Here is a 53,870-nt window from a genome sequence, read left to right on the forward strand (position 1 = left end):
CCCTCTCGCTCTCTCTCTCCGTCTCTCTCTCTCTCTCCTCCGCCCTCTCTTTCTCTCCGCCCTCTCTCTCTCTCCGCCCTCTCCCTCTCTCCCCACCCTCTCTTTCTCTCTCCCCGCCCTCTCTTTCTCTCTCCCCGCCCTCCCCGCCCACTCTCCTCGCCCTCTCTTTCTCTCTCCCCGCCCCCTCTCTCTCTCTCTCTCCCCGCCCCCTCTCTCTCTCTCCCCGCCCCCTCTCTCTCTCTCCGCCCCCTCTCTCTCTCTCCGCCCCCTCTCTCTCTCTCCGCCCCCTCTCTCTCTCTTTGCCCCCTCTCTCTCTCTCCGCCCCCTCTCGCTCTCCCCCGCCCTCTCTCCCCGCTCTCTCCCCGCCCTCCCGCCCTCTCTCCCCGCCCTCCCCGCCCTCTCTCCCCGCCCTCCCGCCCTCTCTCCCCGCCCTCCCGCCCTCTCTCCCCGCCCTCTCTCCCCCTCTCTCCCCGCCCTCTCTCCCCTCTCTCCCCGCCCTCTCTTTCCCTCTCTCCCCGCCCTCTCTTTCCCTCTCTCCCGCCCTCTCTTTCCCTCTCTCCCCGCCCTCTCTTTCCCTCTCTCCCTCCCCGCACGCTCCCTCTCTCTCTCCCCACGCGCTCCCTCTCTCCCCGCGCGCTCCCTCTCTCCCCGCGCGCTCCCTCTCTCCCCGCGCGCTCCCTCTCTCTCCGCGCGCTCCCTCTCTCTCCGCGCGCTCCCTCTCTCTCTCCCCGCACGCTCCCTCTCTCTCTCCCCGCGCGCTCCCTCTCTCTCCCCGCGCGCTCCCTCTCTCTCTCCCGCGCGCTCCCTCTCGCTCTCCCCGCGCGCTCCCTCTCTCCACGCGCTCCCTCTCTCTCCCCGCGCGCTCCCTCTCTCTCTCCCCGCGCTCTCCCTCTCTCTCTCCCCGCGCTCTCCCTCTCTCTCTCCCCGCGCGCTCCCTCTCTCTCTCCCCGCGCGCTCCCTCTCTCTCCCCGCGCGCTCCCTCTCTCTCTCCCCGCGCGCTCCCTCTCTCTCTCTCCGCCCTCTCTCTCCGCCCTCTCTCTCCGCCCTCTCTCTCCGCCCTCTCTCTCCGCCCTCTCTCTCCGCCCTCTCTCTCCGCCCTCTCTCTCCGCCCGCTCTCTCCGCCCCTCTCTCTCTCCTCTCTCTCTCTCCGCCCTCTCTCTCTCTCCGACCTCCCACTCTCCCCTCTCCTCTCTCTCCCCTCTCTCCGCCCTCTCTGCTCTCTCTCTCTCCGCCCTCTCTCTCTCTCCGCCCTCCGCCCTCTCCCTCCGCCCTCTCCCTCCGCCCTCTCCCTCCGCCGTCTCCCTCCGCCCTCTCCTCTCTCCCCACCCTCTCTTTCTCTCTCTCCACCCTCTCTTTCTCTCTCCCCGCCCTCTCTTTCTCTCTCCCCGCCCACTCTCTCCACCCTCTCGCTCTCTCCGCCCTCTCTCTCCGCCCTCTCTCCGCCCTCCGCCCTCTCCCTCCGCCCTCCACCCTCTCCCTCCGCCCTCTCCCTCTCTCCCCACCCTCTCTCTCTCCCCACCCTCTCTCTCTCCCCACCCTCTCTTTCTCTCTCCCCGCCCTCTCTTTCTCTCTCCCCGCCCACTCTCCTCGCCCTCTCTTTCTCTCTCTCCGCCCCCTCTCTCTCTCTCCCCGCCGCCTCTCTCTCTCCCCGCGCGCTCCCTCTCTCTCCCCGCGCGCTCCCTCTCTCTCTCCCCACGCGCTCCCTCTCTCTCTCCCCGCGCGCTCCCTGTCTCTCTCCCCGCGCGCTCCCTGTCTCTCTCCCCGCGCGCTCCCTGTCTCTCTCCCCGCGCGCTCCCTGTCTCTCTCCCCGCGCGCTCCCTGTCTCTCTCCCCGCGCGCTCCCTCTCTCTCTCCCCACGTGCTCCCTCTCTCTCTCCCCCGCGCGCTCCCTCTCTCTCTCCCCGCGCGCTCCCTCTCTCTCTCCCCGCGCGCTCCCTCTCTCTCTCCCCGCGCGCTCCCTCTCTCTCTCCCCGCGCGCTCCCTCTCTCTCTCCCCGCGCGCTCCCTCTCTCTCTCCCCGCGCGCTCCCTCTCTCTCTCCCCGCGCGCTCCCTCTCTCTCTCCCCGCGCGCTCCCTCTCTCTCTCCCCGCGCGCTCCCTCTCTCTCTCCCCGCGCGCTCCCTCTCTCTCTCCCCGCCCGCTCTCTCTCCCCGCCCGCTCTCTCTCCCCGCCCGCTCTCTGCTCTCTCTCCCCGCCTGCTCTCTGCTCTCTCTCCCTGCCCGCTCTCTGCTCTCTCTCCCCGCCCGCTCTCTGCTCTCTCTCCCCGCCCGCTCTCTGCTCTCTCTCCCCGCCCGCTCTCTGCTCTCTCTCCCCGCCCGCTCTCTGCTCTCTCTCCCCGCCCGCTCTCTGCTCTCTCTCTCCCCGCCCACTCTCTCTCTCCCCGCCCGCTCTCTGTCTCTCCCCGCCCGCTCTCTGTCTCTCCCCGCCCGCTCTCTCGCTCTCCCCGCCCTCTCGCTCGCTCTCCCTCCGTCTCTCTAGATAAACCAGGGTAATATGTATGGTAACTCTGCTCTCCATATGGCCAGTTATAATGGCCAGGATATGGTGGTCAACGAACTCATAGAGGCTGGAGCCTCCATCAACCAGGTACACCTCTGTGTGTGTGCGTGTGTTGGTGCACGTGTGTTGGTGTGTATATAGTAACAGTATCTCTCTCTCTCTAACAGGTGAATGAGAGGGGTCTGTCTGCGCTGCACTTCTCAGCCTGTTCCCGCCAGGGGGCGCTGTGTCTGGAACTACTGCTGGGGAACGGAGCTAACGTCAACATCAGGGTACACACACACTGCTCCTAGGCCCACAGGGTAGTAGTGGGACATATGGTGGGGGGTGTGAGAGGAGAGCTGAAGTTGCTCAGGGCGGTAGGGTGGGTGGGTGGGTGGGGGGGGGTGAGAGAAGAGCTGAAGTTGCTCAGGGCGGTAGGGTGGGGGGGGGGGGGGGGTGAGAGAAGAGCTGAAGTTGCTCAGGGTGGGGGGTGTGAGAGAAGAGCTGAACGCCTCTCGGTGCAAGCTGCTCAGGGCAGCTGAGACAGTTTCCATAAAACCTTTAGAGTTCACACCCAGTCCTGATCTGAATAGGAAGGTTTATAACACAGGGAACGTCACCCAGTCCTGATCTGAATAGGAACGTTTATAACACGGGGAACATCACAGCTAACAATTAACTGCTTTGACAAACAGAGTCAAATGCCTCTCTCTCGCTCCCCCGCCCCCCTCTCTCTCCCTCTCACTCTCTCATTCCCCCCTCCAGAGTAAGGATGGGAAGACCCCTCTCCACATGGCAGCGGTCCATGGAAGATTCTCTCGTTCACAGGCTGTCATTCAAAACGGTGAGGCCCACCCCAAACCACCACACACACACTGCTATTGGTCTGTTAATACTTCAAACACCCTACTATTGGCTCTTTGTCTGTCTGTGTGTGTTGTGTGTGTGTGTGTGTGTAGGTGCGGAGGTGGACTGTGAGGATAAGAATGGGAACTCTCCTCTTCACATCGCTGCTCGCTACGGACACCAGTTACTGATCAACACTCTGCTCACACACGGAGCCTACACAGCCAAGTAAGACACACCACACACACACACACACACACACACATATATATATATATATATATATATATATATATATCTATATACTGCTCAAAAAAATAAAGGGAACACTTAAACAACACATCCTAGATCTGAATGAATGAAATAATCTTATTAAATACTTTTGTCTTTACATAGTTGAATGTGCTGACAACAAAATCACACAAAAATTATCAATGGAAATCAAATGTATCAACCCATGGAGGTCTGGATATGGAGTCACCCTCAAAATTAAAATGGAAAATCACACTACAGGCTGATCCAACTTTGATGTAATGTCCTTAAAACAAGTCAAAATGAGGCTCAGTAGTGTGTGTGTGGCCTCCACGTGCCTGTATGACCTCCCTACAATGCCTGGGCATGCTCCTGATGAGGTGGCGGATGGTCTCCTGAGGGATCTCCAATCAGTGGCCAGTTTATTAGGTACACCCTTATATTACCGGGTTGGACCCCCCTGTAACCATGAAGGGATGCACCTGATCAGCAACAATGTTCAGATATGCTGTGGTGTTCAAACATTGCTCAGTTGGTATCAAGGGACCTAACGTGCACCAGGAAAACATTCCCCACACCATTCTCCACCGCCACCAGCCTGTACCGTTGACAACAGGCAGGATGGGGCCATGGACTCATGCTGCTTACGCCAAATCCTGACTCTGCCATCAGCATGATACATCAGGAAACGGGATTCATCGGACCAGGCGATGTTTTTCTACTCCTCAATTGTAGGAAGGTTTAAACAGCATGATCATTACACAGGTGCACCTTGTGCTAGGGACAATAAAAGGCCACTCTAAAATATGCAGTTTGCCACAGATGTCTCAAGTTTTGGAGGAGTGTGCAATTGGCATGCTGACTGCAGGAATGTCCACCAGAGCTGTTGCCAGATAATTTAATGTTCATTTCTCTACCATAAGCCGCCTCAACATAATTTTAGAGAATTTGGCAGTACATCCAACCGGCCCCACAACCGTCAGCCCAGGAACTCCACATCCGGCTTCTTCACCTACAAGATCGTCTGAGACCAGCCACCCGGACAGCTGATGAAACTGAGGAGTATTTCTGTCTGTAATAAAGCCCTTTTGTGGGGAAAACCTCAGTCTGATTGGCTGGGCCTGGCAGTGGCTGCACCCCTGCCCAGTCATGTGAAATCCATAGATTAGGGCCTAATACATTTATTTAAATTGACTGATTTGCTTAAATGAACTGTAAAAAAAATATGTACCAGTCAAAAGTTTGGACACACCTACTCATTCAAGGGTTTTTCTTTATTTTTACTATTTTCTACATTGTAGAATAATAGTGAAGACATCAAAACAATGAAATAACACATGGAATCATGTAGTAACCAAAAAAGTGTTAAACAAATCAAAGTATTTTTTTTATATTTTAGATTCTTCAAAGTAGCCACCCTTTGCCTTGATGACAGCTTTGCACACTTTTGGCATTCTCTCAACCAGCTTCATGAGGAATGCTTTTCTAACAGTCTTGAAGGAGTTCCCACATATGCTGAGCACTTAATGGCTGCTTTTCCTTCACTCTGCAGTCCAACTCATCCCAAACCATCTCAATTGGGTTGAGGTCGGGTGATTGTGGAGGCCAGGTCATCTGATGCAGCACTCCATCACTCTCCTTGGTCAAATAGCCCATACACAGCCTGGAGGTGTGTTTTGGGTCATTGTCCTGTTGAAAAACAAATGATAGTCCCACTAAGCGCAAACCAGATGGGATGGTGTATCGCTGCAGAATGCTGTGGTGGCCATGCTGGTTAAGTGTGCCTTGAATTCTAAATAAATCACAGACAGTGTCACCAGACAGTGTCACCAGCAAAGCACCATCACACCTCCTCCTCCATGCTTCACAGTGGGAACCACACATGCAGAGATCATCCGTTCACCTAGTCTGCATCTCACAAAGACACAGCGGTTGGAACCAAAAATCTCAAATTTGGACTCATCAGACCAAAGGACAGATTTCCACCGGTCTAATGTCCATTGCTTGTGGTTCTTGGCCCAAGCAAGTCTCTTATTATTATTGGTGTCCTTTAGTAGTGGTTTCTTTGCAGCAATTCACGCAGTCTCCTCTGAACAGTTGATGTTGAGATGTGTCTGTTACTTGAACTCTGTGAAGCATTTATTTGGGCTGCAATCTGAGGTGCAGTTAACTCTAATGAACTTATGCAAAGCTATCATCAAGGCAAAGGGTGGCTACTTTGAAAAATATAAAATAGATTTTTGGTTACTACATATGTGTTATTTCATAGTTTTGATGTCTTCACTATTATTCTACAATGTAGAAAATAGTAAAAATAAAGAAAAACCCTTGAATGAGTAGGTGTGTCCAAACTTTTGACTGGTAATGTATATCTCCATATATATCTCCCTCTAGAGAGAGCGAGAGATACTGTATGTGTGTGTGTGTGTGTGTGTATATATATATATTATATATATATATATATACACATACATACATACATACATACATACATACATACATACATACATACATACATACATACAGTGGGGGAAAAAAGTATTTAGTCAGCCACCAATTGTGCAAGTTCTCCCACTTAAAAAGATGAGACAGGCCTGTAATTTTCATCATAGGTACATGTCAACTATGACAGACAAATTGAGGGAAAAAAATCCAGAAAATCACTTAGTAGGAATTTTTTATGAATTGATTTGCAAATTATGGTGGAAAATAAGTATTTGGTCACCTACAAACAAGCAAGATTTCTGGCTCTTACAGACCTGTAACTTCTTCTTTAAGAGGCTCCTCTGTCCTCCACTTGTTACCTGTATTAATGGCACCTGTTTGAACTTGTTATCAGCATAAAAGACACCTGTCCACAACCTCAAACAGTCACACTCCAAACTCCACTATGGCCAAGACCAAAGAGCTGTCAAAGGACACCAGAAACAAAATTGTAGACCTGCACCAGGCTGGGAAGACTGAATCTGCAATAGGTAAGCAGCTTGGTTTGAAGAAATCAACTGTGGGAGCAATTATTAGGAAATGGAAGACATACAAGACCACTGATAATCTCCCTCGATCTGGTGCTCCACGCAAGATCTCACCCCGTGGGGTCAAAATGATCACAAGAATGGTGAGCAAAAATCCCAGAACCACACGGGGGGACCTAGTGAATGACCTGCAGAGAGCTGGGACCAAAGTAACAAAGCCTACCATCAGTAACACACTACGCCGCCAGGGACTCAAATCCTGTAGTGCCAGACGTGTCCCCCTGCTTAAGCCAGTACATGTCCAGGCCCGTCTGAAATTTGCTAGAGTGCATTTGGATGATCCAGAAGAGGATTGGGAGAATGTCATATGGTCAGATGAAACCAAAATAGAACTTTTTGGTAAAAACTCAACTCGTCGTGTTTGGAGGACAAAGAATGCTGAGTTGCATCCAAAGAACACCATACCTACTGTGAAGCATGGGGGTGGAAACATCATGCTTTGGGGCTGTTTTTCTGCAAAGGGACCAGGACGACTGATCCGTGTAAAGGAAAGAATGAATGGGGCCACATATCGTGAGATTTTTTGTGAAAACCTCCTTCCATCAGCAAGGGCATTGAAGATGAAACGTGGCTGGGTCTTTCAGCATGACAATGATCCCAAACACACCGCCCGGGCAACGAAGGAGTGGCTTCTTAAGAAGCATTTCAAGGTCCTGGAGTGGCCTAGCCAGTCTCCAGATCTCAACCCCATAGAAAATCGTTGAAGGGAGTTGAAAGTCTGTGTTGCCCAGCGACAGCCCCAAAACATCACTGCTCTAGAGGAGATCTGCATGGAGGAATGGGCCAAAATACCAGCAACAGTGTGTGAAAACCTTGTGAAGACTTACAGAAAACGTTTGTCCTGTGTCATTGCCAACAAAGGGTATATAACAAAGTATTGAGACACTTTTGTTATTGACCAAATACTTATTTTCCACCATAATTTGCAAATAAATTCATTAAAAATCCTACAATGTGATTTTCTGGATTTTTTTTTCTCAATTTGTCTGTCATAGTTGACGTGTACCTATGATGAAAATTACAGGCCTCTCTCATCTTTTTAAGTGGGAGAACTTGCACAATTGGTGGCTGACTAAATACTTTTTTTCCCCACTGTACATACAGTGAGGAAAAAAAGTATTTGATCCCCTGCTGATTTTGTATGTTTGCCCACTGACAAAGAAATGATCCGTCTATAATTTTAATGGTAGGTTTATTTGAACAGTGAGAGACAGAATAACAACAAAGAAATCCAGAAAAACGCATGTCAAAAATTTTATAAATTGATTTGCATTTTAATGAGGGAAATAAGTATTTGACCCCCTCTCAATCAGAAAGATTTCTGGCTCCCAGGTGTTTTTATACAGGTAACGAGCTGAGATTAGGAGCACACTCTTAAAGGGAGTGCTCCTAATCTCAGTTTGTTACCTGTATAAAAGACACCTGTCCACAGAAGCAATCAATCAATCAGATTCCAAACTCTCCACCATGGCCAAGACCAAAGAGCTCTCCAAGGATGTCAGGGACAAGATTGTAGACCTACACAAGGCTGGAATGGGCTACAAGACCATCGCCAAGCAGCTTGGTGAGAAGGTGACAACAGTTGGTGCGATTATTCGCAAATGGAAGAAACACAAAAGAACTGTCAATCTCCCTCGGCCTGGGGCTCCATGCAAGATCTCACCTCGTGGAGTTGCAATGATCATGAGAATGGTGAGGAATCAGCCCAGAACTACACGGGATGATCTTGTCAATGATCTCAAGGCAGCTGGGACCATAGTCACCAAGAAAACAATTGGTAACACACTACGCCGTGAAGGACTGAAATCCTGCAGCACCCGCAAGGTCCCCCTGCTCAAGAAAGCACATACAGTCGTGGTCAAAAGTTTTGAATGACACAAGTATTGGTCTTCACAAAGATGTTACTATGGTATACTGAAGTATAATTACAAGCATTCCATAAGTGTCAAAGGCTTTTATTGACAATTACACTAAGTTTATGCAAAGAGTCAATATTTTCAGTGTTGACCCTTCTTTTTCAAGACCACTGCAATCCGCCCTGGCATGCTGTCAGTTAACTTCTGGGCCACATCCTGACTGATGGCAGCCCATTCTTGCATAATCAATGCTTGGAGTTTGTCAGAATTTGTGGGGTTTTGTTTGTCCACCCGCCTCTTGAGGATCGACCACAAGTTCTCAATGGGATTAAGGTCAGGGGAGTTTCCTGGCCATGGACCCAACATTTTAATGTTTTGTTCCCCGAGCCACTTAGTTATCACTTTTGCCTTATGGCAAGGTGCTCCATCATGCTGGAAAAGGCATTGGTTGTCACCAAACTGTTCTTGGATGGTTGGGAGAAGTTGCTCTCGGAGGATGTGTTGGTACCATTCTTTATTCATGGCTGTGTTCTTAGGAAAAATTGTGAGTGAGCCCACTCCCTTGGCTGAGAAGCAACCCCACACATGAATGGTCTCAGGATGCTTTACTGTTGGCATGACACAGGACTGATGGTAGCGCTCACCTTGTCTTCTCCGGATGCCCCAAACAATCGGAAAGGGGATTCATCAGAGAAAATTACTTTACCACAGTTCTCAGCAGTCCAATCCCTGAACCTTTTGCAGAATATCAGTCTGTCCCTGATGTTTTCTTGGAGAGAAGTGGCTTCTTTGCTGCCCTTCTTGACACCAGGCCATCCTCCAAAAGTCTTCGCCTCACTGTGTGTGTGCAGAAGCACTCACACCTGCCTGCTGCCATTCCTGAGCAAGTTCTGCACTGGTGGTGCCCGATACCGCAGCTGAATCAACTTTAGGAGACGGTCCTGGTGCTTGCTGGACTTTCTTGGGTGCCCTGACGCCTTCTTCACAACAATTGAACCTCTCTCCTTGAAGTTCTTGATGATCCGATAAATGGTTGATTTAAGTGCAATCTTACTAGCAGCAATATCCTTGCCTGTGAAACCCTTTTTGTGCAAAGCAATGATGACGGCACGTGTTTCCTTGCAGGTAACCATGGTTAACAGAGGAAGAACAATGATTTCAAGCACCACCCTCCTTTTAAAGCTTCCAGTCTGTTATTCTAACTCAATCAGCATGACAGAGTGATCTCCAGCCTTGTCCTCGTCAACACTCTCACCTGTGTTAACGAGAGAATCATTGACATGATGGCAGCTGGTCCTTTTGTGGAAAGGCTGAAATGCAGTGGAAATGTTTTTTTGGATTAAGTTCATTTTCATGGCAAAGAGGGACTTTGCAATTAATTGCAATTCATCTGATTCAACTTCTTCATGACATTCTGGAGTATATGCAAATTGCCATCATCAAAACTGAGGCAGCAGACTTAATTAGTATTTGTGTCATTCTCAAAACTTTTGACCACGACTGTATACATGCCCGTCTGAAGTTTGCCATGATTCAGAGGAGAACTGGGTGAAAGTGTTGTGGTCAGATGAGACCAAAATGGAGCTCTTTGGCATCAACTCAACTCGCCGTGTTTGGAGGAGGAGGAATGCTGCCTATGACCCCAAGAACACCACCCCCACCGTCAAACATGGAGGTGGAAACATTATGCTTTGGGGGTGTTTTTCTGCTAAGGGGACAGGACAACTTCACTGCATCAAAGGGACGATGGACGGGGCCATGTACCGTCAAATCTTGGGTGAGAACCTCCTTCCCTCAGCCAGGGCATTGAAAATTGGTCCTGGATGGGTATTCCAGCATGACAATGACCCAAAACACACGGCCAAGGCAACAAAGGAGTGGCTCAAGAAGAACCACATTAAGGTCCTGGAGTGGCCTAGCCAGTCTCCAGACCTTAATCCCATAGAAGATCTGTGGAGGGAGCTGAAGGTTCGAGTTGCCAAAAGTCAGCCTCGAAACGTTAATGACTTGGAGAAGATCTGCAAAGAGGAGTGGGACAAAATCCCTCCTGAGATGTGTGCAAACCTGGTGGCCAACTACAAGAAACGTCTGACCTCTGTGATTGCCAACAAGAGTTTTGCCACCAAGTACTAAGTCATGTTTTGCAGAGGGGTCAAATACTTATTTCCCTCATTAAAATGCAAATCAATTTATAACATTGCTGACATGCGTCTCTCACTGTTCAAATAAAATTATAGACTGATAATTTCTTTGTCAGTGGGCAAACGTACAAAATCAGCAGGGGATCAAATACTTTTTTCCCCTCACTGTATACTGTATGTATACACACACACACACACACACACACACACACACACACACACACACACACACACAGACAGACTTATCACACATGGAGCCAACACCACTTACTAAGTCTACACTCACGTACTAGACGGAGTTGGAGACCAACACAGTGACCAACACCTGGCTAAGCACCGCTGACTTGATGTTTGTTACAGGCGTGGCGTCCATGGCATGTTCCCCCTCCACCTGGCAGCTCTCAGTGGCTTCTCTGACTGCTGCAGGAAACTGCTGTCCTCAGACTTCCACATAGACACCCCTGACCACTTTGGAAGGACCTGTCTACATGCTGCGGCCGCAGGAGGGTGAGACGAGAACTCTTTAACCTCTCCCTTGTTTGTTCTCTCTCTGTCCTGTGGCGGCAGGTAGCTTAGTGGTTAAGAGCGTTGTGCCAGTAACCGAAAGGTCGCTGGTTCTAATCCCCGAGCCGACTAGGTGAAAAATCTGTCGATGTGCCCTTGAGCAAGGCACTTAACCCTAATTGCTCCTGTAAATCGCTCTGGATAAGAGCTTCTGCTAAATTAATAAAATGTTAATGTAAAAATGTCCTGTGCTCTTGGATTTTTAAGTCATTTCTGCAGTTAGCTGTTCTATCCAAGGTTCTACTGTACAATGAAACATCTCTCTTTCTCTCTGGTCACCCTCTCTCTATCAGGAACCTGGAGTGTTTGAATCTGTTGTTGAATACAGGAGCAGACTTCAACAAGAAGGACAGGTTTGGAAGGTCAGTGGTTCAGCTTCACATTCAGTGTTTGTGTGCGTACATGCCTGCAAAAAGACACATTCTCTGTAAAGAAGATGAATGTTCTTCCCCTTCTCTCCAGGGGTGTATTCATTCTGCCGATTCTGTTGCAAAACGTTTCTTAAACGGAAGCAAATGGACTCCATGCCTGTTGTGACAGTAACTCTCTTCTCTCCAGGACTCCTCTTCACTACGCCTGTTGTAACAGTAACTCTCAGTGTGTGTTTGCCCTGGTGGGGTCTGGCGCTGGAGTCAACGAGCTGGATGAGAGGGGCTGTTCTCCTCTACACTACGCTGCTGCTGGCACAGAGGGAAAGTAAGTAATAGTAACCTCTGTCTGTCTGACTGTCTCTGTCTGTCTGACTGACTGACTGACTGACTGACTGATCCTCTGTGTGTGTGTCAGGTGTGTAGAGTACCTGTTGAGGAGCGATGCCAACCCAGGGATCAGAGACCGACAGGGCTACAACCCAGTCCACTACGCATCGGCATACGGACACACACTCTGCCTTGAACTGGTTAGTATATCCTGGTTGTACATTACCTACCCGGTACACCATTACATACTGCCCACTACAGGTAGGGACTGGGTTTGACACAATGTCTTCTTGTTTTTCAGATAGCCAGGGAGACTCCTCTAGACGTGGTAAGTAGCTGGACTACATTAGTGGTATGATGACACAGGAGAGGAGCATCCTCTGCGGCTTGTTCTAATGTTATAGCTTTAAGAGAATAATAATGAAGGTTCTCTTTCTCTCCTCTCTCTCTCTCTCTCTCTCTCTCTCTCTCAGCTGATGGAGACATCAGGTACAGACATCCTGAGTGACTCTGATAACCACGCCCTCATCAGCCCCCTTCACCTTGCGGTGAGTCACACACACTCCGCTGTCAGTTAGTCTGTAGGTTACTAGAAAAATCTAAACGCTTTAAGTGGGGCACAATGCAAGGAAGTTTGGGAACCACTGTGATAAACATATAGATTTGGATTGGTTGGTGTGGGTTCTCCAGGCGTACCATGGTCACTGTGGTGTGTTGGAGGTGTTGGCTGCCGGTCTGTTGGAGGTGGACATTCGGACCCCTGACGGCCGGACCCCGCTCTCCCTAGCCTGCTCCAGGGGCCACCAGGAGTGTGTGTCACTGTTACTGCACCACGGAGCTCACACACACACCAAGGATTACACACTGAAGAGGACAGCCTTACACGCTGCAGGTATTATATGTATTACACACCGCAGATACATACAGACACACCACAGAGCTAAGACGCACACCACAGAGCTAAGACGCACACCACAGAGCTAAGACGCACACCACAGAGCTAAGACGCACACCACAGAGCTAAGACGCGCACCACAGCGCTAACAGACGCGCACCACAGCGCTAACAGACGCGCACCACAGCGCTAACAGACGCGCACCACAGCGCTAACAGACGCGCACCACAGCGCTAACAGACGCGCACCACAGCGCTAACAGACGCGCACCACAGCGCTAACAGACGCGCACCACAGCGCTAACAGACGCGCACCACAGCGCTAACAGACGCGCACCACAGCGCTAACAGACGCGCACCACAGCGCTAACAGACGCGCACCACAGCGCTAACAGACGCGCACCACAGCGCCAACAGACGCGCACCACAGCGCTAACAGACGCGCACCACAGCGCCAACAGACGCGCACCACAGCGCCAACAGACGCGCACCACAGCGCCAACAGACGCGCACCACAGCGCCAACAGACGCGCACCACAGAGCTAACAGATGCACCACAGAGCTAACAGATGCACCACAGACGCACCACAGAGTTAACAGACGCACCACAGAGCTAACAGACACACAATGACTACACACAGAAGACAACACTCATACACCCTCTAGAGGTACAAACACATACACACACACACACACACAGACACACACTGCATACCCATCTTATTTCCTAACCCTGAGTGTGTCTCCTCCTGCAGCGATGAACGGCCACTCTGACTGTCTCCATCTCCTCATCAACAACATAGACACACACAACTCTGTAGACGTACAAGACGCCAACGGACAGTAAGTGTGTGTGAGAGAGGAATGTATTGACTGTTTGAGCTAACTAACTTTTATAATTGGCTGATTAATCAATGATCGATTGATTGAGTGATTGTTAAATATATTGATTGTGTGTGTGTATAGGACCCCTCTGATGCTGGCGGTACTGAGCGGACACACAGAGAGTGTGTATTCTCTACTGAGTAGAGGAGCTAACGTAGAGGCTAAAGACCACTGGGGCAGGACTGCACTACACCGCGGGGTGACGCACTAACTCCCTAGTCCCTATACACTCAAACACACACACACACACACACACACACACAGAGAAGCACAAACGCAAAAAACACACACACACCATATACACATACAGTGCATTCGGAAAGTATTCAGACCCCTTGACTTTTTCCACATTTTGTTATGTTACAGCCTTATTCTAAAATGTACATCAATCTACACACAATACCCCATAATTACAAAGCAAAAAACTGAAGGGGTCTGAATACTTTCCGAATGCACTGTACACCATACATACACACACACAAACACACCACACATGCAAACTCAGACACAAGAACACGCACACACTTACAATAATCTGTTTTGTTTCGCCAGGCGGTGTCGGGTCATGAGGAGTGTGTGGAGGCGTTGTTGCAGCGCGGGGCGAGTGTGTGTGTGTGCGACCGGGCGGGGCGCTCTCCGCTACACCTGGCGGCGGCCTGCGGACACACCGGGGTGCTGGGAGCACTACTACAGGCTGCTAATGCCTCGCACACACACACACTTCTTACCGACAACCACGGATACACACCACTGCACTGGGCCTGCTACAACGGTAAACACGCACACACAGCGTTAGAGAATCATGAGATTAATGTTGGTTAACTGTTCAGAATGAATGAATGATTAACTAGAATGATATATAGAAAATAGAAGTGATTTGCTCTTGACTGTTTCTCTCTCTCTCTCTCTCTCTCTCTCTCTCTCTCTCTCTCTCTCTCTCTCCAGGTTATGATGGGTGTGTAGAGTTGTTGTTGGAACAGGAAGTGTTCAGGAAGACACAGGGAAACCACTTCAGTCCTCTGCACTGTGCCGTGTAAGCCTTAACTCTCGAATGCCTAGGCTTAAGCTCAGGGTGCTAACACAGTCTTGTGGGTTCGAACCCAGTGAGTCACTCGTTTGCTAAGATTCACAGGTCCTAGTATGTCTATGACCACCAAAATAAATATATGATCACTAAAAAGGTGTAATTTGTGTTACATGGGGATGTAAATAAAATATTCAATGAGTGTAAAAGTGTGATTTGGAAATTATGCAGACAATTACATTGATAGAACCCACAATCTATCTGCAATATTAAAGCTGATCTACCCCCTAAAGAAAAAAAGTGTTTCCTCTCTGCTGTTTCAGTATGAATGACAACGAGGGAGTCGCTGAGATGTTGATCAACTCTCTGGGTTCTGCTATAGTCAACACTACAGACACCAAGGGCAGGTGAGACACATTATTACACGCACATATACATTCACTGGACAGTTTATTAGGTACACCCATCTAGTACTGGCTCAGACCCCCCTTTGCCTCCAGAACAGTCTGACTTCTTCGGGGCATCGATTCTACAAGTTGTCACAAACGTTCCTTGCTCAATTGGTATCAAGGGACCTAACGTGTGCCAGGAAACATTCCCCACACCATTACACCACCACCACCAGCCTGTACCAGGCAGGATGGGTCCATGAACTCATGCTGCTTACGTCAAATCCTGACTCTGCCATCAGCATGACGCAACAGGGACCGGGATTCGTCGGACCAGGCAATGTTTTTCCAGTCCTCAATTGTCCAGTGTTGGTGATTGTGTGCCAACTGGAGCCACTTCTTCTTGTTTTTAGCTGATAGGAGTGGAACCCGGTGTGGTCGTCTGCTGCAATAGCCCATCCGTGACAAGGACCGACAAATTGTTCCGAGATGCCGTTCTGCACACCACTGTTGTACTGCACCGTTATTTGTCGGTTTGTGGCCCGCCTGTTAGCTTGCATTATTCTTGCCATTCTCCTTCGACCTCTCTCATCAACGAGCAGTTTACCTAATAAACTGTCCAGTAGTGTTTTATTACACACAAATTATTAAACACACACACACAGAAACACACTCACAGGGCTGGCCCTAGACTTTTGGGTGCCCTAAGCGAAATGTTGCACCTCACGGGCAAAACATTTTAGTCCCCCCTCTCTTGTCGGTGAAGAGAAGGGGGAAAAAAGTGTATAATGAATTTCCTGCAATTCTACAAATTTTTCCGTGGGGCGCAGAGAAGATTTAACAATTTTATAACTAATTTCATGCAATTCTACTAATTTTGCAATGGGGCAGAGAGAACATTTAGCAGTTTTATAGTTAATTTCCTGAAATTCTACACATTTTGCCATAGGGTGGAGAGACATTTTTGCAGTTTAAAACGAATTTCCTGCAATTTTCCAAATGTTGCCATGAATTTTGCCATGACCATGTTAATATGATAGCTTAGTGAGAGTAAATAAAATCAATGTGCGCCCCCTGGAGGTCAGGGCCCATGGGCACGAGCCCTTCTTGCCCGCTCGATAATTCAACTAAGTGTAGATAGCTGGCTAGACTCACTTAACAATAAATACATAAAAATTGGCCTAATTTAGTGACTGTCTGTGACTGACATAACGAGAAAAACTTCTGATAAACAACCAAATTTCAAAATGGCACCTGCTGTATTCTACTATTCTAACTCTCAATAGTAAGTTGAGACCCGACAGAGGTTTTTTTGGGGGGGGTTGGGGGCCCCTTAGCGGACGGGGCCCTAAGCGGCTTATGCCCAGGGCCGGCCCTACAAACGCACACACACACATACTCTCAGAACGTGAGCTGTGTGTGTAACAGTGTGTGTTGTCACCCTGCTGTAGGTCTCCCCTCCATGCGGCAGCATTCTCGGACCATGTGGAGTGTGTGTCCTTGTTGTTGAGTCACGGTGCGCAGGCGAACACCTCCGACACACACACACGGACCACACCGCTGATGATGGCAGCGCACAATGGACAGACCAACGCTGTAGGTCAGTACACACTCTCTACCCCTCCTCCTCTCGTCCCCTCTACCTATCCCTCATCCCTTACCTCTTCTGATATAACTGTTTGCTGGTCTCTCTCTCTCTCTCTCTCTCTCTCTCTCTCTCTCTCTCATATAGAGGTGTTGGTGAGCAGTGCTAAGGCAGACCTCACACTACAGGATACTAACAAGAACACAGCCCTTCACCTGGCATGTAGCAAGGTAATACACACACAAGCACCATACAATGCCTTGCAAAAGTATTCATCCCCCTTGCCGTTTTTCCTATTTTGTTGCATTACAACCTGTAATTTAAATGGATTTTTATTTGGATTTCATGTAATGGACATACACAAAATAGTCCAAATTGGTGAAGTTAAATGAAAAAAATAACTTGTTTCAAAAAATTCTAAAAAATTCATAATGGAAAAGTGGTGCGTGCATATGTATTCACCCCCTTTGCTATGAAGCCCCTAAATAAGATCTGGTGCAACCAATTACCTTCAGAAGTCACATAATTAGTTAAATAAAATCCACCTGTGTGCAATCGAAGTGTCACATGATCTCAGTATATATATACACCTGTTCTGAAAGGCCCCAGAGTCTGCAACACCACTAAGCAAGGGGCACCACCAAGCAAGTGGCACCATGAAGACCAAGGAGCTCTCCAAACAGGTCAGGGACAAAGTTGTGAAGAAGTACAGATCAGGGTTGGGTTATAAAAAAATATCAGAAGCACCATTAAATCCATTATTAAAAAATGGAAAGAATATGGCAAACCTGCCAAGAGAGGGCCGCCCACCAAAACTCACGGACCAGGCAAGGAGGGCATTAATCAGAGAGGCAACAAAGAGACCAAAGATGACCCACAGCGGAGATTGGAGTATCTGTCCATAGGACCACTTTAAGCCGTACACTCCTCAGAGCTGGGCTTTACAGAAGAGTGGCCAGAAAAAAGCCATTGCTTAAAGAAACAAACAAACAAACAAAAGGCATGTGGGAGACTCCCCAAACATATGGAAGAAGGTACTCTGGTCAGATGAGACTAGAATTGCGCTTTTTGGCCATCAAGGAAAACGCTATGTCTGGCGCAAACCCAACACCTCATCACCCCAAGAACACCATCCCCACAGTGAAGCATGGTGGTGGCAGCATCATGCTGTGGGGATGTTTTTCATCGGCAGGGACTGGGAAACTGGTCAGAATTGAAGGAATGATGGATGGCGCTAAATACAGGGACATTCTTGAGGGAAACCTGTTTCAGTCTTCCAGAGATTTGAGACTGGGACGGAGGTTCACCTTCCAGCAGAACAATGACCCTAAGCATACTGCTAAAGCAATAATCGAGTGGTTTAAGGGGAAACATTTAAATGTCTTGGAATGGCCTAGTCAAAGCCCAGACCTCAATCCAATTGAGAATCTGTGGTATGACTTAAATATTGCTGTACACCAGTGGAACCCATCCAACTTGAAGGAGCTGGAGCAGTTTTGCCTTGAAGAATGGGCAAAAATCCCAGTGGCTAGATGTGCCAAGCTTTAGAGACATACCCCAAGAGACTTGCAGTTGTAATTGCTGCAAAAGGTGGCTCTACAAAGTATTGACTTCGGGGGTGACGAATAGTTATGCACGCTCAAGTTCAGTTTTTTTGTCTTATTTCTTGTTTTTCACAATAGAAAATATGTTGCATCTACAAAGTGGTAGGCATGTTGTGTAAATCAAATGATACAAATCTATTTTAATTCCAGGTTGTAAGGCAACAAAATAGGGAAAATGCTAAGGGGGTGAATACTTTTGCAAGCCACTGTATATTGTTAATCAAATCACTGTTTGTTAAATGTTTTACCCTCTCTCTATCCATCTCTCTCTCTCTCTCCATCAGGGCCATGAGACTAGTGCGTTGTTGATACTAGAGAAGATATCAGACAGAAACTTTATCAACTGCACCAACACTTCTCTACAGACGTACGTACCCTGAATGATTTTCATAAATGGAACACACCACAACACCAACATACACAGTGTTATTAGTTAGCATGTTATTAGGCTAGTATGACTTCACTCGGCGTGCGCGTCTGTCTCTCACCCTCTTTCTCCTCTCTCTCACGACCTCTCTCAGGCCCCTCCATGTAGCAGCTAGGAATGGTCTGACTGTAGTGGTTCAGGAGCTGCTGGGGAAAGGAGCCAGTGTTCTAGCGGTGGATGAGAATGGTCAGTATCATAATACTGTCACAAACACACCCTCAAACTCTCATACATACTGACACGCAAGCATACATACATACACACACACACACACACACACACACACACACACACACATACACATACAGGCCGGTCCTGGCCAATATGCCGCACAAGGCGAGACCCCAAAAATTGCCGCCCTCCTCTTATACCCGCAAAGTAGTTTAGTAGACTAGGCTATAGCCTACAGCAGGGATCATCAACTAGATTCAGCCGTGGGACGATTTTCTTCTTGAGCGGATGGTCAGGGGGCCGGAACATAATTACAAATAATTTGTAGACTGCAAATTGACCGCAAGAAGCCCAAACGGATATCATATTTTACTAAACACAATCATTTTTAAACCTTGCTTACATTTGTTTATGATCACATATCTCTCTATTATGTGTAGGAATACTTTGGAACAGATTTCCAAAATAATAAAAAATCAGAAAACTTGGGGGGCCGTCAGTTGGGGAACCCTGGCCTACAGTGTCGGCCCGCAATGCACTTTTATGAATGCCCGTCCATGTGGAAGCCTACCGTTTGTAAAACATGCAGTTGCGTTGGCTTTATAGTCCTGATACCTGACAGACTTGACTAATAATTTTTGTATATGGGAATTTAATCGCAAAAGGTATTTTTATGTGCACTATGTCATCACACACAGTGTTTTATCCGCAACAAGTCAATTTGATGTTAACGATTCTGTGGTGGGAAAATGCGCTCATTTCTTTTCCTAAGTGAATCTGAAAATATTCGCATGAAAATCTGTCGCCAATTGGATGGAAACCTAGCTACAGTATTTATGTATTTTTTTGTCCAACACTCACCCCCTCGATAATCACCAAGCCTCGGTGTGAAAGGGCAAAATGTCATGCTCTGAGGATCCCATATATCCAGTGGGAACGTCATAAAATACCTGAACACTTTTCCCTTGCGCAAAACAGCTGTGTCTGTCCCAAGCTCACTGGTGCAATAAACTCTTAGGGCCCAGCTAGTTGTTGCAAGTTTGCTATAGTGACCCCTTTGGGACATACCCAGTTGATTGATTTTATACAATGTTGCACTTCATTAGCAAATGCTCAAATCAAGACCGATAGCAAGGGAGGCAGACAGGCGGAGTAGAGAGTTGAATACGATTGAAAGAAACTGCATTTGTCAGCTTTATGTATTTTTACTTAGTTGACAATGAAAGTTATAGGCCTACTCTTGCATTGGCCTATTTGCTCATTTCTTTAGCTGCCAATAGCTCACGGTGTATCAATGTGTCAATATGACAGATGCTGGTGCTCTCGCATTAGTTGAATTTTAACTTTTAGATTTTTATTATTAACCACGTGACAATGATGTTGAGAAACAAAATGTTATTATTAAAATGAAACTGTTCCAACTCTATCAGGCATAACATTATCTTGGAAAATGCAGTTCGTATTTTCTTCTCAGCCATGATCAGCTTAGAAATTGACTAATTGCCTAATTTCATTCCATAGGCTATTGTCCATTTTACTTTGACCTCTCCTGTTTTTAGGATGTGGTGTGTTTGTTAACATGTTAATTAATATTCACATCGAAGCGATTTTTTTATTTATAAAAAATAGGGCGCCATTTCGGCTATTTCATTGGAAACACGCATGATGTAGGCCTAAAAAGTGTCTGTATCGTGACATTGTCATAAATTTGGTCTCCCTGCAGGCTACAGAAAAGGCCACAGAGGCTACAGTTGAAGTCGGAAGTTTACATACACCTTAGCCAAAAACATTTAAACTCAGTTTTTCACAATTCCTGACATTTAATCCTAGTAAAAATTCCCTGTCTTAGGTCAATTAGGATCACCACTTTATTTTAAGAATGTGAAATGTCAGAATGATAGTAGAGAGAATTATTTATTTCAGCTTTATTTCTTTCATAACATTCCCAGTGGGTCAGCAGTTTACATACACTCAATTAGTATTTGGTAGCATTGCCCTTAAATTGTTTAACTTGGGTCAAACGTTTTGGGTAGCCTTCCACAAGTGGGTCAGCAGTTTACATACACTCAATTAGTATTTGGTAGCATTGCCCTTAAATTGTTTAACTTGGGTCAAACGTTTTGGGTAGCCTTCCACAAGTGGGTCAGAAGTTTACATACACTCAATTAGTATTTGGTAGCATTGCCTTTAAATTGTTTAACTTGGGTCAAACGTTTCGGCTAGCCTTCCACAAGCTTCCCACAATAAATTGGGTGAATTTTGGCCCATTCCTCCTGACAGAGCTGGTGTAACTGAGTCAGGTTTGTAGGCCTCCTTGCTCGCACATGCTTTTTCAGTTCTGCCTACACATTTTCTATAGGATTGAGGTCAGGGTTTTCTGATGGCCACTCCAATACCTTGACTTTGTTGTCCTTAAGCCATTTTGCCACAACTTTGGAAGTATGCTTGGGGTCATTGTCCATTTGGAAGACCCATTTGCGACCAAGCTTTAACTTCCTGACTGATGTCTTGAGATGTTGCTTCAATATATCCACATAATTTTCCTTCCTCATGATGCCATCTATTTTATGAAGTGCACCATTCCCTCCTGCAGCAAAGCACTCCCACAGCATGATGCTGCCACCCCCGTGCTTCACGGTTGGGATGGTGTTCTTCGGCTTGCAAGCGCTGGCTTTTTCCTCCAAACATAACGATGGTCATTATGGCCAAACAGTTATATTTTTGTTTCATCAGACCAGAGGACATTTCTCCAAAAAGTACTATCTTCGTCCTCATGTGCAGTTGCAAACCGTAGTCTGGCTTTTTTATGGCGGTTTTGGAGCAGTGGCTTCTTCCTTGCTGAGCGGCCTTTCAGGATATGTCGATATAGGACTTGTTTTAGTGTGGATATAGATAAGTTTGTACCTGTTTCCTCCAGCATCTTCACAAGGTAATTTGCTGTTGTTCTGGGAATGATTTGTACTTTTCGCACCAAAGTACGTTCATCTCTAGGAGACAGAACACGTCTCCTTCCTGAGCGGTATGACGGCTGCGTGGTCCCATGGTGTTTATACTTGCGTGCTATTGTTTGTACAGATGAACGTGGTACCTTCAGGCGTTTGGAAATTGCTCCCAAGGATTAACTAGACTTGTGGAGGTCTACAATTTTTTTTCTGAGGTCTTGGCTGATTTATTTTTATTTTCCCATGATGTTAAGCAAAGAGGCACTGAGTTTGAAGGTAGGCCTTGAAATACATCCTCAGGTAGACCTCCAATTGACTCAAATGATGTAAATTAGCCTATCAGAAGCTTCTAAAGCATTACATAATTATCTGGAATTTTCCAAGTTGTTTAAAGGCACAGTCAACTTAGTGTATGTAAACTTCTGACCCACTGGAATTGTGATAGTGAATTATAAGTAAAATAATCTGTCTGCAAACAATTGTTGGAAAAATTACTTGTGTCATGCACAAAGTAGATGTCCTAACCGACTTGCCAAAACTATAGTTTGTTAACAAGAAATTTGTGGAGTGGTTGAAAAACAAGTTTTAATTACTCCAACCTAAGTGTATGTAGACTTCCGACTTCAACTGTACATACTCTTTCTACCGTATAGGCTAGGCCAGGGTTACCCAACCCTCTCTTCAGGCCTGATTCAATTAGTCAACTAATCATCAAGCCTTTGACTAATTTAATCAGGTGTACCAGTTTAGGGTTAAAGCAAAAATGTGAAACGTCTGGGGGTTGGGGGGGGGGGTTGGGTTGGGAAACCCTGGGCTAGCCTACATGATATATGTTAGATGACTGACAGAGCATTGTTGGAGCAGCGCTGCGTCTCCAACAGCACCATGGGGAGGCACGCTGGGCATGGACAAGATACATATTTTTCCTTTGGCAAAGTGGGTACTGCTTATCTTGGACCGGCATCACTTTAATAGCCCATATGCCACTGGGTGAGAGAAGTTTTCATTGTTTTGGGGCAGAATTATGTGAGGTGTTATGTTGTTGGGGGTGTGTATTGGTCAGTTTACCTTGGAAAATGCTGCCCTCGTCAATCTGCCGCCTAATCCTGCCTAATGGGGGGGCCTGCCCTGCACACACTCACCCTCCCTTTCTCTCTCCCCCCTAGGTTATACTCCAGCCCTGTCCTGTGCACCTAACAGAGATGTAGCCGACTGTCTCACTCTCATTCTTAACTCCATGCTGCCCGCCTCTCCCCTGGTCTCAATAGCAACGCTTCATGCTTCCCCTCGTGTCACCGTGGCAACGCTTCAATCTGTCAATCACTACTCCAACCACCAATCAAAAGGAGTAGCATTTGAGTCCCCTCCCCCTCTGAGGCCTGACCACACCCCTTACTGCAGGCAGGACCGCCTACTCTGTGTTTCCCCCGACGACGATAACGAATTTAACGACTCTGATTCTGAGACCTACTGAAGACACGCCTACTTTGGATATACCTCCTCCTCTTTGGCAGGATTTTAGGAATCTACTCTCTAAACCACTCACTCCACTACATTCTGTCCTCTCGTCCCTTACCAAGAAGAGCTTTAATACTAAAGGAAAACGAGGACTGGAGTCTTCTGGACTGGGTGGCAAGGGTGGGTAGCTCCAGTCCTCTAGGATTGGTCTGCTACCAAACATCTGCCCTATGACAATGAAAGGGCTGGGGCTGTACGTATGGAGAGAGCAGAGGGACAAGCCTAGCCAAACGGACCAACAGACTTTACAGCTCTACTTTCTCCTTTCCTCTGTATCTCCAGATCTCTTCCTTTTAGGGGTTTTCTGGATACCAGTCTGTTCTAGCCTGGGTACCAGTGTGTTTAGCTAATATTCCACTCCTTGTACTCCGTGTCAAATGCCAAAGCTGTTTAGCATGACAGGAGTGGAATGATAGCTAAACAGACTAGTTTATTCTAGTTAAGAGTTTAATTTATTATAATGGACAAACAGAGACAGAATTTATCACTGTTCACCTCCTAATGCTGAGTCAATACTGAATCTCACAGGAGAGTTATAATACTAGTTACTACTGTCTGATTCATAGTTGATTCCTCCAGGAGAGGAGTTAGTAAGGCCACAGTCACTAAGGTACGGTCAGTTTTAACACTTCACACCCTAAACATTTCTACACTGTACCTGAGAAAGGAAACACGAGTGTGCATGTGTGAAACGTTGCCTTTTTCAGGGGACAGAAGTCTAAAAACAGAATATGGACTTAATATGGTGCAATGTTCTTAATAATGACAACGAATAAAACAATTAGTTTATTTTAAAATGCCTGAGTTCTCCAAATTAGTGGGAATAGATGAAGCACGTGTATGCACTACATAAGGAATAGGTGGTGCGTCCCAATAACTTCCTTCGGTGTGCACTTGTTCACTTTCCTGCAACGATTTGTAAGGAAATGACTAGTATATAACCCATGCCTACACCAAGCCAATGCTTTTGGTAGTGCACACTTCAGGAGGAATAGGTGGCATGCACACTACATGGGGAATAGGTGGCATGATGTATTCAACTATATTATAGGGAACAGTCATGATGTGGTCCACTTTAAAGGGAAAAGGGTGTCATTTTAGACAACAGAAACGGTACAGAGAACAACATTTACTCTCTCACACACCCTAGTCCTGGTCGTACACCCTGCCGTAGAGACATGCGGTCACCAGCCCGACGGTCATCCCTGAGTGTTCCATGGCCACTCGACCATCTGTAGTCTTCTCGATCAGGTCGGGTCGATCTACAACCATGCCGCTACCTAGCATAGACGGGTAAACGTAACGCGTTCCGAACTTCCCCTCCAACCGGAAGTCCACTCTAGACTCTGCCTCCTCCACTCCTTTTCCACAGGAGCTGAACTCCGACCCCGAGCAGCGGACCAACGCACACACCTGGAGGGGGAGGGGTTAATCATTAATGCCATGAGCCGACTGGGTGAAAAATCTGTTGATGTGCCCTTGAGCAAGGCACTTAACCCTAATTGCTCCTGTAAGTCACTCGATAAGAGCGTCTGCTAAATGACTAAAATGTAAATTTAAGACCACAGCTGGAGAATTAAATAAAACACACATTGCATGTATACACAAACACAGGATCCCTACCAGTTCCAAATCTAAGTTGTAATCAGGGTTGGGTCAATTCCATTTCAATTCAGAAAGTAAACCAAATTCCAATTTTACATTTCTCATTAATTTACATTTCAGTGTACTTCCTGAATTGACTGGAATTTAAATGGAATTGACCCAAACCCTGGTTGTAATGCATGCATGTAATGTAAATGTTTCTCCCTACCTGCAAGGCGAAATGTCTGGCACCTGTGTGATTGCCAGCGAACGCCCCTAGAGCATAGAGCTCCGTATTGCCACCCTGTGTGGACCGTCGGTACTGCAGGTGGCAGCAGAGTGGACCATTGCACACAGTCAGCTGACCCTCTGAATCAAGCAGCAGGACGAAGGAGAACAGGTCACCCATCATAGATGCATTGAATCGAGAAGGGGAGGGAGTGGGGGAAGGGGAGGGAGTGGTAGACAGGGAAGGAAGAACGGCAGAGAGAGGTTCACCCTCTCCTCCTGTCTCCCCCTGCCCCTTTGCCTGCTTCTGTGTTGCCAGCCAGTCACTGTCCAGTACAGGTATCCTCAACACCAGCAGCTTCCCCTCCTCTGGCTTCCCGGCGTGGTGGTAGATGGAAGTACTAGGGGTGAAGATGCCGCTGCCCGTCATGTTTTTGCTGTCATGCCTGAGGTTAGCCGCCAGCAGAGTGACGTTAGCTCCCAGACTGAACGCTCTCTGGAACTGAACTGCTGTTAGTAGAGGAAGCTTATTCATCCAGGCTGTGGGGAAGACCATCTGTCTGATACCCTCCTGGGGGGGAGGGGGGAGAGAGAGAGACATGAACAGACTTTTGATGAATTAATTTGGATCCATAATGAAACATTGTGGGAAAAGGTGTGTGTGTACCTGCTCCAGTAGCCTGACAGTAGGGTCGTGAAACAGGATGTCGAAGCAGGTGAACACCCCAAACCGTCCGGCGAACGGCGTGTCAAAGGTCACCACCTCTAGTCTGGGCGGGGTATTGAATTCCTTCTCGAAGAACAGGTTTTGTTTGTGGTAGCGAGCCGCCAGGGAACCATCAGACCTGCAGTGAATGGGAAAAGAAAATTAATGTTAATCTATATAACCCAAATCATCGTGTAAAAGTAATACAATTGTTATACAAATCAAATAAAGTCCTATAGAGAATGGTTGATGGTATGGTGCACTTTGGGCGAAAAGCAAAAACATAATTGAAAGTCCCTCCTGTATAACTAAAAAGCTTCTGGAAATCAATACAAATGAACACCCCTATTCCAAGAGAACCTCTGGAGGTTTACAATACATGTAGTGCTCCCCGTACAATACATTTCTCACAGGATCAACAAACGTGTTTAAAACAAAACATTTACTACCAACCTGAAGACTACATCAGTGTTGAACTGCCAGTGCCCGTCGGGGGGACAGGGGGGGTGAGAGGGCAGAGGGCAGGGCTGGAGGTCAGGCATGTTGGCCACCAGGTAGAGTTGGTGATGTCGAGCCATGCAGCTCAAACTCTGGAGGACCTGAGAGAGAACAGGGCAGAACACGCATTAACATTTGATGACATTAGATATGGATCCACAGTGGTAAGTAAAGGTGTGTGTTTATACCTCAGTGTGATTGTGTCTGTCAGGCTGTGTACAGGGGTTCCAGTCCTCAGTCAGTGGGTCAGGGATGGTCTCTAGGTAACCAAAGATGGACAGACGACTGAAGTTGAACCCATGGATACCATCCTCTGGAAATACTATGATATGAGCCCCCTGGAAGAGAGAGTTGGAGAGAGTATCTATGTTTGCTTTGGCAATGTATAACACTTTCCATGCCAATAAAGGCTTTTGAGAAAGAGAAAGATGCGTGGAGGTTGTTTCTCTGTGTGTTGTGAAGGAACAAGGTGTACCATACCTGTTCTGCCGCCCGCGCGGCCTGCTCCTCATAGACCTTCAGGTTCCTCATCATGTGTTTGAGCGCCGCGTCCCGGGACAGAGGCACGTGCGGCTCCGGGTTCAGAATCACCCGGTGCTCATAGACCGCGGCCACGTAGGATGGGTCGGGAGTCCCCTCTGTCCTGTCCCCAGCCCGGGTTAACGTTACCGGGGACAGATAGAGAACAGCCACCACCACTGCCAGGAGGACACGGAGGGACATGGCGGAATGACCAGTGCCCAGGAACTTCTGACTTCTTATAGTCAGAACGATTCGTTGAACAAATATACTGAAAAATATATATAAATGCAACAACTTAAAAGATTTTACTGAGTTACAGTTCATAGAAGGAAATCAATCAATTGAAATAAATAAATTAGACCCTTATCCATGGATTTCACGTGACTGGGCAGAGGCGCAGCCAATCGGGTGCACCTGTGTAATGATCATGCTGTTTAATCAGTTCTTGATTTGCCACACCTGTCAGGTGGATGGATTTTCCAGGCAAAGGAGAAATGCTCACTAACAGGGATGTAAACAAATTTGTGCACAAAATTTGAGAGAAATAAGCTTTTTGTAAATATGGAAAATTTCTGGGATATTTTATTTCACCTTATTAAAAATGGGACCAACACTTTACATGTTGCGTTTATATTTTTGTTCAGTATAATACCTTGAGGTTGTTTTTGACTAATTCTTACCTGCTTCACAATAACATTTTGAGTTTCGCAGAAGTCTAGTCGTTGATTAAATCGATACAATATTAACACGTTGTTGTTACATTGTAACTAGCTACTGTATCGCAAATTAATTTTTATTGTTCCTAGGGGTTGAATCCTTGCAGTTGGTTGTTTGGAAAGTGCACCTTGTCTTTGTTCCAGCCTTCGGTGATTGGCTGGTCTGAGGGCGTGTTCTCCTGTGTCAGCCCATGCAGTACTGTAGCATGACCGCTACGGGGCAGCAGCTCACTGTAAATATCATGGAGCTAGTTAGAGGATGCAACATTGTATTTGCCTATTATGGCGTATGTGAGAGCATGGTGTCGAGGTGACTAGTACGGGCTATCTCCCAGAAGTTCCTTCTAGGTTCACTCAAGCGTGGGTACAGCTAGAGGTGCAGTTGTTAGCTAGCAATTTCTGCCCTGCTAGAGCTGCCCCGGTCAACTGTAAGTGCTGTTATTGTGAAGTGGAAATGTCTAGGAGCAACAACGGCTCAGCTGCGAAGTGGTAGGCCACACAAACTCACAGAATGAGACCTCCGAGTGCTGTAGCATGTAGAAATCGTCTCTCCTCGGTTACAACACTCACTACCGAGTTCCAAACTGCCTCTGGAAGCAACGTCAGCACAATAACTGTTTGTAGGAATCTTCATGAAATGAGTTTCCATGGCCGAGCAGCCGCACACAAGTCTAAGATCCCCATGCGCAATGCTGTGCGTCGGCTGGAGTGGTGTTAAGCTCGCCGCAATTGGACTCTGGAGCAGTGCCTCTGCCCACACATATTGTCTCAAGAAAATGTTCAATTTTTTATTCCCTTAAACACCAAGTTAGGCATAATTAACTTCAAAATAGGCCATCATCACTGTCAATCAGTGAATGACAATTCTTCACATTTTACTGGTGAAATGTCCAAACTGCCTCTGCATTTCAATCATTTGATCTCAATCAGTGTCATGGGAATATTTGAATATTTTAGTTATTTAGCAGACGCTCTTATCCAGAGCGACTTACAGTTAGTGAGTGCATACATTTTCATACCGAATATGCATTTAGACCTTCTTGAATTACTGTTTCTTGAGCTAATTAGAGCAGATGGTGTTAAACTATAAGCCTTTCTGTACTTTGTTTCAATCAAAGCATATATCCTGCCTAGTGGCGTGCTGTTCTGAGTTTTGGCCAGATGAGAAAAGAAATGTGAATACCATCCTAAAATCTCACTAGAAATGAGGTGTTTTTGGTTTAACAGTTGTATGCTATGCTATCGTATTATATTAGGTTATGTTATGTAAAACACTAATTCATCATTATGTGATCATGCAGGACATTGATTCAGCTTCAGAAATAATTTTCCAGAAATATTTTTACCAGCTCTGTGTATTCTCAAATTGAGAAAAGTGAGGGAATGGAATGGGAATGGGAATGGCTACCTAGCGCTCCAGCAGCACTACATCCCTGGGCCTACTGTAGCTCTGATTGGCTATGGCGCATTGGTCTGTGCAGAGTCCGGACCCTGAGGTGCGTTCAGTTCGCTTGAATGTTTGCTACGTTGTGGAACGGTTTGTACTGAACAACACATTTCCCAAAATCGTTTTTAAACAGACTTTGAAGTACGTTTGCTCCCGTTGGGTGGGTGTGGCTTAAAGCAATGAGTGACATATTTAAAGAGAATTGGCCATGCTGATAGCGTTCCCCAACCCACAACCCAACCCCTCCTCGTTTTTCAACTGGTAGTTCAGTACAGCATCGTTTCTGTTTAATTGTACTTTCCAGAACATAAAAATGTACACAGCCCTGGACAAGACAGACCAGTTTTTATTTGATTTGATTTACTACAGTGTCTATCAATTGTCTAAATGCACGGCCACTTTCCCGCTATATTGCTATAGAATTTTTACAAATGCCTTACTCTACGTCATTCCCAAACATTATATGAAAGTATGAACACGTGAAAATGACCATATCTAAGTGCTCGCTTCTCAGAAAATGTAAAAAAAAAAAAAGGCGTCATATTTTTCCTGGGGGTGTATATGAACAGATTTTTATAATTTTTCATGTTGCTAAAACGCTTTCAGTTCCACTTTAAGTGTGCATTTATACCCCCGAGCTCCCCTTTGGTTTTCTGCTTCATCCCACAATATGGTTAATTCTCATGAAACTGTCAAAAATACATACATTCTCAAGTGTCATTGTTCACAGCATTTTCTCTTGAATCACTGAGATTAGGATCTGTACTTATTTATTTCATAATTATTCTAGTTTATTTAAATCAGATATTATGTTTTTTACCAACATTTTCACAAAATTCTCATTACTGTAACAGTTTATAAACAAATCAATATTTCTAAAATATTTTTTATTAGACAATTATTATAAAATAAAATCAGACTTTTCCCCAATTTGAGCTCTTTAGCCGTTTCGGTAATGAGAAGGCCAAGTGCGGTAAAGGGGGTGTTTGAGAATAAGAACCTTATTCTGAAAGGATATAAGCAAATACATTTACTGAACTTGTGATCATCTAAGTACTACTCCTCTAGATGATGCATCATGGGTGAATATAACTTTATTAAAACTGATTTGAGTTTTTACGGGAACTGGAAAAAGTGTTACATGTCCACAGACACTGTTGTACGTAAAAAATATGATAGTTTAATGTAAACTTCAACTAGTATACAATTTTTATGATTTATGGACGATCTATAGCAACATATTTTGTGTTTCATTCAAATAAGTTAGATTTTCTCAATATTTTATTTTATGAAAATGACCAGAGAATTTACTCCGGAAGCATTTCGGGAATGAGAATTTGGGGTGAAAATTTACAAAATTCTGGCGAAAATTAAACATTTATTTAAAATAAGAAACTTTACCAAAAACTAAACATCTTAATCCTCAAAATGATAGTTGAATTTTGCAGATGCATTATGGTTTTGTAACTCTATTTGCTACAGACATTTTATAAACTGGTTTCATGAGAATCACCCATATTGTCTGGTAACACATTACCCCGAGGTAGAGCCCTTTAACCTAAGTTTGTTATCAGTGTTATTTTCTTCTGAACACTTCTTTTAAACAAAGGAGTAACTATTTAGGAAAAACCAATAACACTTCTTGTTTGGTTCCTCAGTTTCACAACTGATGAATTTGATTAGTTTTTAACAATAATACTTGTTTTTTTCAGCAAAGGTTATTTGCTTTTTGAACTCTTTCACAAAACCGTTACAATTACTTCTAATAGTTCTACCTTATCATATAGCTTACCTCGTTACAACACTTCGAGTTGTCAATGCCCCAAATTCTGCAATCTGTTGACAATCAGGCTGCTTCTGCTTGGTCTGCCCCAAATATTCGTCCTTTCCGTGTCTAAAACATCAGTATGTATACATTTCTTTCTCCCCAGCCCACGCCTTCCTTAAAGTTATACAACACACCTTCCTCTTCACACGTGATGCTTATCAAGAAAAGTTAGGTAACACATTGTCCCCTTCACACGTGACGACGCTCTGCAGTGATGGCTTCTCCAAGGCCCGGGTGCTGTGCAGCAGTTCTATCAGCTCATACCCAGGGCTTGAGTTTGACGGGGGCGCTTCTATACAAGGTGAACTTCCGGCAGAGGAACATCAATGCATACTTGCAACGCACTTGCCACTTCCTCCCTGCCTTTAACTGGGTCGTGTAGTCTTTCAGCTGCTTGGGGCTGGCTCATCTTCTTGCTCCTCTTGTCCTTCCTCTTCTTAGTGTCACGGTTTCGGCCGAGGCTGCTCCTTCTCCTTGTTCGGGCAGGCTTCGGCGGTCGTCGTCCCCGGAGTACTAGCTGCCACCGTTCGTTGTGTCTGTGTGTGTTTGGTTTGGTCTGATTTGTTACACCTGTTGCTCATTTCGTCTTGATTATGTGTCCTTTAAGTTCTCGTTGTTTCTGTCTTGTGGTTGTGTGTAGTTGTTCTATGTCAGCAGGTGTTGCCAGTCAGTTTGTGCTCTATGTTATTAGAGAGTCCGCACGTTGTGCGTTTGTTGTACTTTTACGCTGAGTGCGTTTATTTTTCCCTTGTTCAACCGGCTCTGTTTATAGCCGTTGTTTCTGTGGACTTTATTAAAGTGTTTTTGGACTTGCATCTGCATCCTGCAATTGATTCCACACCACACCTATGCCCGGCCTTGACACTTAGAATTGACAGAATCCTGTTGGGAGACTGGAGGAGTCATCAGGTCACCAGGACTACGTCCATTCACGATAATGGGAAGCGCCATTGAGGCCATCTCCATTTTTAAGTAGTCCATTTTATTCTTCTACTACTTCTATATGTTGGTAAACAAACTGAAAGGGTGCATACTGCCACCTGGAGTGTGTTGTTTGATGAACACGTATAAAGCCATGGTTGGCAATTTACTGCCACCTGCAGTTATGGAATATTTGCTCACGAGTATAATTCATTGGCTGGTCCCTCCTGATTACCTGGATGTAATTGTGTGATCCTTCCTTAACCCATAGCAAGTCCCACCCAGTTGACTACTTTAAAATGGTGAAAGACCTCGATTGCACTAAAGTGGGCTTTTGGGCATTCGAGTCCTCTATCTATCTCTATGGTAAATATACAATAGTAGAGCCACTGATATATTTGTATTTTGTCCAATATCATTGGCTCAGGGTAAATAGGCCTACTAGTGGTTACCCCAACAGAAAAAGTGTTGGTGTTATGACGTTCAAGATGTTTAGGGGGGAAAAACTCCATATTTGAAAAAGAAAGTCCAGCTGCACGCTATTATTATTATTGTATGCGCCACAATTAGTTTATGGATGAAACCAACGTTTCTGTCAACAAATCATCATCATGGTTAAGAGCATTGGTGTGAGATCCATTAAAGACATTGTGGAGATGTGAATATTAGTGCCCAGGAGTTTCTTTCTCAAGTACACAGTGGTTACATCATTATTACAGCTGTTGATAGGTGGAGGCCCATATGAACTCATAAGGGCCAACAACAGCTGTACACACTGTGGAGAAGACTGTCTCTGAGGGTAACATGACTCATTAGAGATAACGAGGATAACATGTCTCATCAGTGGAGTTTGATGGTATAACATTATTATGTATATGAGGATATGAAAGGAGAATGTACTATTCCCAAATATGCTGTTACTAGAGAACACTAGTGTAAATATTTAAACCCCTGTATGAATAGAATATTAGTGTAAAGGAGGTATAATGGGTTACTAGAGATAATGTAACATATGAAGGTTACTAGAGATTTGATAAAGTAACAATAAAAAATAAAACATTATATACAACTTGCACACCCACACGTAGACGTACGTAAGTGGTGTAAAAAGTATTAAGAGAAATCAATAGTATAATGGGTTACTAGATTTTATAAAGTAACAATGTAGGGATATATAATGGGTTACTAGAGTTTAACTTGCTAGGTAGAGACTTATTATGGAAAGAGCACGCCAGCCCAGTTATAGTGAAAGTTGATCCCAGAAAGTTTATCTCTACCCTTCTGAAATGGCCGATGCATTTGATAAATTCAGCGCATTACATGTTAATTTAAAAATAGTATATAGTTAATAAGTGTGAAGCAGAAAGTGAATATTCAACAGAAATTGATAATAAATATTAAGAGTAACATTGTTAGGGTAGACTAAAATGAAAACAATGCCTTCCAATATGGAGAAAGTTATGTTTGTTTTGTTTTGTTTTAAACCTTACAATAGGGGTGAAAGCAGAACATTGTTTGAGAGTGATCTGTGTGTATTAGCAGTAGTGATTGAGAGGGTCTTGAGAGTCCTAGTTGAGGGAAACAGATATGGAGACTAGTGAAAGTAACAAAGTGAATGGTAATATTAGTGGCTTTCAGATAGCACTCTAATAATGCAATATCTTAGTAATTTGAAGAAGTAAATGTTTCAATACAAAGTTACATGACGAACAGAGGATTGATCATTGGGACTGATATTAAATTAGAGGCCACCATCTGTTGTTTGGGTTAGAGATAAGTTTCCTGTGGACAAATAGATAGTCGCCAGTACACACTGTACTCAAAAAGGCTGTAAGGGACACGGTGGGAAAGTTTGGAACAGAGGTATGAATACTTGAATAAGATACATTTTTGACAATTTGCATTTATTATTACTAAATTCTATAGTTTGGGTAGCACCAGTGATTTAAGCAAGAAGGTAATGTAATCTAAAACAATAAACCATTACGTGGAACTGTGTCCAGAATTGAAGTAGATCCAAGTAAATGTTTTTAGTACCGAATATTGAGCTGATAAGCCAGCACCAACTTTTTGAAGGTCCTAGCAGATTTGTTAAACAACAGGTTTCATATTTTGACTAGTTGTTGTCACAAGATCACATGTCAATGCAACAGGTAAAAATGATAAGATTACAAGAAGGGCTCTGGGATTGTTTACTTTAGAAGGTGCCTATTCCACTTGACGGGACACCGTATCATCTGATGTGTCTGAAGTTTAATTCTGTATGAGCAAGGTTTTATCAAGACTTCCTGCCCAAGAGGCAGTAAACTCAGAATTTCTAGGACTGATTAAGATGTGCAAACTAAGTAAATGTTTATTTTGTCCCCAGGCGCCGAAGACGTGGATGTCGATTAAGGCAGCCCTCCGCACCTCTCTGATTCAGAGGGGTTGGGTTAAATGCGGAAGACACATTTCAGTTGAATGCATTCAGTTGTACAACTGACTAGGTATTCCCCTTTACCTTTCCTTTCTTCCAGGATTTATGGAATGTCCACTACTAAGTTTTCTGATGAGATTACCAATTATTCTGTATCTATCCCTTTGAAATGCTTTCTGGGGCAGGTGCCTTGAGGGAACAGTTAGTATAAAGGAACCCTAATCCGGATGTTAAGGGAGCTCCCAAATTAAGGCCTGGCATTTTTGTTTGTTTTGTTTTTGTCTTGCTTCAATACAAATCTCACCAGATTGGGTCTGCTGGATGGTTGGGATTTCTCTCTAAGGATGAGCCCTCTAACTCCCTGACCCTGTAACTCTGCGGTGAGATTGCCAAGATCATAAGGGAGTATAAGCCAATTTGTAAAAGAGAAATCAATTGTGTGTTGTTATTCTCTTTGACATTTGTCTTAGACATTTGTATTAAGAATATTGGTAGAAGTAATATTTTGTCATACAGTGAATAGTTTGTCTGGATTTCCTGAATCAGAAATGCCCTAAACTAAACTGTTGTTCTGGTCTGTCCTCTCTCGAGGTTATGGCAAAGGTGACCATAGATGGTATATAATGCATGGAAGGGATAATTAGGCAGAGAACAGTGTGAGCCTCACCCCCTCTAACCGGCTGAAGTAATGGCGACAATGGCTTTCCCTATGGTCCTTCACCACTTCTACCGAGAGACCTGAGTCAGAGCCAGCAACCTACACACAGTATCCAGGCGAAGCTATCAACTGCCTTTTCTCTCATGCCTTTTCTCTCAGGAGTGCGACATGAGTCCACGTGGAGTGAGCATGGAGAGAGATCCTGTCCAAACTTCTCTCATGCTGTTGGTGTACTGGAAGGAAAATGGACAAGACATAATGGACCGTAAAGGACAGTGGTGGCTCAGGTGAGAGATTCATCTGCATGGGAAAATCAGATTATTCCCCAGATATTGAAATCGGGACATTATCAAGGGCCATCCACTTTGAACATGTGCCATTGGGAGGACGAACTGAAACACTATCTGAAGAAGGAAATGAAGAAACGCCAGAAGAATGAGTGCCGTGAAGGAGGGAGAAAGGGAAAGGGGGAAAGGGGGATACCTAGTCAGTTGTACAACTGAATGCAATCAACTGAAATGTGTCTTCCGTATTTAACCCAACCCCTCTGAATCAGAGAGATGCGGGTGGTCAACCGTGCCCGTAATTGATTCAGGCTTGTCCAAAATTGTTTATTTGGGGTATCAGGTTGATTGTGCGAAATGTATAGTAATTTAGACAAAGAAATGCATTTATCAGTGGCGGTCAGTGCCGTTTCAGATGAGGGAGGATGATTTTTTTTTTTACAGCATATTGGATGACTGTCATTCATATTCCATTCACCCAGCTAAATGTAACAGTGATAGGTTTAGGCTACTACATAATACTTAAATCTTCTCTATACATATCATGAGGTTGCTACAACCTAGCCTATGAATGAAAGTTTACAACGTAGGTGCACACAGGTCGAGAGACAAATTTGATGTGACAGACTGACACATGGACAGACAGTGACATTCAATACCGCCTTGCACACTCTTGCCTGCATCTAGCTGATATTGAGTGTAATCATTAGTCCAACAGTTGCAAACGAGAGTTTCTATTGGACAAATTCAGGTATGTTTATCCCCATTTTGTTCCGTTTGCTTCTGTTTAAGAAATGTTTTTCAACAGAATCAGTAGAATGAATACACCCCTGATAACGCGTAAAGTTCACAGTTTCATAGCAGCCACATTGTATTCCTTCTCGCATCTACGCTATGCGGTCTCCTCCTTTCACCTCTTCCCTTCGCTTGTGGACTTCAATACACAACACATCAACTGTATGTGACCAGGTGAAAAAAACGTTTGAAGTCAAACCGCTACACACAGCCTACATCGTTGTCACCATATTAACTAAAGTAACGTCATAGTCAGCATAGCTAATAGAACTAACACGTTAGTAAACCCGCTACAATCATGCAGTAACGTTACAGTGTACAGTCAGTAAGCAGTTACACTGGCGGGCCCCGGTGGCAATAAATTGGTCAAACCAAAAGCTTACCTTGACTTGGAAGAGTTCCAGTGTTGTGTTGGATAGTCATAGCCAGCTAGCTAACATAGCATCCCTCTGTTTGAGCAGGGTGTTTCAGTAGGCTAAGCTAGCTAGCTGCATTTGCCAGCTAAATAAGTGAAACTGAAAGTGAAATAAATGACAATCGCTCTCTCTCTCTATTTCTCTCTTGCTTCTCCTTCATTTAGGAAGAAATGAATTTGTTCAAAACTGTTCAACTATTTTCTGTCACGATCGTCGGGAAGAGAGGACCAAGGCGCAGCGTGGAATGTGAACATCCTTATTTATAGATGATCACACGAACAAAACAACAAAACGAAAACGTGACGTCCCTGGTTACATTCACAAACCAACACGGAACAAGAAACCACCCCAAAAGAATGCCTAACGTCTACCTAAGTATGGCTCCCAATCAGAGACAACGAGCTACAGCCGTCTCTGATTGGGAGCCACCCTGGCCAACATAGAATTACAAAACCTAGAAATTAACACCCTGGCTCAACATACGAGAGTCCCCAGAGCCAGGGCGTGACAGTACCCCCCCCCCCAAAGGCGCGGACTCCGACCGCGCCAACCAAACACAACAGGGGAGGGAACGGGTGGGCACTCCGCCTCGGCGGTGGATCCGGCTCCGGACATGACCCCCACTCCTTCTCTAACCCCCCAAAGTACCCCTGGTCTGGTCTGGCCCTGCTGACCGGAGCTGAACTGAACACTGGTGGAGCGGATTGCTCTAGCTCCGGCGTGACGCAGCTGACCCGTGCTGACCCAGGCACTGGTGGAACAGGCACGGGCTGTGCCGTACTGACGACGCACACTACTGGCTTAGTGTGGGGAGCAGGAACGGGCCGAGCCGGGCTGACGAAACGCACCACTGACTTGGTGCGGGGAGCAGTAGCGGGCCGGACCAGGCTGACGAGGCGCACCACTGACTTGGTGCGGGGAGCAGGAACGGGCCGAGCCGGGCTGACGAAACGCACCACTGACTTGGTGCGGGGAGCAGGAGCGGGCCGGACCGGGCTGACGAGGCGCACCACTGACTTGGTGCGGGGAGCAGGAACGGGCCGAGCCGGGCTGACAAAGCGCACCACTGACTTGGTGCGGGGAGCAGGAACGGGCCGAGCTGGGCTGACGAAACGCACCACTGACTTGGTGCGGGGAGCAGGAGCGGGCCGGACCGGGCTGACGAAGCGCACCACTGACTTGGTGCGACGAGCAGGAACGGGCCGAGCTGGGCTAACGCAGCGCACCACTGGCTGGGTGCGGGGAGCAGGAACAGGCCGGACCGGGCTGGCGACGCGCACCACAGGCTCGGTACGAGGGACAGGAACAGGCCGGACCGTACTGGGGACACACACCACTGGCCCTACTTGGGGATCAGGAACGGGCCGGACCGGACTGGTAACACACCCCAGTACCTCTCGCCGTGCCTCTACACTTTCCTCGCCTTTTGTGACCAGTGGCCCCCGTAACCTGGCGGCCTCCTCTACTAACCGCTCTATCGCGGCCTCCTGCTGCCCCGTCGTCCACAGCGTGAGCCACCCCCTAAAAATGTTCTGGGTGTCTCTCCTCCTCGTGGACCAGGCCTCCATAGTTCTCGCCCAACTCTCGCTCTTCTGCTTCCAAGTCCTCTTTGGCGTTGGCTCCTGGACACGCTGCTTGGTCCAGTTATGGTGGTTTCTTCTGTCACGATCGTCGGGAAGAGAGGACCAAGGCGCAGCGTGGAATGTGAACATCCTTATTTATAGATGATCACACGAACAAAACAACAAAACGAAAACGTGACGTCCCTGGTTACATTCACAAACCAACACGGAACAAGAAACCACCCCAAAAGAATGCCTAACGTCTACCTAAGTATGGCTCCCAATCAGAGACAACGAGCTACAGCCGTCTCTGATTGGGAGCCACCCTGGCCAACATAGAATTACAAAACCTAGAAATTAACACCCTGGCTCAACATACGAGAGTCCCCAGAGCCAGGGCGTGACAATTTTCTTTCTCTCTCTTTGAGTCAACTACTCACCACATTTGATACACTGCAGTGCTAGCTAGCTGTAGCTTACGCTTTTAGTATTAGATTAATTCTCTGATCCTTTGATTGGGTGGACAACATGTCAGTTCATGCAGCAAGAGCTCTGATAGGTTGGAGGACGTCCTCCGGAAGGTGTCATAATTACTGTGTAAGTCTATGGAAGGGGGTGAGAACCATGAGCCTCCTAGGTTTTGTATTGAAGTCAATGTACTCAGAGGAGTGCTGTTGAGGCTACTGTAGACCTTCTTTGCAAAAAAGTGTGTTTTAATCAATTGTTTGGTGATGTGATTATATTTAATATAGTTTTATCTAAAAATGATTTTTTTTAAAATGTTTTCACATTTTTATTTTTATGAAATTCACTGAGGGGGATGGTCCTCCCCTTCCTCCTCTGAGGAGCCTCCACTGATTGATATACTGATCTGTCATTAACATGCCACTCGCGATAAAGCTCCAGCTGAAATGTCATTGCCAGAATCCATAAATTAAATTGTGTAATGAAGCATATGTGTAACTGAATGAAGCGAAGGTCTTAAGTTAAAACATTCTACTGCAATGGTTTTACAAGTTGGATTGTACAACCCAGAATGAAGGGTTTGAAAGGATGAAGTGTCTGGATTTGTGTTGATTTAGTTTACAACCCAGAATGAAGGGTTTGTAAGTGTCTGTGGTTTTATGCGTTGATTTTGTTTACTTACCTCTTTGACAGTTTAAGTAATAACCAAATGAATAAAATGTAATGATAATTATCACAGAGTGAATGATAAGAGGAGGAAATGTGATTGAAAACGTTATGTTTCTGCTTGTCTAATAACCAATTTCTGTGTTCATGCAAGTGACTGATTGAACGTGCCTGGGAGGAATCCTCACTATCAGTAGAGCAATTTGGCAGTACGCCCAGAACCTTGTTTTGAGGTCTCAGCTTGGAGAGAGGAAGCCTTGTGAGGTATTGGTCGGTCACATGCATAAACCAAACGTTAATGATGAATTAATTATGAATAATGAATAAGCTAAATCATGCAAATATAACTTGTCTGTGTAAGCAGTATATAAGAGATCTAACGGGACTGCCCCGTCAGAGCTCCTGACAGACCTGTACTATGGTGCATCAAGTTTGTTGGAACCTCTCAGTTAACTGACAATAAATAATTATTCATTTAAGTTTGACCTCGAGTGTCCCTGTGTAGAATTTCCACGACAAGATTGATAGTGAAATGTTATAATGTTGAAATAATAGGATGATGTTGAATGTTTATGATGTCACTGGAGTAATAAATTAGGTTAGAGTGAAATAATAATTGAGTGAAATTATAATATTTTAAAGGTTGGTTTGAAGGGGGGATTAAGAAGTGTTAATGTTTAAAACTAGTGATGATGATGTTTAGCCAAAATATATATTAAGGGTGCCATCTTCACCTATAATAACCCGCACCATTCTTGGGGGGTTAGGGGTTACTTGCGTCATGACTCACTTGAGCCTGGGGCGGGGAGGATTCTGTTGTTTTAGAAAGCCTAGGGTATTTTTTTTCTAGGACCATGGTGCCAAACGAAGATGGCGGCCTCGCGACTAGCTCTTAGGAAACTTTGTGGTATTTTGTTTTATTATGTATAATTTTTTACATTATTAGGTCAGAAAGTGTTTTCTATCATTACATACAGCCAGGAAAAACGATTGGATATCAGAGCGGCGGTAACTCACCAGCATTACGACCAGGAATATGACTTTCCCGAAGCAGATCTTTTGTTTGCTCTCCCCAGGGCAATTTAACTGATTCCAGCGGCTGACCCAAAACATCGCCGGTGGAGGAGAGGCACTCGGAGCGGCCTGCTGGTTCAACTTAGGAGGCGCGCACACCACCCACCGTTTCCAAGTATATTACTCGTTATTGTTCAGTCTTTGGATAAGAAAGTCGACGAGCTCAGGGCAAGGATTTATTTCCAGAGAGACATCAGGGCCTGTAACATACTTTGTTGCACGGAAACATGGCTCTCTCAGGATATTCTGTCAAAATCGGTCCAGCCAGATGGGTTCTCAGTTCATCGCGAAGACAGAAATAAACATCTCTCTGGGAAGCAGAAGGGCGGAGGTGTGTGTTTCATGATTAACGACTCATGGTTAAATTGTAGTAACATACAGGAACTCAATTGATTTTGTTCACCCGACCTCGAATACCTCACAATCAAATGCCGACCGTATTATCTCCCAAAATCATTTTCTAGGCTCCTCAGAGCATGCGCAGACCAGCTGGCTGTTGTGTTTACGGACATATTAAATCCCTATCCCAGTCTGCTGTCCCCACATGCTTCAAGATGGCCACCATTGTTCCTGTACCCAAGAAAGCAAAGGTAACTGACCTGAATGACTATCGTCCTGTAGCACTCACCTCTGTCATCATGAAGTGCTTTGAGAGACTAGTCAAGGATCATATCACCTCTACCTTACCTGTCACCCTAGACCCACTTCAATTTGCTTACCGCCCCAATAGATCCACAGACGATGCAATCGCCATCACACTGCCCTATTCCATCTGGACAAGAGGAATACCTATGTAAGAATGCTGTTCATTGACTATAGCTCAGCATTCAACACCATAGTACCCTCCAAGCTCATCATTAAGCTCAAGGCCCTGGGTCTGAGCCCCGCACTGTGCAACTTGGTCCTGGACTTCATGACGGGCCGCCCCCAGGTGGTGAAGGTAGGAAACAACACCTCCACTTCGCTGATCCTCAACACTGGGGCCCCACAAGGGTGCGTTCTCAGCCCCCTCCTGTACTCCCTGTTCACCCATGACTGCATGGCCAAACACGCCTCCAACTCAATCATCAAGTTTGCAGACGTCACAACAGTAGTAGGCTTGATTACCAACAATGACGAGACAGCCCACAGGGAGGAGATGAGGGCTCTGGGAGTGTGGTGTCAGGAAAATAACCTCTCACTCAACATCAACAAAATAAAGGAGATGATCGTGGACTTCAGGAAACAGCAGAAGGTGCACCCCCCTATCCACATCGAAGGGACCGCAATGGAGAAGGTGGAAAGCTTGGCTTGGCTTGGCACATAAAACCCTCACAAACTTTTACAGATGCACAATTGAGGGCATCCTGTCGGGCTGTATCACCGCCTGGTAACCGCAGGGCACTCCAGAGGGTGGTGCGGTCTGCCGAACACATTACCAGGGGCAAACTACCCGCCCTCCAGGACACCTACAGCACCCAATGTCACAGGAAGGCCAAAAAGATCAAGGACATCAACCACCCGAGCCACTGCCTGTTCACCCTGCTATCATCCAGAAGGCGAGGTCAGTACAGGGGCATCAAAGCTGGGACAGAGAGACTGAAAAACAGCTTCTATCTCAAGGCCATCAGACTGTTGAATAGCCATCAATAGCACATTAGAGGCTGCTGCTGCCTATTGAAATCACTGGCCACTTTAAGAAATGGAACACTAGTCACTTTAATAATGTTTACATATCTTGCATTACTCATCTCATATGTATATACTGTATTCTATAATATTCGACTGCATCTTAGTCCATGCCGCTCTGTCATTGCTCGTCCAAATATGTATATATTCTTAATTCCATTCCTTGCTTAGATTTGTGTGAATTGGGTATATGTTGTGAAATTGTTAGACATTACTTGTTAGATATTACTGCACTGTCGGAGCTAGAAGCACAAACATTTCGCTACACCCGCAGTAACATCTGCTAAACATGTGTATCTGACAAATAAAATGTGATTTGATTTGATTTGTAAGGAAAAATGTGTGGTTAGTGGTTGGCTGAAAAATACCCTTTAAGGGTCAGGAGCGGGTTTGTAGAGACGTCAGCAAAACCATAAGGGTTTCTTAGGCGAGGAGTAATGTTAACCACAAATGTGTCATTAGGACAAGGAAATAGGACATAAAAGAGGCAGGAATTTTTTGTTGGTATTAGTCTTTTTTGGCTTGCTAGAAGAACCTGTTTAATTTTGCTGTAGCTTTTTAGCTTATATATATTTAGATTTTTATTATACTTGGTTTTATTATTAAATGTAAGTTCTAGAAGGAATCCTTGAGGTTACCTTATTGATATAAGTTTAAGTAGCTGTTAGAGTTTTGAATCACCAACTGAGGGACAGTGTGTGCTCAGTCCCCTCCTGTACTCCCTGTTCACCCATGAATGCATGGCCAGGCACGACTCCAACACCATCATTACGTTTGCAGACGACACAACAGTGGTAGGCCTGATCACCGACAACGATGAGACAGCCTATAGGGAGGAGGTCAGAGACCTGGCCGTGTGGTGCCAGGATATCAACCCCTCCCTCAACGTGATCAAGACAAAGGAGATGATTGTGGACTACAGGAAAAGGAGGACCGAGCACGCCCCGTTCTCATCGACGGGGCTGTAGTGGAGCAGGTTGAGAGCTTCAAGTTCTTTGGTGTCCACATCACAAACAAACTATCATGGTCCAAACACACCAAGACAGTCGTAAAGAGGGCACGACAAACCCTATTCCCCCTCAGGAGACTTGAAAAGATTTTGCATGGGTTCTCAGATCCTCAAAAAGTTATACAGCTGCACCATCGAGAGCATCCTGACTGGTTGCATCACTGCATGGTATGGCAACTGCTCGGCCTCCGACCGCAAGGCACTACAGAGGGTAGTGCGTATGGGCCAGTACATCACTGTGGCCAAGCTTCCTGCCATGCAGGACCTCTATACTAGGCGGTGTCAGAGGAAGGCCCTAAAAATTGTCAAAGACTCCAGCCACCCTAGTCATAGACTGTTCTCTCTGCTACCGAACGGCAAGCGGTACCGGAGCGCCAAGTCTAGGTCCAAAAGGCTTCTTAACAGCTTCTACCCCCAAGCCATAAGACTCCTGAACAGCTAATCAAATGGCTACCCGGACTATTTGCATTGAATTGGCTACCCGGACTATTTGCATTTGCATTTAATCCCTCCCCCTCACCCCTCCACCCACCCTTTCTTTTATGCCTCTGCCACTCTCTGTTTATTATCTATGCATAGTCACTTTAACTCTACCTACATGTACATATTACCTCAATTACCTCGACTAACCTGTGCCCCTGCACATTGACTCTGTACCGGTACCCCATATATATAGCCTCTCTACTGTAATGTTACTGCTGCTCTTTAATTATTTGCTTAATACTTAACACTTATTTTTCTTAAAACTGCATTGTTGGTTAAGGGCTTGTAAGTAAGCCTTTCACTGTAAGGTCTACACCTGTTGTATTCAGCGCATGTGACAAATACAATTTTATTTTATTTGATCATCCTCAGTGGGGTGACAAAAGACTGTTTATAGTTGTAGAAGGTAAGATACTGTTTTTCTTGTTATTAAATGCTGTGCTTCTCATAAAATTGTAATAGACAAAAAATATTGCATTGGCAGCCTAATAGGGGTTTAGATAAGGGTGCTGGAGGTATCTAATCCATGGTTCATTTTTGCTTATCATAATTGCTTGTGTGATTATTGATATTGATTGATTGAGCTGGGACTTTTTATGCCTATTTCTGGAATTTTTTATAAACTTGCTTTATTGTTCTGAAACCCTGGGTCATCAGAGTCATACAAGTGCATGTCGTTTTACTCTAGGTTTCTGTAATTGACATGTTTGAGGATTTTTTTTTGCATCTGGTTAATTAGTCATCTGCGAATCTGAATTACTGGAGTAAAGGGACCTTGAGGCTAGACTACATTTACATTTTAGTCATTTAGCAGACGCTCTTATCCAGAGCAACTTACAGTTAGTGAGTGCATACATTATTAATTTTTTATTTTTCATACTGGCCCCCCGTGGGAATCGAACCCACAACCCTGGCGTTGCAAACGCCATGCTCTACCAACTGAGCTACATCCCTGCCGGCCATTCCCTCCCCTACCCTGGACGACACTGGGCCAATTGTGCGCCGCCCCATGGGTCTACCGGTCGCGGCCGGCTACGACAGAGCCTGGATTCAAACCAGGATCTCTAGTGGCACAGCTAGCACTGCGATGCAGTGCCTTAGACCACTGCGCCACTCGGGAGGTACTGAGTGCATTGGTAAGGGGTCGTAGGAGGGGTGATTCTGGGCGCAGTCAACTCAGGAAATAGGGGCCCTTATAGTGGTTGATATTGCGTGTTTCCACAGGATTTGGGAATGTGTTCAATCCATTTATCATGTCACTCTGAGAGCCAGAAAGTCTGGAGGAACCACTGTTGTTTATCTTAGAGTGAGTTGTTGAGGGACTGTCCTCGTCTGGGGTGCTGGCTGATACCATCTCAGTTGGGAGTGTTCTCCAGTGATGGTTGCCAGATGTTGGTTAAAACTTGTTTATCCTGAAGTATATAACCTGAGAGATCTCTTTGTCTCTCATTCTGATAGCAAGAGGCAACTCACTTGCAGCTTGTTATGTTGAATCCGGTGCCGTATAATTAAATACATTGTATCAAATCTCCATCTAAGAGTTTATTTGTATTTTTTCATCCTGACTTCCTTAATACCAGAGAAACCAATCATATCAGTGGTCTATGGTGGAAGCTCTGGCCTGGATGATCCTGAGAAGGCACCAGGTGGAACGGGGTGTGAGGCAGCATAGACACTAGGCTCTGAGGATAGCCCACTTTCCTGTAAGGCCTTTACTGTTGAGTTTGAGGAGCAATCCCTAGCTGTAAGCTAGCTCAATGGTAAGGCAGAGAGGCATCTATCAGATCTGGGGGATTAATGACAAGGAATAATTGACTGCTATTGGATAGGCAGATTTGAGTTGAGTTGTTAATCCTGCAGAGGTGGTATTTTAGCCTGACAATACACACATACACACACATAATTACACATGTACATTCACACGCACACGCAAACATTACTTCATGGGAAGTCCTTATAAGGTCTTCCAGAGCCCAGATATTACATAGACAGACACACTTAGAAAAATACACAATCAAAGTACAGAGTGGTTGGATAGTTGATTGGGAAAGAAAGGAATGGAGAAGTGTTGATGAAATGGATGGAACTATGACTGTATCGATTAAATAAAAGAACAAGTGTTGTTAAATTAATAAACTGACTGGGTTGAAGAAATAAACATGTTATGGAAAAAATATACATGTTTAAGTTGGGGTATGTAAGGAGTAGAGGAGTTTAGTAGAGGTATTGATGTTCAGTTGGGGATAGGATCAATGACCTGTTATTGAAGACTGAGTTTTTTAACAATTATTTTTCTATTATTATAGTTGTATGAATAGTTTCCACCTTTTAGAAACGTTTAGAAACTATTGGATTGTTTTAGAACGTAAGACTAGTTTTTCTTGTTATTAAAAGTGTTTCTCATAAAATGATATAATATACATAGGGAAGCCCTAGGGGGGTTTAGGTGAAAGCCCTGAGGGTATCTTGAATTTACATTTATATTTATTATGCTTGCATGAATTTTTGTAATAAACTAGGACTTTTATACCTGTTTGGAATATAGTTAGCATGTTCAGTGGCGACCCGTCAGGGCAGAGCCCCATCTGTTTTTGCCTGTTTTGCATGTTATTTTGGCATTAAAACATGGCACATTAGTTTGCAAACAATGTAAAATAAATAAATAATTGAATTAATAAAGCTGCATACAAACATGGTCTCTTTTTTGCTTTCTTGAGTAAGGGAGCTCCAAAAGGCAGGTGTTTCAGCCTAGCTCAGTGCATTCTGTGGTGGTGGGGCAGCCAGCGGAAAATACAGAGCGTAGGGTTTGGAAATGTTCTCTAGTTGTGCCGTGATTGGCTCAGTGTTCTGTCAGTCATGGGGACACTACGTCACCACAAAATCAACGGGGAAAGCTCAAATTCAAGCCCCTTGGGTGCTGCCATTGAGTTACATTAGAAGTGCCCATCCAAGAAGGCTCAAGGTCATTGGCCACAGATAATTTTATTGGTGACATACACATGTTTAGCAAATGTTATTGCGGGTGTAGCGAAATGCTACAGTGCAGTAATATCTAACAATTCACAACACTACACACAATACACATACATCTAAAATAATGGAATTAAGACATATAAATAAATATTAGGACGAGCAATGTCGGAGTGGCATAGAGTAAAATACAGAAGAATAGAATACAGTATATACATATGAGATGAGTAAAGCAAAAATATGTAAACATTATTGAAGTGACTAGTGTTCCATTATTTAAGTGGCCAGTGATTTCAAGTCTATGTATATGGGGCAGTAGCCTCTAAGGTACAGGATTACGTAACCGGGTGGAAGCCGACTAGTGATGGCTATTTAACAGTCTGATGGGCTTGAGATAGAAGCTGTTTTTCAGTCTCTTGGTCCCAGCTTTGATGCACCTGTACTTACCTCGCCTTCTGGATGATAGCGGGGTGAACCGGCAGTGGCTCGGGTGGTTGTTGTCCTTGATGATCTTTTTGGACTTCCTGTGACATCGGGTGCTGTCGGTGTCCTGAAGGGTAGAGAGTTTGCCCCCGGTGATGCGTTGGGCAGACCGCACCACCCTCTGGAGAGCTCTGCGGTTGCGGGCGGTCCCGTCAATATGGACAGCGGCGTGCTCTCTCTGCTGTTTCCTGAAGTCCACGATCAGCTCCTTTGTTTTGTTGACGTTGAGTGAGAGGTTATTTTCCTGGCACCACACTCCCAGGGCCCTCACCTCCTCCCTGTAGGCTGTCTCGTCATTGTCGGTAATCAGGCCTACTATTGTTGTGTCATCTGCAAACTTGATGATTGAGTTGGAGGTGTGCGTGGCCATGCAGTCGTGTGAACAGGGAGTACAGGAGGGGGCTGAGAACGCACCTTTGTGGGGCCCCTGTGTTGAGGATCAGCAAAGTAGAGGTGTTGTTTCCTACCTTCACCACCTGGGGGTGGCCCGTCAGGAAGTCCAGGACCAGTTGCACACGGCGGGGTTCAGACCCAGGGCCCTGAGCTTAATGATGAGCTTTGAGGGTACTATGGTATTGAATGCTGAGCTATAGTCAATGAACAGCATTCTTACATAGGTATTCCTCTTGTCCAGATGGGATATGGCAGTGTGCAGTGAGATGGCGATTGCATCGTCTGTGGATCTATTGGGGTGGTAAATAAATTGAAGTGGGTCTAGGGTGTCAGATAAGGTAGAGGTGATATGATCCTTGGCTAGCCTCTCAAAGCATTTCATGATGACAGAAGTGAGTGCTACGGGGAGATAGTCATTCAGTTCAGTTACCTTTGCTTTCTTGGGAACAGGAAAAATTGACATCTTGAAGCAAGTGGGGACAGCAGACTGGGATAGGGAGAGATTGAATATGTCCGTAAACACTCCAGCCAGATGGTCTGCAAATCATGTTATATCTACAGTAGCTTTGATTGGGCTGATCAAGGTAGCATTCATCATCATGAATCAAGTCGACAATCTACTGGTAAATCATTTTCAATCCTTGTCATATAAAATGTATCAGTGCTCATCGGCCATTGGACATTACACAACAAGTTGAAAATCGCAAATTCAACAATGAGTGGTTTGGAAGGAATCAGAGGCTAACTGCAAGCATTGCAAAGCAATCACCAGCCTCTTATTCAGTGGAGTAGATGTGTGGTCCAAGTCTGGGTTTAAGGGTCTCTTTTCCAAGCTTAAAAGGATAAACATTCAACATTGGCCATGCTGTCAATCCAAGTCAATCCATGACTTCTGCTGCTTTCAAAACAACTGGAAACTCAGAACTGGGAAATCTCAGACTTCAGAGAGTTCAAGACAACTGGGAACTCTGGAAGAAAACTAGCTCCAACTGGGAAAATAGGTTTTGAACGGTCATCCAAATCGGAATTTCAAGTCGGGAACTTGGGTCTCTTTCTAGAGCTAAGACCTGAAGATCCCTAGCGTCTTGATTCAACCTTGTTTTTGTCAGAGTTCCCAGTTGTCTTGAAAGCACCATAAATACAGAGAATGCCAGACTTTGATGACAAAATTTGCCCACGAAGGACTGCCGCGCCACAGTCCTGTTCAAGTGAGCACAGCACAACAAGGTGAGTCCAAAAATGTATTGTATGCTGCTGCATAAATTATGTAATATGCCAGGGAGATATGTATACTGTAGCTAAGAAAGTAATACTAAGTGTATGTTGTGTAGTAAGCTGCTAGTAATCCATATGCCTCACCCTAATAATTTGGTCCCTTTTCCGCTCATAATTTAGCCTACTGTTCTGACTTGGTGGTGCACATGTAGCCTATAGCCTGTTTTAGAGAAATGTCATCGTCGAATATTGTAAGAGCTTTCATGGTCTGCTTATATGCGCCCTTTATTTATCCTACGGTTCTGACTTAGTGTACAGGGAGAATACGAGAACATGCTCTGAATTCTGTCGCTGGACATTTCAAAAGTGCTGAACAAATAGTTATTTTGACTACGTCCGTCCTAGCTCGCTCATTGTCTTAATCGAAATTACGGATTGCCTCTTATCCGCTCGTCATCCCCTTATGCCATAGTTTGTACATCTCAATTGTCAGTAGAAACCACATTTGTTTAAGCAAGTCAGCCATATCAGCTATGTTTTTTTTAAAGGCAGTAAATAAGGCTGAATGAGCTGTTTCACTGCCAGACAAGGCTCCGTTGATAGCCAGGTGTTACAGTGGTAAGGTGTTGGGACTGCTGTTGGGACAGCTTTATGTAGGCACCGTTTGTCACCGTTATAGTCCAATTAATGTATTGTTTAGTGTTGTGTTATGGAATGGCTTCGCTGGCATGCATGACATTTTTTTGTTGTTTGCCCCAACTAAAGCATGTTAGGTTGAGAAGGAGTGAGGCAGCATAGACACTAGGCTCTGGGGATTGCCCGCTAACTCCCTTATCGCCTATCAATCAATCAATCAATTTTATTTTATATAGCCCTTCTTACATCAGCTAATATCTCGAAGTGCTGTACAGAAACCCAGCCTAAAACCCCAAACAGCTAGTAATGCAGGTGTAGAAGCACGGTGGCTAGGAAAAACTCCCTAGAAAGGCAAAACCTAGGAAGAAACCTAGAGAGGAACCAGGCTATGAGGGGTGGCCAGTCCTCTTCTGGCTGTGCCGGGTGGAGATTATAACAGAACCATGCCAAGATGTTCAAAAATGTTCATAAGTGACAAGCATGGTCAAATAATAATCAGGAATAAATCTCAGTTGGCTTTTCATAGCCGATCATTAAGAGTTGAAAACAGCAGGTCTGGGACAGGTAGGGGTTCCATAACCGCAGGCAGAACAGTTGAAACTGGAATAGCAGCAAGGCCAGGCGGACTGGGGACAGCAAGGAGCCTAGGCTGAGATACAGTCCCTAGCTGTGGATAGCCTGTTGATAAGGTTGTGCAGCCTCTGTCAGGCCTTTTTATGACTGGGACAAGGAATAACTGACTGCTTTGGGATAGGCAGATCCGGGTTGGATTCCGGCCCAGAAAAGGAGTGCACACACAGACAGAGAGAGATGGTTTATTGTGTATGCCAGGTCAAATCACACACAGCAGGGAGTCTCAGATCTCTAACTCAAGTCATGAGATAACACTTTAATAGCTCAGAGTGCAGCAGGAAGAAAACAGTGTGTATATGCATTCGTAAATCAGGTCCTTTCTTGAGTTGGGCTCTGGGATGTAACAACCATTGAGCATCTGATTTTATGGTTGATTGTGGAGGAAAGAGGTTGAGTATGTTAGAGTATGTGCGTGTGTGTTTAAGGGGGGTAAGGATGTTAGGGAGAATATAGGATGAACCACAATAATTGTTTGCTAAAATAATAATTGCTTGTCAAAAATGTAATGTAATACAATGGCAATCCGGGTTATAGGTTAAAATCCTACGCATGAACTGCCGACATTATTACGCATATTAATTGATAATGCTGGAAAATAAGATATGCAAGATATTTGAATAGATGTCTATATTTAAATAGCTATTTAAATATATATTGTGGTGAGAGCATTGGAAATGCTTTTGGCGGTTGACCTGCTTCTGTTTTGTGGGTGGCACTGTGTGCTGTTTTCAATGGATGGGTCCTGGCCTCTTGGGGCCCTAGGGATCCGAAGGGACGGGGGTGGTATGCCGATCACTGGGATGACGGCCCAACTTGGGACGGGGAGGGGCTTTAGCGGGTACAGCTATATGAACACTCAATCACTATGGTATTTTTTATGGGTAAATTTACAAACATATATAATGCTAAATAGTTTTGAAACTTGTATCTCATTATGGTATATGGTGAAATAAGTATAGCCAGTTATAATTGTAATGGCTTAGCAGATAATAACAAAATAAGAACAACATTTACATGGCTCAAAGAGATGGAATATAATATCTATTGTTTACAGAAAACTCATTCAACAATTCTAGATTAAGTTGCGTGGAAAAAGGAATTGGGGGGGGGGGGGGCGAAATATACTTCTCCCATGGGCAAAGAAACTCAAAAGGGGTGATGATATTAATTAACAGTAATTTCGATCCGAATGTGCAAATTGTCCAAACAGATACGCAAGGTAGATGGATTATTTTAAATATGTTATTGGCACTCCTATGTAAATAGTAGATTATCAGACACTCAAGAAGAAGGTCTGATTTCATTATTACTGAAATAGGAAGTGGAAAATACAAAGATCCAGTCCATTTAAAAAATTGGAGGCCCCTTACATTTCAGTGTTGTGATGCAAAAATTCTAGCAAAATGTATAGCTCATAGAATTAAAAAGGTGTCGTCGGCAGGGACGGCTTGTTCAATAGGGCGATATGGGCAACGCACTGCCAAACGGGAAAAGGAAGGGATTTTTTTTCTAATCAATTATATCACGGCAACAGCAGTTATCAGTGTTCACGTCTGATCTGCCAGCCACTAAATGTCAAATCAGGCTAAAGTCGTGCTTCAAATGGCCCCGCCCGTTTTTTGGGCGATTTCAGTCAGGTTGAAAATCGCCCAGAAGTCTCTCATAGCCTGTCATGTAAAATCTATTTTTTTCACATTTCAAAGCTTTCAATACATTCTCTATGGGTGTCTGTGGGCATGCACTTACGCGCTTTCGTCATACGTGACGTAACGTTGAACGTAACTAAGACAATGGCGGCTTGCAGCGTCTATGTTGCGACCTGCAGTGTGGCGTTATTTTATGTTTTTAATTTGTAGACTTAGTTTACAAACATTCTGCAAACATTCTGCTTTGGACTGATCTTTGGTTTTGGACTGATCTTGTTGATCGTGTACATACCCGCTACGAACGGACTAAATAATGAAAACGCTGCTGGCAGCGGAATCCCAATACAGCTGGGAGACTTGGCTGGATGACAGAGTCCCGGACAGAGAGGTGGAGCCGGCCGGCTTCACCCTGGTCAGAGCGGACCGCGATCCTGGTAAGAGAGCGACTCTGTACCCCGACATTGAACTGCTTTCTGTGTCATTGAACCTTACTATTGTTGATAAAACAAGTTTACTGGAGAACGGAGACCAAGTAGAGACTTTTGGACAAGGTGGATAATTGTATAATATAAGGCAGTTTATTCAGAGGTAAAGATATCTGGAATCGCGTGCACGGACCCGTTCGTCAAACTCGTAGGGAGTTTATCAGAAGAGCCCCTAAACATTGTGTGCTGACATTTTATACAATAAAATGAAGTAGGTTGAATCTAGTAGTTCTGATCTTCTGATTGGTCCTGATGAGTTGGGCGAGGTCACCTCCAGGCTAGTGTCACTGTTGCATTGGCTCTGAGTCGGGTTCTCTGTCTTCAGATGTTCAGCCTAAGAGAAGAGGATTTGTGTGTGTGTGTGTGTGTGTGTGTTTGTTATCAGTGTGTGTGTGTGTGTGTGTGTGTGTGTGTGTGTGTGTGTTTGTTATCAGTGATGATGTGTGTGTGTGTGTGTGTGTGTGTGTTTATCAGTGATGATGTGTGTGTGTGTGTGTGTGTGTGTGTGTGTGTGTGGGTGTGTGTGTGTGTGTCCTCAGGGCAAGAACTCGTGAGTTGGAAGAACTGAGAGACCTATGGCGTGGGTGTTATCCTTAGCCACCTGCTGACAAGGCTGACAAGATAGGACTCTTGTTCATTGTATTGAATACAAAGGCCCAACACAAAATGGGTCATGCACAAGATTTTAGTCAGACCAAGCTATAACATTATATATTTACTACGACAGTACATTCAACCAAAAGCTAATATAACAAAGGCATCAGAGATTATTTATAATCTGTCACAGAAACTGGAATCCATCTCCCCAGATCAGTCAATAAATGCTTCTGGTATTGACTTATATGCTGCCCCTGTCTTCATATGTTGTTGCTGGACATATCTTTTTTAAAATGTGTGTAGGTCACCTAAATCATCAGAAAAATTGCCCCTCCTGAGAATTTTTTCAGGAGCCGCCACTGGTCGTCGGACATTATTCATTCTAATCAGACAGGTTTTTTACATGGACGATGCATTGGAGATAATATAAGGCAAGTACTGGAAACAATAGAACACTATGAAAAATCTGGGAAACCAGGCCTGCTATTCATAGCAGACTTTGAAAAGGCATTTGATAAAGTACGACTGGGGTTTATATATAAATGCCTGGAGCATTTCCATTTTGGAGAATCTCTTATAAAATGGGTTAAAATCATGTATAGTAACCCTAGGTGTAAAATAGTAAATAATGGCTATTTCTCAGAAAGTTTTAAACTGTCAAGAGGAGTGAAACAAGGTTGTCCACTATCGGCATACAGTGGGGAAAAAAGTATTTAGTCAGCCACCAATTGTGCAAGTTCTCCCACTTAAAAAGATGAGAGAGGCCTGTAATTTTCATCATAGGTACACGTCAACTATGACAGACAAATTGAGGAAAAAAAATCCAGAAAATCACATTGTAGGATTTTTTATGAATTTATTTGCAAATGATGGTGGAAAATAAGTATTTGGTCACCTACAAACAAGCAAGATTTCTGGCTCTCACAGACCTGTAACTTCTTCTTTAAGAGGCTCCTCTGTCCTCTACTCGTTACCTGTATTAATGGCACCTGTTTGAACTTGTTATCAGTATAAAAGACACCTGTCCACAACCTCAAACAGTCACACTCCAAACTCCACTATGGCCAAGACCAAAGAGCTGTCAAAGGACACCAGAAACAAAATTGTAGACCTGCACCAGGCTGGGAAGACTGAATCTGCAATAGGTAAGCAGCTTGGTTTGAATAAATCAACTGTGGGAGCAATTATTAGGAAATGGAAGACATACAAGACCACTGATAATCTCCCTCGATCTGGGGCTCCACGCAAGATCTCACCCGTGGGGTAAAATTATCACAAGAACGGTGAGCAAAAATCCCAGAACCACACGGGGGGACCGACTGAATGACCTGCAGAGAGCTGGGACCAAAGTAACAAAGCCTACCATCAGTAACACACTACGCCGCCAGGGACTCAAATCCTGCAGTGCCAGACGTGCCCCCCTGCTTAAGCCACTACACGAGGCCCCATGTAGCTCAGTTGGTAGAGCATGGCGCTTGGAACGCCAGGGTTGTGGGTTCGATTCCCACGGGGGCCAGTATGAAAAAAATGTACAGTGAGGGAAAAAAGTATTTGATCCCC

The 53,870-nt window shown here is 45.2% G+C and overlaps 2 protein-coding genes across 5 annotated transcripts; one reads left to right on the forward strand and one right to left on the reverse strand.

Moving 5' to 3' along the window:
• Positions 1 to 2,428: 2,428 nt before the first annotated feature.
• Positions 2,429 to 24,099, forward strand: LOC311126137 (serine/threonine-protein phosphatase 6 regulatory ankyrin repeat subunit A-like). Its single transcript, XM_084158482.1, has 21 exons — positions 2,429 to 2,583; positions 2,664 to 2,768; positions 3,244 to 3,322; positions 3,438 to 3,552; positions 10,966 to 11,112; positions 11,463 to 11,531; positions 11,728 to 11,865; positions 11,956 to 12,067; positions 12,169 to 12,195; positions 12,341 to 12,415; positions 12,558 to 12,759; positions 13,517 to 13,604; positions 13,728 to 13,845; positions 14,199 to 14,418; positions 14,592 to 14,679; positions 14,994 to 15,077; positions 16,511 to 16,659; positions 16,792 to 16,874; positions 18,533 to 18,615; positions 18,770 to 18,861; positions 22,955 to 24,099. Exons 1-21 carry the CDS (start codon positions 2,491 to 2,493, stop codon positions 23,260 to 23,262), a joined length of 2,475 nt encoding a protein of 824 aa, XP_084014608.1. The 5' UTR covers positions 2,429 to 2,490; the 3' UTR covers positions 23,263 to 24,099.
• Positions 24,081 to 30,882, reverse strand: LOC311126145 (biotinidase-like). Of its 4 annotated transcripts, XM_084158485.1 has the most exons (7): positions 30,800 to 30,882; positions 26,803 to 27,112; positions 26,511 to 26,660; positions 26,278 to 26,423; positions 25,786 to 25,963; positions 25,120 to 25,689; positions 24,081 to 24,719 (listed from the first exon to the last, which is right to left on the reverse strand). In XM_084158485.1, the coding sequence occupies exons 2-7, from the start codon at positions 27,043 to 27,045 to the stop codon at positions 24,453 to 24,455; spliced, it is 1,554 nt and encodes a 517-aa protein (XP_084014611.1). In that variant the 5' UTR covers positions 27,046 to 27,112; positions 30,800 to 30,882; the 3' UTR covers positions 24,081 to 24,452. The 4 variants fall into 4 exon arrangements, with proteins under 4 accessions (XP_084014611.1, XP_084014609.1, XP_084014610.1 ...); XM_084158483.1 differs by lacking the exon at positions 30,800 to 30,882 and having other exon boundaries at positions 25,120 to 25,686; positions 26,803 to 27,067; XM_084158484.1 differs by lacking the exons at positions 24,081 to 24,719; positions 30,800 to 30,882 and adding an exon at positions 24,776 to 24,940 and having other exon boundaries at positions 25,077 to 25,689; positions 26,803 to 27,068.
• Positions 30,883 to 53,870: the final 22,988 nt, after the last annotated feature.

This window comes from Coregonus lavaretus, assembly GCF_964263955.1.
Source record: "Coregonus lavaretus genome assembly, chromosome: 3".
NCBI classification, from domain to species: Eukaryota; Metazoa; Chordata; class Actinopteri; order Salmoniformes; family Salmonidae; genus Coregonus; species Coregonus lavaretus.

What these genes read in the sequence shown, in the direction of transcription:
- LOC311126137 (XM_084158482.1), top strand. Translation starts at nt 2,491, where the DNA reads ATGTATGGTAACTCTGCTCTCCATATGGCCAGTTATAATGGCCAGGAT. An exon ending in CTGGAGCCTCCATCAACCAG is followed by an intron (nt 2,584 to 2,663) that starts GTACACCTCTGT and finishes TCTCTCTAACAG; the next exon opens with GTGAATGAGAGGGGTCTGTC. An exon ending in CACGGAGCCTACACAGCCAA is followed by an intron (nt 3,553 to 10,965) that starts GTAAGACACACC and finishes TGTTTGTTACAG; the next exon opens with GCGTGGCGTCCATGGCATGT.
- LOC311126145 (XM_084158485.1), bottom strand. Translation starts at nt 27,045, where the DNA reads ATGTCCCTCCGTGTCCTCCTGGCAGTGGTGGTGGCTGTTCTCTATCTG. An exon ending in CCGCGCGGGCGGCAGAACAG is followed by an intron (nt 26,661 to 26,802) that starts GTATGGTACACC and finishes TCTCTCTTCCAG; the next exon opens with GGGGCTCATATCATAGTATT. An exon ending in AACACTGATGTAGTCTTCAG is followed by an intron (nt 25,964 to 26,277) that starts GTTGGTAGTAAA and finishes CATTCACTGCAG; the next exon opens with GTCTGATGGTTCCCTGGCGG.